This window comes from Eleutherodactylus coqui, chromosome 12 (genome assembly GCF_035609145.1).
Source record: "Eleutherodactylus coqui strain aEleCoq1 chromosome 12, aEleCoq1.hap1, whole genome shotgun sequence".
Classification (NCBI taxonomy): domain Eukaryota; kingdom Metazoa; phylum Chordata; class Amphibia; order Anura; family Eleutherodactylidae; genus Eleutherodactylus; species Eleutherodactylus coqui.
Window position 1 is genome coordinate 25668808 of NC_089848.1, and position 72089 is coordinate 25740896.

The window sequence follows — 72089 nt, forward strand, 5'->3', positions numbered from 1 at the left end:
TAGTGCACAAGCCCGGGAACTAATCAAGCTCCATGATAGAACAGATGCCTTGCATTCCCCGTTCTACTGGTCAGTGTTAAAGCAGAGTCCATATTAGGCCAGGGCATCATGTCTTATTCAAGTACTACTAGGCTCAGAGAGTCCAGGCAGCACTATTTGTAATGATCAGTACTATATTCCTCCACTTGGCAGCAATCAATCCTGCAGTTAGGTTCATATATAAGAATTATAACTTGACCATAAGTAAAAAGGCCATTCTTGACTCAAAACAAGCTAGTTTAAATTACAATGAAGACCCCTGGTGCAACGTAACATTTCAGGTAAGTCCCCAGTCATTCCTGATCCAACTTGTATATTAGAAACCATAAAGTCAGTTAAAGAAGTGTAAAACACCATTAAAAATAGACAAAGGTCGCGTTGGTTGACATTCTACACCGCTTGGCGGTCTCGGTCTTAGGGGAAAGTAGAAGTACTTTCCCCTAAGATTTAACACGACTTGCCAACAATCCCAGCATCAAACCTGATATGTAGCCCTGCCTTCTAGAACCATTATTTCGATTCAGCCTATGGTATAGTTGGGTTAAAACTCACATTACACTGAAATATCAGCTGCCAAGTACGAATTATACAAATGCTTAATTTGCACATGTGGATCTGCTCATTCCTAGCAAATCGTTTATTCTAAAAGAGCTTAAATAAAAAATAGCATAGTAATAAGACTTTGCATATAAGGAGGTAATGTAGGTTCCATTGCTCTGGCTAGGTTGTAGGGTTAATTGACATTGGCACAGAGCTGTGAATTCTTTAATACTGAAGGTTCTTTATCACTGAAAAAACAATGGGAATATTTAGGATTCATCCTGTTATCAGTTCATCCATAAGTATTTGTTCAAGTGCAATAGACACCATGGCTCCCTCACAGGACATAATTAACCTCCATAAGGATACTTTGATGCCAGACACATTGGTATTTTTCAATGCATTTTCTTATGAACCATTGAAATGTAATTTGTTAATGAAGCAGGCTTCTCACCTTATTTATCTTTTCTGATTTCTAAGCAGAGCAGTAAATTATTGTGATAAATGTGTATTGACCTATTGGTCGCTCCAAGCTAAGTCTATATTCAGATATATGTGGTAAAATGAATTTGCAGGAATTAAAGAAACCCCAATTTTTTTTTTCTCCGGATGATAGCAAAGGACACAAGTCAATCCCTAAATCATACTAAAGAACTTTAAAGGGAACCTGTCCCCAGATTCATACTGCCCTAACCATGGGGCATAATTAAAGTCTTATGGTATCTGGTACAAAAGTTGAGCTTGGGTCCCCTTCCCCAACCACTTACAGCAAAACTAAATTCTTCACCTGTATGCATTTTAATCTTAGTAGATTACTGTAGCAATAGGACTATACTTGAAAATAGGAACCCATTGTATTGCTATAAGGAAACAAAAATGTCATCAAAAAGTTATGGGGTAATATCAAGGACCACAGTAAGGAGCGATACGCAATAGACATGCAATTAAAGAGTGCTTGGTGGAGGCATTGTGGCACACTAGAAAGATGAACCCATCTGGATTGACGTTTTAAGTAGGAGCAATACTTTTCTAAGATTTTTCTTCGCTCCACTGATGGCTACAGTGCCACCAGCTCACTAAATTGTGACTAACCATTTTGCATCTGCAAGCAGGGCATAGCCGGGTTTGGCACCAGCTCTGGTTCCCATGGGATAATCAACCCTTTACATGTGGGGCACATTCTGATTACCAGGCCTCAGAATCAGAAGGACAACACAAGAATCAGTTCAGCAGCAGGTATGCAGGGCCCCATTGATGCAGGCAGGACACCTCTTATTTCAGTGGCAGCTAACCGAAATTCATAAATCTCTATCGCATCATGCTCATTGTCTACTTCATTGTCCCAAATATAGCATAGCTCTCCATCTTTTTGCTCTTGACCATCTGTGCAGCTGCCTTTCTCCAGTGTTGTTTAGCAACTGCCCATAGCCACCAAACACAAACTATCCACTAGCCATGAGGACCACAGAAGCGGGTGTATTCATCCTGTTCTGCCCAGTGCAGACTATGGACTCAGGAAGGTCTTCTGTCTTTGTGGACCGCTGATACACGTACAGCTGTTGCCATGTCTAGTCCAGCTCTGCAAATCCATAACCATGGAGTGTCTCAAACTACACCACAGTCCCATATCAGCATTCTGCATAGAACAACTTTGCCTCCAGATTTAGTGACCATTATCATGGCCTCTATTATCACCTGCTGCTCCTCTGATTCACAATATGGGTGGCCATATCGAGCTTGACAAAGACCCGTCGATACGTGGCTTGTACATCCCCTCCTGTTATGGACGATTAAAGGAACTTCTTTTATATATTGATGCTGCCCAGCTGTGATCTATTTGATACCTGTGGTTTGGAACCTTGGGAGTCCGGTTCCTTTTTTGGGCTTTGCATATGAACGATTACCTCGCACCAGCGGTTTTACACAGGGAAGTGCTGCTGCTTTTTCTACTTTTATCTATAGCTCCCAGCATGCCACAACAGGTTGGACTGAGCATGCTCAATATGGGGTATGCTGATTGGTGCCTGGGAGTTGTGGACAGAAAAGAAAAGCCCTCGTGCCTGGAGAAAGAGGCAGAAGATATCTAGTTGTGAAAACTAAGGCCACTCTCACACATGCGCTTTTTACTGTGGTTACCACGGCATTTTGAACACTGCGGTAATCACGGTATAACGCTCCAATTGATTTCAATGGGTCTTGCAGACATGCGCTTGAACGTGGTGCTTTCTAGCGCCACAATTTTCAACAGAATGATGGGGTGCGTTAAAACCCGCTGTCGGGGGCAATAAAATTGTGGCAAAACGCTGTGAACTAAATCGCGACGTAGTAATACTTTGCCAGCATTCAGATCGATGCTGTGCACACTGTAGGGCTTTCAGGGACCATTCTGGGAGTTTCAATTTAAATAACTAAGACTTAAACCATTACCACACATTCGGGAATATTCAGCCTGGAACCACGGTGATAAATCTGGGCATTACATTGGTTTACTTTCCTGTTTGAACTAACTTCGTTCTCAAGTTCAGTGTCATAAAAAATTGTATTTTTGCTGAAATTTTTCCCTGCATTAACCATGATTTCACTCCCTATTGCACAGGTCTTATAAAGAAAAGCTCTCCAGCTGTCTTCTGTATACCCTGCTCGGAGTGCTCAGCGGTACACCAGCTGAGTGCTCCGAGAACACAGCAGAAGCAATTTTTTTGGCGCGCCTATTGGTGGACAAAAAAACGCTCGTCTGACCAAGGCCTTAAGGCTCATTCACATGAACGTAAAATTCTACGCTGCTAGTAGGAAGCACAGCTCGCTGATATCAGCGCTGTGAGGATCACGTGATCGGGCTGCTTCAGCACCCTCAAGCAGCCCGTTCACATGCTCCATGGTGCCTGCTACGAGGCTATGGAAAGCGCACAGCAAAGATAGGGCATGTCCTATGTTTGCCCAAACCTCAGAGCCGACATGTGAGTTAGCACCTATAGGAACCTATTGGTTCCTATTAGAAGTGTGGTCTGTGCGCTGCTAACAGTGCAGAATTTTATGTTCATGTGAATGAGCCCTAAGTGTGGATTGTGACTTGAAATCAGCTGCGCATCTGAATTTTGCCATGGAATTTTCCGCCTCGCTAAATCTGCCGCATTTCCGCCAGGTGTAAATATACAGTTAAACTACAGTTTATAGTTAAAATAACCGTATTAGAGTATAAATGACGTCTCCATATTTATAACAGTTCTTGTACAGCCATGAGGAAGATTATGGAATCATCAGGCTTAGACGTTCACCTAACTTTTGTACTTCATGGCAAATACACAAATGACAGCTGGAATACAAATAATGTTTAATAGCTGAACATTCTGGCTTCATGGAACAGACCTCGAACTAATGAAAGTCAATTATTGTAATAATGGCGTACGTTTTTCCAAATCAAGTAGAGGAAAAAATGATGGAATCATCAACAAAAATCCCAGCGACTACTTTATTGTTCCTCCTCTGGCTTCTACATTGGACGGAACTTTATTCATAAGCAATATTTAACCTCAAGCTGGTTCCATACTTCTCGCCAGTGGTTGACAGATCAGCAGGACGGTGGCGCGTCACGGATCAATGTATTTATTTTCACCATAGATTTTCAGTTGGATTGAGATCCAGTCCCTCTGCTGGTCCTGTTATTGAGTTGATATGCCTTTCTACGTATTGTGTCTGCAGAACGAACAATGCTTATTACTGTACTTTTTGCGCCTGCAAGGCTCAGTAAATAGGGACACTCTGGTTGTAATGGCTAATTAGTCTGAATGAGTTCCAGGTGTGTTCTTTTTCCAGCTGCATTATGCAGGCTTTACATGTATTTCAAACATATTTGCGAACCTCTCATTGACTTCTATGGTGTCCTTTGGTGCACAAAGAAGAATAGAGCATGTTGTATTTTTTTTCGCATAACCAAAATGCATGTGCAAAATACGGAAAAGGGTTCTATTATCTACGTATTGCGCACACAATTGCACCCATTTGAAGCCGGCCTTAGTGAGAAGGCATGTTTGTGCCCCAATGACCAGCTAATCTTTTTTTTCAACTTTTTCACACTTTAAAAAAATAAATTATTTTATCATTACATTCAAAGATCCCTAACATTTTTCTTTTTTGTCAACGGTACTCTGCGAGGGTTCTTTTTTGCAGAATGAGATGTTCTTTTTAACCCATTAAGGACCAAGCACTGTAAATATACGGCACTTGGTCGCAGGCTGGATTTGTTGAGCCATACAACGTTTTTATCACTTTCTATTCCATTTTTTGTAAGCAAAATTTGTCAGCAAAATTTGCTATTTCTGACATGTTTTGTTTTTCTGCTTTTTTACATGGCATGTACCCTGCGGGTTAAATAATATACTAACGTTTTCTCTGGGTCATTACGAATGCAGGAATACCAGACCTGTGATTTTTTTCTTTTTTATATTAAGGTCTTATATCGGTCGGGTACAGGCGTATATCGGTTGAGTTTTCATACCCGGCCGATATACGCTGCCCCTCTCTGCAAGGGGAGGAGGTGGGGAGGGGACCTGCTGCCCCCTCTCCGTCCCTCACCATTATTTGCAATGGGAGGGTCAGGATAGGGCGGAGCTAAGTTTCACCCCGCCCCTCCTGTTTCAAACAGGGGTGAGGGGCGGAGAGAGGGTGGAAAGGGGCTGAGAGCTCAGTGCACTAGCTTTGGTCCTGTCCCACCTCCCCCCCTTGCATGAGAGGAGCAGTATATATCTCTGCGGAGGGCTGAGTTAATTTGATCAAAATGGTTATACAGCCGAAATGCTTATCTCCCCTACAACATATGCCAGTGAAGGTTCCGCTAAGTTTCTTCCAATACTTGAACTGCCGTATCACTGTATTCATTTGATTTTAAACTCTATTATCTTGCGGGCCAACTGCGAAACCTAAAACTCTGGTTTAGTAGGAAGAACTCCCCCCTAGCCGACCGCTACCTGGCTGGGTTGGTGTTAGGAAAGAATTTTCTTAATTTCCTGGAACACCTGGAATATACTAAAACCTCTGCCCTACTACCATTACATAAATTAGCCTTGTCTATTTGCCGTAATACTAATAACATCCAACATTTCACAGATGTGGTGTCAGATCTTCAACTATGGTATAATCCTGCTCTACCCTCCCTACAATCTACACCGGGCTATAGGTACTGGACCAAGTTGGGAATAGACACATTGAGGGATGCATATAAGGATAATGTCTTGGTGTCATTTACCCAATTACGTGAAAATCTACAAACACCTCAACTCCAGCTGTTCAGATATTTTTAAGTACACCATGCTCTAAATGCCCAATTCCCTCACGGCCTAACTAAAATTTCTAACTATCCTACAATAGGAATACAAAAATCACAAGGACCTAAGGGACTAATCTTTATACCATACACACATCTCCTATCAGCCCACATCAGCCACAACCCATTGACGGTATATAACGAATGGGAATCTCACATCCCTACGCTATCATCAGAAGACTGGCTAGATGTGATGGACTCACATCGAACTGTATCCCCAGCTAATAACAATAAGTTGATACAACTTTATATGGTTTATCAATCCTATTTAACCCTGATTAGACTATATAAAATGGGTAGAATTCCCACACCGTCTTCTCAAAGATGTCATCAGCCAAATGCAAATTTCTGGCAATTAATATGGGAATGTCCCCACATCATAGATTTTTGGGCAGATGTTTTTACCTTCCTATCATCACTTCTGCCCTTCCCATCTTAACTTGGATCCCAAGATAGCGTTGTTTGGTCTATTGGATGGAGAAGTATGGCCGCACTATACCCAAATTATCCTTAGGGAAGTTTTGTTCCTGGCCAGGAAAACAATTGCTATGAGGTGGGTGGCTGTGGAGTCGCCCTAGTGTCAGGTTGGGTGGGGCTGGTTAGTACAACAATCCCCTATGAAAAAATAAATCAACAGAGGGAATGTCCTGATAAATTTCAAAAGATATGGCGATCTTGGCTCAACTCGTGTCAAACACTATAAATGCTTCTACCGAGATAGATACATAAACTACAACATGTTATATAAGATATGTATGCACAAAAGCCAATATGTCTGTTGAGTTGTTTATTATAATTTATGATAACAGATTTGGGGCGTTTTCATGCTATTGAGCAAAGGAGAAGACATCCCTTTTCCTTCTCTTTTGTCTGTATGAACAAGAAAGGGATATCGTACAAATTCTGTATGACTGTTTCCTGTAATAATCTTGTAATATTTTGAATAAAACAAACTTGAAATGAAAAGCGCTTTCTGTGCAGCCCCACTGGGTACAGATAACCTGCTGTAATAGAAGCCACTCACCTTGATCAGCTGTGCTGCACAGCATAGTGTGCCTCTACAAAGGGGTTGATACCTGTTCCTCATAATCAGTCGTGTGATCCCAAACAGACCATCAAATAGATCACCAGGATAAAAAAAATACAGAGTTTACAGATTTCAAGAAAAGTAAAATGGCTTCATGTGCAAAAAGTCACTAGATATAGAGATCCTGGTTTAAGGCTTGGTCATGTCTCTGCTGTATATTAAAGTAGTATTAAATGTACTGTCCTGGATTGGTGTGTGTGCCTTTAAAGAGCTCTGTGTTCTATATCTCACCAATAATAGCAGGTGATTTACTGTATTACAACCTACTAAAATCACAACTGCACTGCTCAGTACTTCTCTAGTGCCCTCCCTGATATTATTTCTCTATGTGTTACAGAGAGCAGAATCTGCTGGTTTCTCCATATGCAGTATATAGAAGATAACACAAAAACTAGACTCCTCCAACTAGATCCAAGAGAACAGGAAACTAGATCTACAGACTGCATGCAGAAAAAGGATGAAAATACATAAGTCCTATAATGACCAGAAATAGTGTTATTCCTCTTGGACATACAGTGCCTAATTATGAAAAGTCAGGCATTCTTTAACAATGTTCTAGTTAAGGATTGCATGCGATTAGAATAATCTGACAATTGTACTATAAACAGTTCTACACTTGTCTATTAGCTGCCCTGGCATTGCAGCTTAGCCACATTCACTTGACTAAGGCTGAGCTGCAATACCAAAGAACAGGGGTGGCATTAATTCTGGAGGAAAAGTATACTCTTTTTTTCTTATTTCATACAGCCTCTTTTTCTTGAGGTTTAAATATCTCTGAACATATTGCAACTTAGAAACATAAAAAGTACTTACTCCGATATCAAGAATCTTGATAAGGGATCTATATATGTAATAAAAAGGGAAATGGAGGAGAAGAAGTTGATAACACACTCTGTAAAAAAAAAAATCCAGCCCCTACAAGAGGTAATCTTTGTGCTGCAAAACTCGTCCTGCAGTTACATCTCTGCCAGATATGCAGATGATGAGTGTTGTGGTGATTAGATGAACAGTCATGCCACCGGAGGCCCTAAAAGTGGTTCCCCCCCTTGGCCTATAAGAGGCTCTCGGAGGCTTCTTGTGTGTAGTGACTTCTTCCGCTTGTGTAGAGCTTGTTGACTACTAGACGCCTTTACGATGCAGAGAAGAGTTTTCATCCAGTTACCAAAGTTTATTGGAATGCAAGAAGCCGGATGGTTGTATTGGCGAGCTACCTGCCTCCTGGACCATTCTGACCAGACTGTTAGAGGGTGTTGGAACCAATGGATGCATGAAGTCTCACACACAAGGATACCGGGCTTAGGATGCCCTTGACAGACCAGCAGTAGAGAGAATCGTCTGATTGACAAGCATGAGCAGCTCTAACTGTTTTGTTGTCCACCATCCAGAGACAGGTGACACCATCGTTACAGGCCCTTGTGTCTGTCAGAAACATTTCTAGGCACTTGGCTGAAGGACATTTGCTTTCACAGGACCTGTTATATGTATGGCCTTTGACACCCACCCAGAATGGCCTCAATCTGCAGTGATGTCGAGAATGCTGAAACTGGACTACTGCGGAGTGGAACCGGATTGTCTTCAGCAACAAATCCAGGTTTACTTTGGGTGCTGATGACAGCCGTATTTATGTCTGGAGACATAGAGGTGAACGCTTCAATCCTTCATTTTCTGTGGAGTTGCACACTTCGCCTTCTGCTGTTGTGGTGGTGTGGGGGGCATTGCATATAATAGTTGGTCACCCCTAGTAGTGGTGCGAGGGGCAATAACAGTTCAGCTATATGTTCATCCTGCAGCCACATGTGTTCCTCTCATGATGGCTTCCAAAAGGCATTTTCCAGCAGTATAATGCTCCATCATACACAGCAAGGTTGTCATAGGAATGCCTCTACAATAATACCATACTTTCGTGGCCTGTCTGGAAGATTTATCGCCAATGGAACATGTATGGCATCATCTGCGACACCAACTTCAACAACCTACGAGTTTGTACAATCTAGATGCTCATTTACACCAAAAAAGGAGTGATATGCCACAGGATACCATATGGAACCTATATGCCTCCATGCCCACCCATATTACATCTTTCATTCAAGACACAGGCGACCCAACAGGGTACTAGAGCCTCCATGCCCACTGATATCACATCTTATATCCAAGCTAAAAGTGTCCCAACGGGGCACTAGAGTGTTCATGCCTGCCCGTATGACATCTTGTATCTAAGCTAGAGATGGTACAACAGGGTACTAGATCCTCCATGCCCGTCTGTATCACTTCTTGTATCCAAGCTAGAGGTGGTACAACAGGGTACTAGAGCCTCCATGCCCACTGATATCACATCTTATATCCAAGCTAAAAGTGTCCCAACGGGGCACTAGAGTGTCCATGCCTGCCCGTATGACATTTTGTATCTAAGCTAGAGATGGTACAACAGGGTACTAGATCCTCCATGCCCGTCTGTATCACTTCTTGTATCCAAGCTAGAGGTGGTACAACAGGGTACTAGAGCCTCCATGCCCACCTGTATCACATCTTATATCCCAAACTAAAGGCGGTACAACAGGGCACTAGAGCCCCCATGACCGCCTGTATCAAATCTCATTTCCAAGCTATAGGTGGCCCAACAGGGTGCTTTCCTTCAAGTGTTCAGTTTTTTGCAATAAATTCTCCTTTTGCTCTGATATTGTACTCACTCACTTATATCAATGTTACAATCACACAGAGAAAGTTTCATTCGATTCCTACGACTCCTTCTAGAGGAGGGATTATTTTTGACAATGAGTGTGTATTTTCTATTTTAGGATAATCCCCCAACGTTTTATCACAGTCCCTACCCATCTGCCATCATTGTTGTGACTTGTTCATGTATTCTCTCTAACCTTCTAATACTAATGTAATCCATTCAAATGAAACTATTTGTTTGCCGGGTGACTGAAAATCCAACTGAACTATCAAATCCAAAATTATTTGTTATTTTCATTTGTGCTGAAGTTTCCTACTATCCTAAAAGCAATGTAGGAGACAAAGTTTAATATTCTCCAGGAAACATAATTACAAAAGTTTGTGTGTTTGATGTATCATATAGCTCAGAGAGAATAAGAAAATTGATGCTAGGTGTCAGAAGCCTCACAAAGTGCTGCATAAATCAATCTCGTGTTCCTTACAGCCAAGTAGTACGTTGACACTCTGACAAATTGACCTCCTGCTCGGTAGTGTCTGGAGTAAGGAACTACTGTAAATAACGCTGATGGAATTTTCTACAATGTTGCAAGTTTAATACAAGCATATTGATGAATTTAGTATCATTATGAAAGTTTGGAATAATGTTCTTTCACATATTTTTCCTCTTTACAAAGCAAAATAGTAGCTACAATTTGGTAATTTCAGCGCCATGTGGAGAGCGCTGTAGCCTTGAGCAACAACTAGAGAAGTCTACAATTTTAGAAAAACGCTCCATAAAACACCTACAAACATAAAATCAGAACGCGCAAATCTAAACAGCAAAAAAAAATTGCAAATAGATAATAACTAGAAACAGTAATATCTTCGCAAGGGCTTATTCGCACGGGCGAGAATCGTGCTGCGAGACACACAAAACTTGGACATATATGAACCCCATTTTTTAATGGACTTTTTCACATGAGCGATTTTCTGCGAGGATAAAAAATTGCAGCAAGTTCTATCTTTTGGCGTTCCTTCAGAACGCCACGCCCATTGTTTTCAACGGGACCTTAACCCCTTAGAGACGTTCTGGTTGTCGGAGCTTTAATCTACAGGGCCATAAAAACAAGCCTGCTCTGTAGACTAACGGCGCGGGGTCTGTGCGGGTGACAGCTCCCTGCTATCGGCTGCCGGAGGTTGCAGTGGGCAACCCACAGTCACGAGATCGCTGTGATCCAATGGATAACAACGATCGCATAAAAGTTTTAAAAATGTTAAATAAAGTTAAAGTATCATCTCCACTCATAAATCGGATCCGTGAGGGGAGCTAAAACTACTCACCTCCATCCTCTGTGATGTCCATAACGTTCTGGTCCTGCAAGGAACTGACACTGTCCACTGCGCATGCTCGTCAGACGTAAAATGTCAGGCACAAGCACAGAAGGCCATTTCTTTTAAAATCTCCCTGGTCCCGGCTCACAAAGGTATCCGAGAGCAGGGAGATGTCACCAATAGATAACGTAGATCACTTAAAGTACCTAAGGCCCAGGGATTTATCCGCAGACTTTACCCCGGCCTATGTGCATGCTCCTGTCGGCAAAATGGCAGACGCATGCGCAAAGGCCGAGAATTGCCAGGGAAATTTAAAATCTCCCTGCTCCTGGCTACCAAACGTAGCCGAGAGCCTGGAGATTTCACTGGGGGCCGCGGCATGCAGTCCCTGGTCATGTGATCGCCGTTATCCAATAAATTTTATTGGTCTATTTTTATCACCTAAATGAAGTACAATATGTGTCGGAAAGACAATGTCAGAATCACTTGGATATGCAAAACTTTTATGGAGTTATTTCATGTTAAAGTGACTCATGTCAGATTTCCAAAATTTGGCCTGGTCATTAAAGGGGTTGTCCCGCGGCAGCAAGTGGGTCTATACACTTCTGTATGGCCATAATAATGCACTTTGTAATATACATTGTGCATTAATTATGAGCCATACAGAAGTTATAAAAAGTTTTTTACTTACCTGCTCCGTTGCTAGCGTCCTCGTTCCCATGGAGCCGACTAATTTTCGCCCTCCGATGGCCAAATTAGCCGCGCTTGCGCAGTCCGGGTCTTCTGCAGTCTTCTATGGAGCCTTTCGTGCAGGATGCCGGCTCCGTGTAGCTCCGCCCCGTCACGTGCCGATTCCAGCCAATCAGGAGGCTGGAATCGGCAATGGACCGCACAGAAGAGCTGCGGTCCACGGAGACAGAGGATCCCGGCGGCCATCTTCAGCGGTAAGTATTGAAGTCACCGGAGCGCGGGGATTAAGGTAAGCGCTCCGGTAAGCTTTCTTTACCTCCCTGCATCGGGGTTGTCTCGCGCCGACCGGGGGGGGGGGGGTTGAAAAAAAAAAAAACCCGTTTCGGCGCGGGACAACCCCTTTAAGACGCAAACAGGCTTCGTCACTAAAGGCTTAAAAAACATTGCATGGCACTAGCATGGTGTGTGATATGCATGTGAGTGTGATGTGATGTTTTCCATTGAAATCAATGGGGAAACACTTGAGATCCTCTGACACGCGTGAAACATGCACCTGAGAATCGCAATTTCACAGAAGCTTTTGAATGCAAAACTCTTCATGTTGATGTGAAAAACGCACGTCGGCAGGAACGATATTGGGACAAGTCTCTCGCCCTGATATTGTGCTCACCCGTGTGATTGTAGCCTTACAAAAAATATTTTTCACATCTTGGAATGCTGGATTATGAAATTCCTCTATGAGGCCTTAGTCACACGGGCGTTTTTTGCCATGATTTGCGGATCGCATGACGGATGCGCATCCGCAAATCGCGTGACTGGGGCCGAAAAAAATCGCCCGAAAAAACTGCTCCTAGCTGCGTTTCAATAGAAACGGGCCGGAGCTGTCCAGCGCATTGAATTCAATGGAGCCGGCAATACAGCCGGCTCCATTGAAAGCAATGCGCTGCGGGCGATCGCGGGATGAATTGTCGGGAAGGGCTTAAATATATAAGCCCTTCCCTGCAATTCATCCAGAAATGTGTAAAAATAAAAAAAATATATATACTCACCTTGTCCCGGCAGACGGAGTTCAGCGCGGACGGCCTGCAGTGGGTGTGAGTGAGAGCTGCCCCTGATTGGCTCAGCGCTGAGCCAATCAGGGGCAGCTCTCACTCACACCCACTGCAGGCCGGCCGCGCTGAACTCCGTCTGCCGGGACAAGGTGAGTTTATATATTTTTTTTTATTTTTACACATTTCTGGATGAATTGCAGGGAAGGGCTTATATATTTAAGCCCTTCCCGGCAATTCATCCCGCGATCGCCGGCAGCCTATTGCTTTCAATGGAGCCAGCTGTATTGCCGGCTCCATTGAATTCAATGGGCAAACATCGTTCTTCTCTGCCACAGCTGTTACAGCTGTGGCAGAGAAGAATGATTTGTCTTCTATATGTTCTCAATGGGGTCGGCGCTGCTGCCGCCGGCCCCATTGAGCGCATATAGAGAAGAGAACAGGAATCGCAGATAGGTGCGATCTGCGATTTCTGTTCTATAATTTATCGGACGAGCGCATAAAAAGCGCTCATGTGTCCGATACCATTGCAAAGCAATGGTTTTAAAAAATCGCCGGACGCATGCGTATGCGCAAATCGCGCGAAAAAACGCCCGTCTGACTAAGGCCTTAGGGCTTCTTCAGATGACCGTATGGACAAAGATGCTCACCTCAGCGCTACATATTTGCGCAGTGAACGAGGTTGATTTGCAGGTATATTAGCACATAGTGCGGTAGTTTTTGCGCACGCAGGGCCTGTTCATATGCGCATGATTTAAAAGGCTATTTAGCCTAATGAGGTCCAGATAAGTACTGTTTCATGGAATTATGCAATGTATTGAACATTTGCGCACCTCCCACAAACTTTAATGGGGGCCTTTGCTGCGCAATTTGCATAAAGATACAGCAGGGCCTATTTTCTTTCACACGCACAAAATATGTGCGCAAGATATTTTTATGGGAACAAACCCATTGACATCAATAGGTTCTATTCTCTGCATTTCTAATGAAATTGTCCAAAAACAAACGCAAATACGGTCGTCTGAAGAAGCCTTAGGCTGGTTTTATAAGGATGTAATTGCATGGGCATTTGCGTATGCAAAATTTGCACATGCAATACGCAGTGAATAGAACCCATTAAATACAATAGGTAAAGTCACATGTGCGTATTTTCATGTGTGATTCCGTCATCTGAAAAAATATGCAGAATGCTCTTTTTTACTGCAGAGAAATAAAACATATGAAACTAATTAGACTAATTAGCTATTTCAATGTACGGAAATGTGCCTACGAGTTTTTTACGAGCATGCAATGTGCAAAATTTGCACATGCAAAAAATACAGTAGAACACCATGTTCGCACATGAAAAAAAACAACCTCCAATTCGCAAAAACGCAGTACAAATGTGCATACGCTTGTGTGAATCCAGCCTTAGGACTCCTTCACACGAGTGTAAACATAATCACACTCGCCAGAGGGAACGTGATTGCGCTCTGAATGGAGCCTGACCCTGTCCTCTAGCGAGCGGATCTACTCTCTTACCTGATCTCCCCCCATTGCTGACCTTGTTTACACCGTTGCGGGAGACATCGGACCCATGTTTAAACAGGCGGGGCATTCTAATAAGTAAGAGGCAGCCTAATTAGTCCCCGGTATTATCGATTAGCACTGCAAAAGCATTAGCAATTTCATTCACGACAAAGGTGAAGGGCAGAATATATGTTTTTTTTTTCCCAAAGAAATGTTATATTTTAAAGTAGTACAGCAAAAAAAACTTTATACATTTGGTATGGTAGCATCACATTACAGCTAGCACACTGTCAATTCTGACTAGGGTTAATATCTCCTGTCCTGACAAGTTCAGTGCCATGCTCCTGCGTCTCTGTGCAGGTTCTGTTCCATGTGAACTGTGTCATGCTTCTGCATGTCTGTTCTGGTCTGTTCTAGTGTGAGCAGTCTTGTGTTCCTGCTTGTCTGTGCAGGCTTCAGTGTGTTCAGTGTGAACTGTGTTGTGTTCCTTCAGGTCTGTGCAGTCTTCTGTATCTTCTGTGCTTGTGCTGGACATGAGGTGTCTGTGCAGCATTTAGAATGTTCAGTATGAACAGTGTCATGCTCCTGCGTGTCTGTGCAGCAGGATGTTCAGTGGGAACAGTGTCATGCTGCTGCATGTCTGTGCAGCTCTCGGTACGTGTAGTGTGAACTGTCTTGCGGTGGGTCCTTTATCATCTAAAATAAGGTAGCTCCCTAGGTTCCAGCATACGGTCATCTCTATAGGGACAATCACCTTGCTTTGCAGGCAGATTTCCTGGGGTTAGGTGTCTTGTTAGTGTAGGGACACGTGAGACAATGAGGATCCTTGAAGTTGGGCTTATGGGCTTAAGTATTTTGGCCAAAATATGAACTAATACCTCATACATTCTATAGTAATTCCATCTGGCTATGTGTGCAGGTATGCAGGTAAGTGTTTTGAGCATTTGCCAGTCATTGGTTTCTGTCTGTCCATAAGTATGAAATCTGTTTTGCAATTCTGCTGTTCGGTCTGGTTTCCCCAGCTCATGAGTGTGAGTGGCGTGGCATTTATGTCTGCTGCTCAGTTATGTTCACTGCTTCCAAGTCCAGTCTGCGGTTCAGTCTGAGTTCACCTGCCAATGAGTTAAGTGTCCAGTTCGCAGTTCTGCAGTTGACGTGCCGGTAAGACTCTGCTGTGTGTTCATATCCTAGTTTGTCGTTATATTCAGGTTAATTAGTCCTGCAGCTGTTAGCTTTGTCGGCCAATCAGCTTCTCCCTTTTCCCCATGTAATCCAGCTGTTCCTGGCTGAGAGTTACTGGTTATTTTTCAGTGTTCCCAATCAAGTCTTCTTCCTCAGTTGTCCTGTCTATTGTCTAGCTCCTGTGTTTCTGTTTGTCTTGCATTTCATGTTCTCATCTTTTATTCATTGTCTCTGTTTGTCCCTGGTTTTAGGTACTCTGGTCCCCCTCTGACCTTGAACCTGTCCTCATGGAAGCAGTTAAGTCGTTCCTTTCAGGACGGGTGCTCTGCTGCAAGTTGGGTTCTGTTGGAGGGGTTCGGAGTGCCCCGCTCTCATTGCTACCTCCCATTTCTGTCTACTCCTGCATCTAGCCACTAGTATAGCCAGCGAACACGTCACTTCTGACTGCTCAGGTACCAAAGTTCGACATGGTTTTGTAAGCCATCCAGGACGAATGTAACAGGTAGTAATCGTACTGACTTATAGAATAAAGTTACTATGTAATTTTTGCTGCAGTCTGTACGCCGTAGAAACAAGTCTCCAAAGATGGCGGAATTTCATTTTTTTTTATTTTAATTTCACTCCACTTATTAAAAGTTTTTCAGTACATTATATGGCACATTACATAGTACCATTGAAAAGCACAACTCATCCTGCAAAAAAACAAGCCCTCAGACAGCTACGTTGATGGATGAATAAAAGAGTTTTGACTTTTTGAAAGTTGGGTGGAAAAACTGAAAAAGAACAAAAAAAGGGCCTCGTCCTTACCAGCAAGAAAAACTGCATGTGTCATTTCAGCCTAACCCTAATATACTGAATCTGCTTGTATGGATGTTGCTTCGGAGAAAGACTTAATAATGTATGTTTTTGGGGTTGGATTTTTCTTCATCCCTAACAAGGTGCCACGCTTTCTAAAGGTGTTGAGTCAAGAAATTACTATCTAAATAGCATTTACAAAGCAGGTTTGGGCATCACTATAAATAACTGCAGTCTTTGCAATGCATGTTTCTTAATGTGAAGAAAATCCCTGTAAAATATCTAGACATCAGTGGCCTGGAGAAGTGCCACTGGTTTTTGGCACAAACTGCTAGTAGTAAATTACTTAAAACAAAATGACTTCTTGTTCTGCAAATGTCTCTAGTTTAAAAATGCCAGAAATGCAATACAAGGAATAAGTGGGAACACTGTCTTTCTTTAACAGAGATAATGAGCCCTTTGAGTCATTTAGTCTGTCTACTTCTTGTATAACATATATCCAAACCTCTCTGCTAAATTGTGTTCCTATGTAGTTAGGGATAGCGAAACAAATGACCTGAGAAATGCTCGGAGGACGAGTCACTTGTTACAAAGCACAGCAGCTCCTTCAATAAATATCGGAAGGTCCCAAGACCCTTCTCTTATATTACAGGATAAATAGATCTTACTTCATGTGAAGTCAGCAAGTCTTGCAGTGCAGAATATTAAAATGACTTTTCCATTCTTCTAATGTTAATGAGTCTAGCCTTAAATGTATAAGCAGTGAGGGAAAAGATCCTTGAAGTTTACAGGTTGGTGGATGTGCAGTTGTATCAATCCGTATATAATAGCGATCAATCTTTGTATAATAGTATAGAATGTTTTATCAGTCTACTTTATACAATATGCTCCTTATTTTAAGGCTGGAATGTATTATACTTTATGAACTGTAATATTCTCAAAAGGAAAACTCCCAAGGAAAGAAATATGGTAAGATCTCAGGTAAAGGCCCAATCTCCACGGGTGGATTTGATTTGTGGAGTCCACATGGGTCGACCATACGGAAGATCCACAAGTGCCCATAGGAACGCATTGGCATCCGCAACTAAATTTAAGCATTAGGATTTGATTTGCGGACCGTTTGATGTGGAAAACAAATCTCAGTATGCTCCATTCAGTGTGGATGCCGTGCGGGCGGGCTCAGTAGAAGTCAATCGGGTGCGGACGATTCGCAGTGCATCTGCAAATACATTTGAAAGTTAAACTCAATTAGGGAGGTGGGGAAAAGGCTGGGGGGGGGGGGTTGTGGATTTGTTTCCGCGCGGATGATCAGCAGTGCATCCATGGAGAAAAACCATTACATCCGTGATCTCCCGCAAATGGTCTCTACAGGTCTCCCTCTGCGGAAATCCGCATGCGGAATCTGATCGGCCTGTGGACATGAGGCCTAAGGGTGCCTACCCACTAGAGATATATTTTCTTCCGATGCGAGAGCGAGTGAAAACACATGATTATGAATAAAATCAATGACTTTCGATGGTCTCATACTTATTTGCGATTTTTACTCTCAAGCCTTGAAGCGCTGAGAAAAACATCTGCAATATCGTTCAATGTTGTGTGACAGTGCAGTAGCAAGAGTGGCCTGTAGGGGGCCTCTGAGCACAGTCACTGTGTTTGAGTTCGTTAACCTGCACCTGCAAGGGTGCGGCTACACTGTTTAAATTTCCCCTCCCTCACAAACTCAGGGTCCTTGAAGCCTGTGGAGCTTGGGTCCATTGAGGCCTGTGGGGCCTGAGGTCTATGTAGACCTGGTGCTGGTCTGTGAGGGACCTGGAAACACGGAGCAGACAAGGGGTAGTCGGCCCCTCGCTCATCGCCTGTCGGGGCGAAATCACCTTCCTGGAAGGTCCGCTGAAGGAAGCGGTACGTGTTGCGGTGTGCACTGTGACGGACAACAATGTGAAGTTGCATATGATATGCTGGAATGTATGTAGACTGGATACCCTGCTATGCTAAAATAAACGCTGGAGGAACCAACATTTGGACTTTACCCTGTTTCTTCGGATCATTGCGGTGCTGCCACCCCTGGGCAGGGTAAAGTAAGCAGGAGATCCCGGGCAAGTAACCCCAACTTGTCACAGTTGTCAATGGGGTCGGCAGCAGCGCCAGCCCCATTGAAAACATATGGAGTACATCGCGGACTTCTGCCACAGCTGTGACAGCTATGGCAGGGGATTCCTTCAAGCCTGTGGGGACCGCAGGGATGAAGGAATCCTCTACCACAGCTGTCACAGCCTAGGCAGAAGTCCGTGTTGCTATCCTATTGCTTTCAATGAGGTCGGCACTGCTGCAGCCCCATTAAAAGCAGTAGGTTGCAGGCATGATACTCACCAAGAAGAGCCGTCCGACTCTTCTTTCTGGCTCGGCAGTTGTCTTCTGGAGGCCGGGGACTGAAAAATCACATGACAATATGAGCAAATATGCTTGCCTCAGCGTGATGTATTTGTGTATGAGCGAGGTTGTTAAGGTTGATTTGCATGTGTGTCTGCGATGGTACTGTTCTTTTTGTGCACGCATGGCCAATTCACATACGCACAACACACCCTTTCCATAAATTAAAAAGCTATTGAAGTCCAGATGTGTTCTTTTTTTCACAGTTTCGCACAGTGTTTCACACTTTCCCTTGTATATTTGCGCACCTCCCATAGACTCCTATGTAGCAGAAGTAGCAGGTCTTACTTTTTTTGTGCTTTTTCCGGCTTGCAGTGGATCATGTGTCCCTTGTGAAAGGTCTCTATGGGGTTCCACATTTTGAGGAGGCATAGTGCCCTATACAGACCACACAGATTGAAAGAGTGTTGCTGCAGACACTCTATTTACTAGTCAGATAGAAGAGTTCTTGCCATTTTTCTTGAGCCTCATAAGTTGAAGAGATATTTGGAAGGAAGTGTAGTTGATCAACGGACCATAGTGAGCACTCTCCAAGGGGTGTACATAAAATGGGCCATAAAACAAAGCACCTGAAGGGGCAGAAGAGAAAGGCAATGCCAGTCAAATCAAATACCATCTTCCAATTACAACAGTTTTGATAATATGAGGACTATTAGGGTTGTACAAACGAGTCATCTTATTGGTCACCAGAATGTATTCCTGTGCAAGCAGTATTTGTAACCTGGTGCAGGGGCGTAACTATAGGGGATGCAGTTGCACCCAGGCCCAGGCGCCTTAGAAGACCCATAAGGCCTCTCGTCTCCATATAGGGAGCCCAGTGCTATAAATAAAGCCTTATAGTTGGGGCCCTGTTACAGATTTTGCATTGGGTCCCAGAAGCTTCAAGTTACGCATCTGACCTAGCGGCTCACGGAGGCATCATATGCAAAGTGCCATATAAGATTTCTAGGTATCTGTGTGCCACCATACAGCACTTGTGCAGCTGTGAGCATGAGCTCCAATGTAAGGATATGTTCTATTGCCTTATTCAATGATGCCTGGGCCTCCAGTTACCTACAATTTAGATGCAGAAGACCAAGAAGGAAATTTGCTAAGCCCGGCATTTCCGACCCTGGGCTTAGTATGATTCCCCCAAGGCACACGGTGCATTTAAAGGGGTTGTCCCGCGGCGAAATCAAAAAAAATTTTTTCTACATACACCCACATTGTGCCCCATTAAAAACAATCCCTTTGTTATTTAAAAAAAAAATCGCTTACCTGCATCCCCGTTCGGGCAGTTTCTTCTTTTCTTCTTTTAAAGATGGCCGCCAGTCCTTTCCCAAGGATGCACCGCGGTTTTCTCCCATGGTGCACCGCGGGTCTTCTCCCATGGTGCACCGTGGATTATCTTCCCCTGTCTTGCGTTCCACTGCCGATTACAGCCATCTAATTGGCTGATCGACACCACGTGACGGAGGCGGAGCTACGATGATGATGCACAGACCAGCTCTCCGGCGCGAGCACGCCGGAGCGGCCCCATTCAACAGAGCAGAAGACCGGACAGCGCAAGCGCGTCTAAAGAAGGCGCAAGATACAGAAATTAGTCGGAGCCATGGAAACGGGGATGCCAGCAACGGAGCAGGTAAGTGTATAACTTCTGTATGGCTCATATTTAATGCACGATATATATTACAAAGTGCATTAATATGGCCATACAGAAGTGTATAACCTCACTTGATTTCACCGGACAACCCCTTTAATACATGAAAAGGCAAGTCCGTACACCTTCTCAGATATGTACACCAAACGTGGATTTCCACACCCCTCCTAACAACCCCTACCCACTTTTCTGAAAAATGTCTAAAAAGTCACAAATTTTTGCACAAATACCCCGTTGAATAAAAATTAGTGACCTTTTTCTAATTCATAAAGTGGCATAAGCCATTTTATAAATGTGCCCCTGAATTCTGATTAAAGGGAACCTGTCAGGTACTTTCTGCTGTGTTCACTGACAGACATGCTGATTCCAGTGGTGTGCCACTTATAGGGTAATGTGCAGGAGTTTTGGAAAACTTACGATTTGTTTCTGTTTGCTTCTGCAGCTCCCAGCAAGAGTGGAGTCCTGCTGATTCCTGAAGAGTTAGTAACCCCGCCCACCTTCTGTGATTGGCAGTTTTCTAAATATGCAATGTAATAGCTAGAAGACTGTCAATCAGGTCAGGTGGGCGGAGCTACTATGTCCTCATAACTAAACTGGACTCAACTCTTGCTGGGAGCCGCAGAAACAAGCTGTAAGTTCTCCAAAATCCCTGTACATTACCCTATAAGTGGCACACCGCTGGAATCAGCATATCCATCACTACAATGTACTGCCCTCAGTGAGCACAGCATAAAGTACCTGACAAGTCCCCTTTAAGTGCTATGAATCTACTCTTCCAAGTCAGTATTATAGCTGACGGTGGCAATAAGTGAGCATAGAAAAAGGCCTTAAATTGCCCGAACTAAGGGCAAGATACCCTCTATGTAGAGCCATTTATTCCATTCCATATGTAATTGTACATTGTTATAAAGTAGGACATACGCTAGAACTGGTATTGTTACAGCTGTTAGGCTGGTTTCACATCTGTGTTGGAATCTCCGGCTGGAAATACCGGAAGAAAAAGTGCTACATGCAGTGATTTTTCCTCAGTCTAAAGGCCGGATGGAAAGATGGCAACCCCATTATAGTCAACGGGGTCCATCCGTTTGGTTCTTTCCAGAGACAGAATCATTCGACCAGGGGATTCCTCTTTCCTGCTCCCTGAACACAGCAGGAAACGAAATCCCCAATGGAGATATGAAATCACCTTTACCTATTCACTTTTCATGCTAAGCTTGGCTTGACAGATGGCTGCTACTAGCATTAACGTGGTTTTCCAGGCAGCACCAGCTGTCAGTGCCAGGCTACTCCTGGGTCAGAGTGGATGCCACTGCTCCGACCCCTGTGTAGTGGCCGGCGCTCGTAATTGCAGGCACAACTCTCATAGAAATAAATGGGGCCACAGCCTGCAATTACAAAGGCAGCTACCGTTGCAGGCTGGGGTCTCATTGATGAAAGTTGACAATCAACCACCGAACAAATACAAGCAGAAAAAAAATCTGCAACTTTAGAATTACGCGTTTTTTCTCGGTCCTGTATGGCAGCTACGAAAGGATTAAACTCAAACAAAATCTAGCAAATAGTTTATATCACTTACGTGTAAAACAACTTTTAAAATCAAAGCTGTCTGGTTTTACAGCACATTGCTGTTCAGATCCCAATGAAAAGCATTCAGCAGTTGGCATTGTAACAATCCAATCTAATTGCAAATACAATGAATGCTGCTTCAAGACATTAAAGTTATGTTCAGCCTTTCATTGTTACCCTTTTAACGATTGATTTTACTATAAGACTTGCCCTCTCTTGCAGATGCTGACCGCAACAACACTGCACAGGCCAAAACCTTGTACTGGAATGTAAGAGAAGCTACTCTCAAACAATGATGGATGACCTTTTTCTCCACTTTGCTGGCATCTGCTTGCCAACCACATTGAATGTCGCTGTTTTCCTTGTTATGAAGGAGCTTTCATTATAACGAGAAGTCCTCGAGTTTTTTTTTCCAATCTTTTCCTATTTTTGCTACATATTGCAATAACAAAACTGCTACTGCAGGACTTGCTGTAACGACTTTCTTTACAAGTCTTCTATAGAAGTATTTATATGTAAACAGTAAAAAGGTGAAATATGGCTCACCAAAAGTCTTCATCCACAGCAAGCCAACTTCCAATAAGGGGAGGGCACAGAGGATAACGCCAAGACGGTGTCTTAGCAATGCAATGTGGAAAAAATGATGTATATATCTCCAGGAGCTGCCATAAAAAACAAGTACCTGCGCGCTTTGGCAAAAACTTTTTTTTTCCGAAACACGTAGGTCCCTGGTCGCACATGTGAGTGTTTTTGCCTTTTTTGTGGACATGTTCTAATAAAGATTCATTTTTTATGGCAGATGCTGGAGATATATACATCATTTTTTCCACTTTGCATTCCTAAGAAACTGGCTTGGTATTCATTGTTCTCTGTGTTGTTCTCCCCTTATTGGAAGTTGGCTTTTGGCATAATGCTGTGGATCATGATTGGAGGTACTGGAGACATATATATCGTTTTCTCCACATGAAGTATTTATACACTCTATGCTTGCCTGTTGACACCCCTTCTCTATGTAGAAGGCATAAATAGCATAGGTAACATAGTATATTAGTATGAAAAAAGATATATGTCCATCCTGTTCAGCCTATACCCCCCGCCCCACCCCACCTGTCCCCACAATGCTGATCCAGAGTAAGGCAAAAAAAAACAAAGAGGTAGAAGCCAATTTTCCCCATTTAGGGGAAATAAAATCCTTCCCAAATCCAATCTACATTACATTATACATGCAGGGCCTTGCAAAATAGAGCTTTTAAGGAAAATAGCTTTTAAGGTAAATGAATATACATTCTCAGTTTTACTATAGGGCCAGGATTTAGAGTGGATTTGTTAGGTCTCCTATGCTAGTCTAAATGAGGGCATTATAGTATAGAGGGGGATGCTGGAAATATATAATTTTAATGATTTAATTTAGTGTGTCCATACAAAAAAAAGCTGTTTAAATTTTCACTGCACTCCAAGATAACTTGCATTAATATCATAGCCAATCTGATAACTACCAGAATTGCAAAAGCATTTCATTTACCTAAAATTAACATTTTTGTGCTGCAAAAAGCATTGCAAAATGCTTGCCACTAGGGGTCTCTCTTCCTTCTAACTGCCTGTTGTCAAGTGACGTTTGTCTCCAGTAATGTATAAGCAGAACACAGGAATTGGTACAGTTTTACCAGCAATTGAAATCACATCTACACTGCTCAGTATTGCTGTACACTGCTCAGTATTGCTGTGCTATATCCTGCACGCCTTATAGTAATTTCAGAGGAAGGGGCTGTTTTTTAAATCTTTAATAAAGAAGAATTGGGTAAAACTACCTACCTGAATATCATTTCACAAGAGTTGCGCCTCCATGTCCACAAATTTTCACGATTCCTTTCAATCAAATTGTTACACTCCATTACCAACGGTTTGGCGTTAGTGGACTGGCAGAACCTTAGTTTATTTTATTTTATTATTTCTTATAAGGAAATCTATGTTTCCTACACAACAGCAACAGAAGGAGCTTCATCCCTCTCTTTTTATCTACTCCCTTTGGATATAGTGTATATGACCTCCTCAATCACAAGACAAGACAAAAGCCCCCAAACAAATGTAGAACCCAAACTCCCCCATGTAAACCACACATCGACCCCCCTAAACTAATACAGACCCCAAACTAGACCCACTAAACAAATACAGACCCTAGGCCAGACTCTCTTGATAATATCAAAAGAGCACCACCTCAGAAATCCTGATGCCTGAGGAGTGCAGGAAGAAGGAAAGATGAGAATATTTTAACAAATAAGGAAGACGGAACAATACCTCTGTAGCGCCACCTATTGGATGGCTGCATTCCTCCAAACCAATGTACGACTCTTTAACAAGTCTGTAAAACAATGATTGGGAATAGGAAACCAAGCCAAAAAATCCATATACAGACAGCTGTTTTGGGGTGTTTGCCCCTCATCAGTGGGCAATAGGATCCTGGATTGACTAGTGAGGCCTGTGAAGTGGGTCAGGACGGGTGGAGAGATGACACCCCTCTTGACCCACAATATTTTAACAAGGATGCTCCACTCCAAAGATCTACCTACTCTTGACTTTCTGGGAGAGCTGACAAATGATACAGGTGTCAGGGCAGGATGTGTGGCCAAATGCACAAGCATAACCTGCATAAGTACTTCTGGATTGGCCAAAGATCTATATAAGAATGACTGTTGTGCATGAAAATACACTAGTAAGGCTAATTAGTAAGGACTAATAAGCTGCTTGCTCTGGAACCCTCTACTGATGACCTCTGGCATCTCCATGAGATGATCTTATATTGGAGCCATTGCAAATATTATTCGACTGAGCAAAACTTTTTTTTTTCAAAGAATGGGGGTTGCTTTGCTTTGTATTTCTGCTTTCTAGTCACAGTTCAAACATTGGTACATTAGCATTCTACTGGCAGCACTGAATGCATGCTCAGCACGACTGTACACTTACACATGAGCATTTAATTGCTTCTTCCATAAAACTAGCTGGTTCTGGCCATAGGCCCAGACAGTTTTGCCAGCATTCAAATAAAACACAATCAGGAGTAAATACAATAAAATACAATAAGGCTCTTCCTGTTGTCCTTCAACGCTTTCATTTTCTTTCTGTGTATAAATGTTCTGCATATACATTTTTTGTATTTCCGTAAAACATTGTCATTTTTCATATCAACATTTCTCCAGTGTTTCTTTCTGACTTCATTAAAGCTTTAAGCCACTGAATAAACATTGTTGGTCCTGAAATCACATTTAGGCAACAATCGTAGTCAGTTAGAACCGCACGGAGGAACATTTTGCCACTTCTTTTTAAGACTATGGCAGGCTACGAGCTGAAAACTCTATTGCTTAAGATAGATTGTTGAAATTGGAAGACGGTCTACCAAGAGAGTTGGAAGCAGTTGAGAAAGCAAGCAACAGAAGAAATGGGTTAGTTTTAGGCCCGGAGTCCCTATTTTCTAGGGGGCAGCCAGGAGCAACCTTAAAGTAGAACATGCAACTCTTCATTGCCCAGACAACTAGATACTTTACCTTTAAAGGACCTGTTTTGTTATAAATAAATTTCTGTGTTAGACCATGTAGAACAAAAAAATTTCACTTGGAATAATTTTATAAATTGCTCCTGTTTCTGAATTTTCCTATTAGATATTTGCTATGGTGCCTCTGTGTTTTATATGCACCGATTAGCCATAGCATTTTAAACCGCTGAGAAGTGAAATGAATAACATTGATTATCTCAAGCCAATAGCATCCATCAAGGGGTAAGAGGTATTAAGGCCCGTTTAGACACACAGATGATCATTTTGCATAATCTGCTAATTGGTACTAAGGCCTATTAGTACCAATTAGCTGCTTGTGAGCCACCAGGTGCTGAATTTATTCAGAGGACTACCCGCTGTTCTCTGAATAAATTCCTTTTGTTCTGCTGGTGGGGCTGACAGCTGAGAACAGCTGAGATAATGCAATCAGCTGTTATCAGCAGTCCTCAGGCAGAGCATAGTGTGCGGTTCGTCTTATTAGCTGTTCTGCTGAACGTCAGTTTTCAAGCTGAACTTAAAACTGTCATTCTCAGAAAATTGAAAGATGGGAACATTTAGACACAATGAGCGAATTTTGAGCAATAATCGCTGTGTCTAAATGGGCCTTTAGGCCACAAGTGAACAGTCATTTCTTGAAATGGATGTGTTGGAAGCAGAAAAAAATGGGCGAAGATAGGGATCTAAGTAACTCTGAAAAGGGCCAAATTATGATGGCTTTGATGACTGGATCAGAACATATTCAAAATGGCAGGTCTTGTTGGAGTGTTTCCAGTATGCAGTGATTAGCACCTACTAAAAGTGGTTCAAAAAGGGACAAAGAGTGAACCAGCAACAGGGTCATAGACACAATAAGGGCAGCCCAGCGGTCTTCGGATCTGGGCCCTAGCTGATCCTAGGAGCCACGCACCAGAACAGGACATCTTCACATGCCACATGACAGGGACTGAACAACAGGATGCACAGAGCCAGAATACACAACATACAGCAGCCAAAATGCAACCACTAGTAACAGATAGGAAGCTGAATATAAATACCAGGCATTAGTTGACATTTTGTACAAAACATGAAAGCTAGCGGGCCACTTCATGGCTCCTGGCTATACCGCTAGTCCCTACACTAACCAGAAGTCCAGCAGCACCAGACACAGTTCACACAGCAAGCTACAACAGAACAGGACAGGACACAGATCACACAGCAAGCTGCAACAGGACAGGACACAGATCACAGGTCACACAGCAAGCTGACACAAAACTGACAGAATATAAACAAACAAACGGACATGAACCAGCAAGACACAGCAAGCTTGCAACAGACAAGGATTCATGATTGCTCACCCTGAACACGATACAGAGACTAACCAGGAGCTGGGTTTATATGTGAGCACAGACCCAGGAGATTGGCTAGCAGGAAGTACCACACCCAGCCAGCTCAATCAATTAACCCTGAGAGGGTTGTGCTGCTAGGAAGCTTAGAACTACAGATCCCAGCAGCACACGTAACAGTGCCGAGGCCAAACTTCAAAAATTGTTAAAGAATGTTTTGAGGAACATGGCAGTGTTCAAAGTGTTGATTTGGCCTCAAAATTCTCCAGATCTCAATCCGATCAAGCATCTGTGGTTTGTACTAGAAAACAAGTCTTACTCATGGATGCCCCACCTCACCTCTTACAGAACTTAAGTCCTTAAGGACCGTCCCTCTTTGTTTTCCATTTCAGTTTTTTCCTCTCCCCTTTAAAAAATTCAAAACTCTTTTATTTATTCATCGACGTCACTGTGTGAGGGCTTTTTTGGGGGGGCGGGGATGAGTTGTATTTTTCAATTGTACTATATAATGTACTGAAAGACTTTTAAAAAATTCTTAGTGGAGAGAAATGGAAAAAAAACAAAATTCCACCATCTTTGGGTGCGTCTTGTTTCTATGGCCTACACACTGCAACAAAAATTACCTGATAACTTTATTCTATGGGTCAGTACCATTACTACAATACCAAATCTAAGTAGTTTTTTTTTTGCTGCACTACTTTTATTAATTATTATTAGTTAATCTTTCAAATTATTTTCTGCTGCCATCCTCTGACAGCTAGAACTTTTTTATTTTTTTGTCCAAAGGATAAAGGCAATCACGTAAAAGTAAAAAAAAGGAAAGTTTCACCTCCTGTCACAGATCCGAACCGCGAGGTTAGGTGAAATTACTTACTTAAGGCCTCCAGCAATGTTCCCCAATGGGATCCTTATACGCAGACCTTTCCCCAGCTTCGGCGCATGCGCCCGTCGCCAAAATAGGGGAGACAAGTGCAGAAGCTGAGGAGGACCCGGGAAATTTAAAATCTCCTTGCTCCTGGCTTCCAAGGTAGCCAAGAACCTGAAGCAGTGACCAAGGGATGTGGTGAGCGGTCCTCGGTCACATAACTGCTGTTATCAAATGGATAATGGCGATCACGTAAAAGTTAAAAGACAGTTGATGTTTGATGCTCCGTTTGGTTTAGGCCCCATTGTGCATATAGACAGAAGGTGAGGGCCATAATGGGTATGTTTCTGAACACGGGACAAATGGGGGTATCCACTTTGGGGTGAAAGCCTTCATTTATATGTGTGCTGTACCAAAAAAAACTGTTTTTAAATGACACAATTGCCAAAAAAACAAAAATCGCAATTTTTTTCCTTCTGCTTTTCTTAGATTCATTCAAAAATTGTGGGGTAAAAATACGCAGAACACCCCTAGATGAATTCGATAAGGGGTCTAGATTTCAAAATGGAGTCATTTGTAGGGGTTGTCTGTCATTTTGGCTGCTTAAGGGTTCTACAAGTGGGCAATGGGGCCTAAATCACCTTCATGCTAAATGTCTGTTCTGAAAGCCACCGGCTGCTCCTTTCGGTTTTGGCCCCCGTTGTGCATACAGACATAAGATTAGGGCCACAATGGGTATCTTTGTGAACACAGGGCAAACAGGGGTATCCATTTTTGGGTGCAAATCCTCATTTCCATGTGCACTATAGAAAAAAAAACTGTCTTTAAAATGACATATTTGCAAAAATATGATTTTTTTCTCCTCTAGATTGCATGAACTCCTGAAAAGAAACTGTGGGGTCAAAATACTTGATACCCCCACCCCCCAGTGAATACATTAAGGGGTGTATTTTTAAAATGGGGTCATTTGTGGGGGTATGTATCATTTTGATACCTATGATCTTTTACTATGTTGGCTTGGTGTAGGAAAACAAAATGTTCCTCAAAATATTGATAATGTTAAATTTGTACATCTCCTAAACGGTTAAAAAAAAACGAAAGTTTTTCAAATGTGCATCCAAAATAAAGTAAACAGATGGAAATATATATCTTTATTAGAGATGAGCGAACGTACTCGTCCGAGCTTGATATTCGTTCGAGTATTAGCGTGTTCGAGATGCTCGTTACTCGTAACGAGTACCACACGATGTTCGGGTTACTTTCACTTTCATCTCTGAGACGTTAGCGCGCTTTTCTGGCCAATTGAAAGACAGGGAAGGCATTACAACTTCCCCCTGCGACGTTCATGCCCTATACCACCCCCCTGCAGTGAGTGGCTGGCGAGATCAGGTGTCACCCGAGTATAAAAATCGGCCCCTCCCGCGGCTCGCCTCAGATGCGTTGTGACATAGCTGAGGGAAAGTGCTATCGTGTTGGAGCTGCTGTAGGGAGAGTGTTAGGAGTTAGTGTAGGCTTCAAGAACCCCAACGGTCCTTCTTAGGGCCACATCTAACCGTGTGCAGTACTGTGGAGGCTGCTTTTTGCAGTGTTGCACTTTTTTTTTTTGGTATATCGGCCGTGCAGAGCATTGCGCCCTGCAGTAATACTACAGGGACAGAAGTGGTGGTTAGGCAGGGAGAGTGTTAGGAGTGATCGTAGGCTTCAAGAACCCCAACGGTCCTTCTTAGGGCCACATCTAACCGTGTGCAGTACTGTGGAGGCTGCTTTTTGCAGTGTTGCACTTTTTTATTTTTTTGGTATATCGGCCGTGCAGAGCATTGCGCCCTGCAGTAATACTCCAGGGACAGAATTGTGTAGGCAGGGCCAGAAGACATATATTATTGATTGAATATAGGCAGTGGGCCTTTTCTAAAAAATCTTGGGCAAAAAATCTATTTGGCCTGCCTGTCACTGTGCTCAGTGTTTTGGGTCCGTGTGTGCTGGGGGTAGTAGTTCTACAAATAAATACGCAGGCAGCTAAGTGTTACAGCAGGCGTGTGCTAAATTATTTCCTGGCTCTGAAATCACCGCTCTGTTGCAGTTAATAACAGTGCAACACTCTGCAGTTCTGTGACACACTCCAGGGACAGAATAGTGTAGACAGGGACAGAAGACATATATTATTGATTGAATGTACGCAGTGGTCCATTTAAAAAAAATATTGGGCAAAAAATCTATTTGGCCTGCCTGTCACTGTGCTCAGTGTTCTGGGTCTGTGTGTGCTGGGTGTAGTAGTTCTACAAATAAATACGCAGCCAGCTAAGTGTTACAGCAGGCGTGCGCCAAATTATTTCCTGGCTCTGAAATCACCGCTCTGTTGCAGTTAATAACAGTGCAACACTCTGCAGTTCTGTCACACACTCCAGGGTCAGAAGACATATATTATTGACTGAATATACGCAGTGGTCCTTTTCAAAAAAATATTGGGCAAAAAATCTATTTGGCCTGCCTGTCACTGTGCTCAGTGTTCTGGGTCTGTGTGTGCTGGATGTAGTAGTTCTACAAATAAATACGCAGCCAGCTAAGTGTTACAGCAGGCGTGCGCCAAATTATTTCCTGGCGTTCCGTAAACGAAGTCAGCCTCCAACCACAGGCCAATAAGCGGCACATTTAATTACAGCGTTCTGTTTCTGCACTACTGCTAATACACCATGCTGAGGGGTAGGGGTAGGCCTATAGGACGTGGACGCGGGCGAGGACGCGGAGGCCCAAGTCAGGGTGTGGGCACAGGCTGAGCCAGTGCGGTGGCCAGGGGTAGAGGCAGGGCCAGACTGAATAATCCACCAACTGGTTCCCAAAGCGCCCCCTCGCGCCATGCCACCCTGCAGAGGTCAAGGTGCTCTACGGTGTGGCAGTTTTTCACAGAGACGCCTGACGACCGACGAACAGTGGTGTGCAACCTTTGTCGCGCCAAGATCAGCTGGGGAGGCACCACCACCAGCATGCGCAGGCATATGATGGCGAAGCACCCCACAAGGTGGGACGATGCCGGTTCACCGCCTCCGGTTTGCACCACTGCCTCTCCCCCTGTGCCCCAACCTGCCACTGAGATCCAACCCCCCTCTGAGGACACAGGCAGTACCGTCTCCTGGCCTGCACCCACACCCTCACCTCCGCTGTCCTCGGCCCCATCCAGCAATGTCTCTCAGCGTAGCGTCCAGACGTCACTAGCGCCACTGTTTGAGCGCAAGCGCAAGTACGCCGCCACGCACCCGCACGCTCAAGCGTTAAACGTGCACATTGCAAAATTGATCAGCCTAGAGATGCTGCCGTATAGGCTTGTGGAAACGGAGGCTTTCAAAAGCATGATGGCGGCGGCGGCCCCATGCTACTCGGTTCCCAGTCGGCACTACTTTTCCCGATGTGCCGTCCCAGGCCTGCACGACCACGTCTCCCGCAACATTGTATGCGCACTCACCAACGCGGTTACTGCCAAGGTCGACTTAACAACAGACACGTGGACAATCACAGGCGGAGGAGTCTACCCAGGTGGTGAGCGGCGATGCTGCAATCATTAGCGTCACCATTCCTCTGCTATGCCTCTTGAGAAGTTCCCTGCAAAGCATAAAGGCAGACGCTTTGCGCTCGGAAACAGAGCCGGGGGAAGACAGTATGTCGCTGGATAATCAGAGCACCCTCCTGTCTATATCTCAGCGCGGTGAGGAGGAGGAGGAGGAGGAGGAAGATGAGGAGGAGGGGGAAGAGACAGCTTGGCCCACTGGTGAGGGTACACATGCTGCTGGCCTGTCATCCTTTCAGCGTGTATGGCCTGAGGAGGAGGAGGAGGATCCTGAAAGTGATCTTCCTAGTGAGGACAGTCATGTGTTGCGTACAGGTACCCTGGCACACATGGCTCACTTCATGTTAGGATGCCTTTCTCGTGACCATCGCGTTACACGCATTCTGGCCACTACGGATTACTGGGTGTACACACTGCTCGACCCACTGTATAAGGAGAGCCTTTCCACTCTCATTCCCGAAGAGGAAAGGGGTTCGAGAATGATGCTATACCACAGGGCGCTGGTGGACAAACTGATGGTAAACTTCCCATCCGACAGCGCTAGTGGCCGAAGGCGCATTTCCGCGGCCCAGGTAGCAGGGGAGGCGCAGAGATCAGGCAGCATGTACAGCACAGGCAGGGGAACACTCTCTAAGGCCTTTGACAGCTTTATGGCTCCCCAGCAAGACTGTGTCACCGGTTCCCAGTCAAGGCTGAGTTGGCGGGAGCACTGTAAAAGGATGGTGAGGGAGTACGTAGCCGATCGCACGACCGTCCTCGGTGACGCCTCTGCCCCCTACAACTACTGGGTCTTGAAGCTGGACATGTGGCCTGAACTCGCGCTGTATGCCCTGGAGGTGCTTGCTTGTCCTGCGGCTAGCGTCTTGTCAGAGAGTGTGTTTAGTGTGGCTGGGGGAATCATCATGGATAAGCGTACCCACCTGTCAACCGACAGTGCCGACAGGCTTACACTCATCAAGATGAACAAAGCCTGGATTTCCCCAGACTTCTCTTCTCCACCAGCGGACAGCAGCGATACATAAACAATACGTAGGCTGCACCCGCGGATGGAAGCATCGTTCTCTATCCCCATCAAAAACGGGGACCTTTTTGCTTCATCAATCTGTGTATAATATTCATCCTCCTCCTCCTGCTCCTCCTCCTGAAACCTGACGTAATCACGCCGAACGTGCAATTTTTCTTAGGCCCACAAGGCTCAGTCATATAATTTTTCTAAACAATTTTTATACGTTTCAATGCTCATTAAAGCGTTGAAACTTTCACCTCAACCAATTTTTATTTTAACTTGGCTGCCTCCAGGCCTAGTTACCAATTAAGCCACATAAACCAAAGCGATTAATGGGTTTCACCTGCCCTCTCGGTTGGGCATGGGCAATTTTTCTCAGGTACATTAGTACTGTTGGTACACCAATTTTTGTGGGCCCTCGCCTACAGTGTAATCCAATTAATTTTTTGCCCACCTGCATTACAGCTGACGTAACATCAGCTGTGATGGGCAATGCAATGGGATATTTTTATGTACCGCCAGTGGCTTCCTGGCACCCACCCATGCTGTGGGTCCACAGGGAGTTGTAAATGCATCTGTTTCCACTTCTAAAGAACCCCAGTCTGACTGGGGCATGCAGTGTGGGCCGAAGCCCACCTGCATTAAACATGACATTATTACCTCAGCTGTGATGGGCAATGCAATGGGATATTTTTATGTACCGCCGGTGGCTTCCTGGCACCCACCCATGCTGTGGGTCCACAGGGAGTTGTAAATGCATCTGTTTCCACTTCTAAAGAACCCCAGTCTGACTGGGGCATGCAGTGTGGGCCGAAGCCCACCTGCATTAAACATGACATTATTACCTCAGCTGTGATGGGCAATGCAATGGGATATTTTTATGTACCGCCGGTGGCTTCCTGGCACCCACCCATGCTGTGGGTCCACAGGGAGTTGTAAATGCATCTGTGTCCACTTCTAAAGAACCCCAGTCTGACTGGGGCATGCAGTGTGGGCCGAAGCCCACCTGCATTAAACATGATATTATTAGTATTACCTCAGCTGTGATGGGCAATGCAATGGGATATTTTTATGTACCGCCGGTGGCTTCCTGCCTGTGACTATTTATAAAAAAGCGCGGTCTGACTGGGGCATGCAGACACCTTGACAGAATGAATAGTGTGTGGCACATAGGTTCCCCATTGCTATGCCCACGTGTGCAGCTCCAGATGGAGGTGGCACAGGATTGGATTTCTCATTGCTTCTGTAGAGCATTGTGGACTATCGCCCCGCCCCTTTTAAAGAGGGTTGCTGCCTAGCCGTGCCAACCCTCTGCAGTGTGTGCCTGCGGTTCCTCTGGCAGACGCACTTATAAATAGACATGAGTGTGGCGTGGCATGAGGGCAGCTGAAGGCTGCGCAGGGACAATTTGGTGTGCGCTGTGGACACTGGGTCGTGCGGGGGGGTTGGGCAGCATGTAACCCAGGAGAAGTGGCAGCGGAGTGTCATGCAGGCAGTGATTGTGCTTTATTGGAGGTAGTGTGGTGCTTAGCTAAGGTATGTATTGCTAATGAGGGCTTTTCAGAAGTAAAAGTTGTTAAGAGGCGGTGGGGGCACTCTTGCCGCTATTGTGGCTTAATAGTGGGACCTGTGAACTTGAGATGCAGCCCAACATGTAGCCCCTCGCCTGCCCTATCCGTTGCTGTGTCGTTCCCATCACTTTCTTGAATTGCCCAGATGTTCACAAACGAAAACCTTAGCGAGCATCGGCAATATAGAAAAATGCTCGGGTCGCCATTGACTTCAATGGGGTTCGTTACTCGAAACGAACCCTCGAGCATCGCGAAAAGTTCGTCTCGAGTAACGAGCACCCGAGCATTTTGGTGCTCGCTCATCTCTAATCTTTATCAAAAACCTGTACAGTATGGTTGCACATGTTTGAGATATTGCAGTTGAAAATGTGGAAAATAACAATTTTTTCAAAATTTTCCCAATTTCGGCACTTTTAATAAAAATATGCAAATTCTACTGGTCTATTTGTGCCACCTAAATGAAGTAGAATATGTGCCAAAAATACTTGAACGAGCATTAAGCCGTGTTCAACCCCGCCCCAGTTTTTGGCTCCTCCCCGCTGTGACGTGCCTGTTTTGGCCTCTCCCCACTGCAACGCAGCGCAAGTCAATGGCAAATGACAGGAGAGAGAGAGAGAGAGAGATAGAAGAAAAAAAAAAGCTCGGGACCCACCGTCCCACATACAAAAATGCTTGAGTCTCCCATTGTAGTCAATGGGGTTCGTTACTTGAGTAGAGTTCTCGAATTTTACGAAAAGCTGGACTTGAATAACGCGGACCTCGAGCATCGGTCTTTTCGAGTAACTGATTACTCGTCCAAATACCATGCGGCGGGGGGGAAGAGTGAGAGAGAAATCCCCTCCCACTCCCCCCCGCTCCCCGCTGCTCCCCCCTGCCGCACCCTCGCATGGTGCTCGGACGAATAATCAGTTACTCGAAAAGACCGATGCTTGCTCGAGCATCAGCCTTAAACGAGCATGCTCGCTCATCTCTAGTTCTGTCATAAAAAAAAATATATATATATATACTTGCCTATTCCTCCCACGTCAGTCAACTTACCAGATTTTCACCTCCGTTATCTTCTCCTGTCTTTCTGCCAGGCAGTGTACATTATGTCACAGCTCACAGGCCAGCTCAGCTAGGAGAAGATGTGGTAATTAGACTGATGGGGAAGAAATAAGTGAGTATAGAATTTTTCTTTTTTTTTTTTTTTTATGACAACCCCCCACCCCCTCCCCCCTTAAGCCGCAAACAGGTTTGGTCACTAAGGGGTTAAGACTTCCGCAAATTCACCCTGGTGGGTGAACAAACAAAAACACAGAAATTGTGATAAACGTCAGATACTGATTGGAAAGAATTGGTTGCCATCAGTCAGGATTTGACCCAGAAACTGATATTCAGCATGCCAGAATGAATTGTAAAAGTCTTGAAAAGTGAGTCAACACTGTAAATATTGAGTCTTTGCCTAAACTTGATGTATTTGTCAATAAAAATTTGTGTCAGCTAAAAAAATTAAAGCCACGATTCTAAATATATATTAGGAGAACCGCTTTCTGAAAATGGTTTGGAAGAAATCACTACTTTGGTTGTTGGCCAGGTCTCCACTTTCTATAAAACCTGCCTTTAGTGAGAATCACAGGAGCACAGAATAGTTAAATGTGCTATATAGTATTTGGGTCACTACCTACTGTTTAACGTTCGTAGTGTATTGACCTTGACTGGTATTGACCTTGGGCAATGAGGCTAGTACCTTTATATGGCCCCTGCAGATAGAATTCTTAAAATGGTCAGCAGAATTTAACATAGTAACATAGTATAAAAGGCCGAAAAAAGACCTATGTCCATCCACTTTAGCCTAATACCCCCGCCCAATTTTCTGGTCTGCATTATGTGGCAGAAAGGTTAGTATCCCCCTGATCGGACGTTTACCTTCATATCTCTCTTATTGCCCACAGAATAAAAAAGGGGGATGGGGGGGGAACAAAAATATGGAAACACCGTACAAAATGCATGCCTTAAACCACATGGGATTATAAATCATATTTAAATAAGACATCTAGAGATTGATTTTAGGTGCAGGTAATATGACGCCCATGCTGCTGGGCAGAAGTGAGCATTTGCCTGAACAACAAGGTTCCATTGGTCAGCGGTTTGAGCCACTCAACTGATGTTACCAACTGGTATCTTAAACTGCACAGAGCAGGGCAAGAGGTGAAGTAAACACAAATTTGGTGAGATAGCTCTCAGCCAAGCAAGGGTCAAAAGGGTAACTCAGTGCCAATGATTAAAATCCCATGCATTTCATATGGTGTTTCCATATTTTTGTCCGCCCCCTGTATAAGTTTATGCAGGTTTTGTAAGTTAGACAATTTCTTTTTAATTCCCTTGTAATTACAGATCTCTCAATGAAAAATGAAAAAAAAATACATTTTTCAAAGTAAATTAAAAATGTAGAAGACGATTTTCAAAGAACTAAATGCGAACATGGAAATCTCGTTTGTGACTTTATGTAAATTAGACAAAATCTGCATGCATTTCGCTACAGGTAGGGGTGCGTGGTGATATCGCAGTTTGCAAAAGTAATATATGCATATGATATAGCTAACACATTCTGCTGCGTCTTAATGGGTGTGGAAACACATCATTACACACTTAAGGCAGTGGACTGTTTTCACCGCGCTGCTCACATTCATGCCGTAATTGTGCTATTTAATTCCTATCATGCCTTTTAATTGTGAATTTATGAGCATAATTAAAATATGAACATATTGTCCCTGCCAGTTATGGGAATATGAAGCACTGATCAATCTGTATTTGTCAGCACTGCAAAGCTCCGTAAGCCCAGCCAATTCTATTATGTGTTTGTAGCGTCAGTAGATTAGCTGGATGAGCTAGAAATCTACATCCATTTGCATTAAATTCACAGTTACGGTATATGAATATTAAAACATGCAACAGCAATGTCAAGTAAAAACCTGGAAGACAATGTCACGTTTCTGGGGTGCTTTGATTAATCTCTAATGCATCATGTACAATAAATTCACATTACCTTTTTATTGCCATACTTAAAGGGGTTGTCCAAATTAAACTTTTTCCACCCAAAATTTGATAAAAGCAGCATACTCACTGTGGGGTTGGAGTGCCGAATCATCTGACAAGTGATGTCACTGGGTCTTCTGACCTGGTGACGTCCCATAAACCTGTCACATGAGTTTCAACTGTAGCAGCCCGGCAGGTTTAAGCAACATCACTGATGATGTCACCTTTCTTGGACTTCTATTGGCTGGAGCAGTCATGTGGCTAAACAACCACATGACCACTGCAGCCATAGTAAATAGAAGACTGGAGTGCCGAGTCATCTGACAAGCGATGTCACTGGGTCTTCTGACCTGATGACCTCTTATAAACCTGTCACATGAGCTTCTACTGTAGAAGCCCCGGCAGGTTTAAGGGACATCACTGATGATGTCACCTTTCTTGGACTTCCTTTGGCTAGAGCAGTCATGAGGGTATACAACCACGTGACCACTGCAGCTGCAGTAAATGGACGAGTAGAGGACTGAAGTGGGGAGGTGAGTTTTGGTGGGTTTTTCATATGATTGAGGCTACATGCAAGAATCCTGCGCATGTTTTGTGCATTGTGAGTCGCACAAAACTCACCCGACTTTTCAATGGACTTATTCAAATGAGCGATATTTTTTCCCTCCCAGCGATGCTGCGAAGTTAAAAATTGCTACATGCCCTATCTTTTGGCATTTCCTCAGAACGCCTCGCTCATTGTATTCAATGGGACCTTTAAAGACATTGAACAGCACTCGCATGTCGTATGATGTGCATACGAGTGCGATGTGGATTTCCCTTCGAAATCAATGGGAAACACTTGTGATTCACACAGCTGAAGATCGCGATGTCACAGAAGTGATGCGAGTAGAGATGAGCGAGCACCTAAATGCTTGGGTGCTGTTTACTCGAGCGGAGCTTTTTGTAATGCTCGAGAGCTCGGCTCGAGTAACGAACCCCAATGAAGTCAATGGGAGACTCAAGCATTTTTCAAAGTGCTCCATGCTCTGCATCGTTTTCAATGGAGCCGCGGCTGTTGCCAGCGGCTCCATTGAAAACAAAAGTCTGCCAGCACCCCTGAATTGTTTTACATGGAAGGGCTTTACATATAAGCCCTTCCCTGAAAAAACAATAATTTTAGTGTGAAAAAAACCAAAAAAATGTACTCTCCACCACTGCCGTGTCCCCTGCGGGGATGAAGAACACATCTGCCGCATGAATGACAGGCGAGAGCTGCCTGTGATTGGCTGAGCGCCTCAGCCAATCATAATCAGCTCTTTCAGCAGGTGGGGATTTTAAATCCCCGACTGCTGATAGATCAGAACTACAGAGCTCTGGACAGTGCAGAGAAGACGCGACTGAGCCCTGGCAGCTAAAGGGAGGTGAGTGTCATTTTTTTTTTTTACACTATTTCTCATGGTTTTTCAGGAAAGGGCTTATATTTAAAGCCCTTCCCTGAAATCCAATTACTGGGGGGCCGGCAGGAGGATCCTCTATCGCAGCTGTTATGTGTGACAGCTGCAGTAGGGAATTGAAGAATTTCTCTGCTGCATCTGTCACACGCGACAGATGTGTTCTTCATCCTTGCGGGGGACACAGCAGCGATGGAGGGTACGTCTTTTTTTTTATTTTCGTTTTTTTTACACTAAAATTATTGTTTTTTCAGGGAAGAGCTTAAATGTAAAGCCCTTCCATGAAAAACAATTCAGGGGTGCCAGCAGACCATTGTTTTCAATGGAGCCGCCGGCAGCAGCCGCAGCTCCATTGAAAACAGGTGGGGAGGAGAGGGTCAAAGTTTTCTCGAGCACCCAAGCATCGGTGGTGCTCAGCTTGAGTAACGAGTACTTGGAGTATGCTAATGTTCGAATAAGCATCAAGCTCGGACGAGCATGCTCACTCATCTCTAGATGCAAGGCGTTTTTGAATGTAAAACGCACTTTGGCAAGCGAAATATCGGGCCGAGTTTGTCATCCTAATATCGCGCTCACCCATGTGCTTGTAGCCTTAGGGTGGTTTCACATCTATGAGGAGGGTTTTGTTTTCCTGCTCCATATGGGGAGCAAGAAAGCCCAGCATTCAACCAGAAGAAAAAGTGCTGCATGTAGTGCTTTTTCTTCCAGTATTTTGTGCCGAATCTGCGACACAACCTCCGATCGAACATTCCAACACAGATGTGAAACCACCCTTATCCCCCGCTGCCACCAATGTGCTTTTAACTCAAAAAAACCCTTTAAGACACAGTATTTCCCAATAATTAAGCTTCAATGTGATTAGTTGCTAACAGCGAATGTTCCAGTTTTCTTTTGCATTCATTTTTATACATGTCTCCTATTGTGTGTTCTACAAATGTGAAGCGGTTAAACCTGATTAGCTGGAATATCCTATTCAACATGGTGTATAGTAGAATACATTAATTCTTCTCAGGCTGAATATTACTCCATTTAGCAGTTATTCCATTTCTTTTTTTCCTTGAACTCGTACACTATCCAATATTCTGTGCTCTACTCGGCTCTCCTGTTGCAATATCTGTCTATTCAATTCTTTAATTGCGTCTTACTGCATTGATTCTATTGCATTAATGCGCCTTTATCCTCAATGGTGAAGCCAGTAATTCAGCACACTATGCCCTCTGAAAATGGTCACCATACAATGTGCAGATACATAGTGCCATGGGAAACTAGCAAAAGCATGCCCGTCTATTTACGCTTTAACTGCTTCTTCAGACTGGTGTATTTGCGAGCATAATGTTCTGTATTTGTGCTAAAAGCTCCACTTTTCTCTCATCTGTTCATTGAATATTTTCCCAAAGGCATTGTGGGACATTCAGGTCGTTATGGACAGACTTGAGACAGGCCACATTGTTTTTTGTCTCCTTCCATGAACACTAGAGATGAGCGAGCACCAAAATGCTCGGGTGCTCGTTACTCGGGACGAAATTTTCGCGATGCTCGAGGGTTCGTTTCGAGTAACGAACCCCATTGAAGTCAATGGGCGACCCGAGCATTTTTGTATATCGCCGATGCTCGCTAAGGTTTTCATGTGTGAAAATCTGCGCAATTCAAGAAAGTGATGGGAACGACACAGCAACGGATAGGGCAGGCGAGGGGCTACATGTTGGGCTGCATCTCAAGTTCACAGGTCCCACTATTAAGCCACAATACCGGCAAGAGTGGGCCCCCCCCCCAACAACTTTTACTTCTGAAAAGCCCTCATTAGCAATGCATACCATAGCTAAGCACCACACTACCTCCAACAAAGCACAATCACTGCCTGCATGACACTCCGCTGCCACTTCTCCTGGGTTACATGCTGACCAACCACCCCCCCCATGACCCAGTGTCCACAGCGCACACCAAACTGTCCCTGCCCAGCCTTCAGCTGCCCTCATGCCACGCCACACTCATGTCTATTTATAAGTGCGTCTGCCAGAGGAAAAGCAGGCACACACTGTAGAGGGTTGGCACGGCTAGGCAGCGACCCTCTTTAAAAGGGGCGGGGCGATAGCCCACAATGCTGTACAGAAGCAATGAGAAATATAATCCTGTGCCACCGCCATCAGGAGCTGCACATGTGGGCATAGCAATGGGGAACCTATGTGCCACACACTATTCATTCTGTCAAGGTGTCTGCATGCCCCAGTCAGACCGCGGTTTTTAATTCATAGACACAGGCAGGTACAACTCCCTATTGTGAAGTCCCTGTGGACCGATAGCATGGGTGGCTCCCTGGAACCCACCGAGGGTACATAAAAATATCCCATTGCATTGCCCAACACAGCTGAGATAGTAATGTCGTGCTTAATGCAGGTGGGCTTCGGCCCACACTGCATGCCCCAGTCAGACTGGGGTTCTTTAGATGTGGAAACAGATGCATTTATAATTCCCTGTGGACCCACAGCATGGGTGGCTCCCTGGAACCCACCGGCGGTACATAAAAATATCCCATTGCATTGCCCAACACAGCTGAGGTAGTAATGTCGTGCTTAATGCAGGTGGGCTTCGGCCCACACTGCATGCCCCAGTCTGACTGGGGTTCTTTAGATGTGGAAACAGATGCATTTATAATTCCCTGTGGACTCACAGCATGGGTGGGTGCCAGGAAGCCACCGGCGGGTCATAAATATATCCCATGGCATTGCCCAACACAGCTGAGGTAGTAATGTCGTGCTTAATGCAGGTGGGCTTCGGCCCACACTGCATGCCCCAGTCTGACTGGGGCTCTTTAGATGTGGAAACAGATGCATTTATAATTCTCTGTGGACCCACAGCATGGGTGGGTGCCAGGAAGCCACCGGCGGTACATAAATATATCCCATTGCATTGCCCAACACAGTGGATGTAACGTCAGCTGTAATGCAGGTGGGCTAAAAATTCATTTGATTACACTGTAGGCGAGGGCCCACAAAAATTGCTGTATCAACAGTACTAATGTACATCCAAAAAATTGGCCATGGCGAACCAAGAGGGCAGGTGAAACCCATTAATCGCTTTGGTTAATGTGGCTTAAGTGGTAACTAGGCCTGGAGGCAGCCCAGTTTAATGAAAAATTGGTTCAAGTTAAAGTTTCAACGCTTTTAAGAGCATTGAAACGTATAAAAATTGTTTAGAAAAATTATATGAGTGAGCCTTGTGGCCCTAAGAAAAATTGCCCGTTCGGCGTGATTACGTGAGGTTTCAGGAGGAGGAGCAGGAGGAGGAGGAGGAGGAATATTATACACAGATTGATGAAGCAGAAATGTCCCCGTTTTGGATGGTGATAGAGAACGATGCTTCCATCCGCGGGTGCAGCCTACGTATTGCTTAGGTATCGCTGCTGTCCACTGGTGGAGAAGAGAAGTCTGGGGAAATCCAGGCTTTGTTCATCTTGATGAGTGTAAGCCTGTCGGCACTGTCGGTTGACAGGTGGGTATGCTTATCCGTGATGATTCCCCCAGCCACACTAAACACACTCTCTGACAAAACGCTAGCCGCAGGACAAGCAAGCACCTCCAGGGCATACAGCGCGAGTTCAGGCCACGTGTCCAGCTTCGACACCCAGTAGTTGTAGGTGGCAGAGGCGTCACGGAGGACGGTCGTGCGATCGGCTACGTACTCCCTCACCATCCTTTTACAGTGCTCCCGCAGACTCAGCCTTGACTGGGAGCGGTGACACAGTCTTGCTGGGGAGCCATAAAGCTGGCAAAGGTCTTGGAGAATGTTCCCCTGCCTGCGCTGTACATGCTGCCTGATCTCTGCACCTCCCCTGCTACCTGGCCCTCGGAACTGCGCCTTCAGCCACTAACGCTGTCGGATGGGAAGTTTACCATCAGTTTGTCCACCAGCGCCCTGTGGTATAGCATCATTCTCGAACCCCTTTCCTCTTCGGGAATGAGAGTGCAAAGGCTCTCGTTATACCGTGGATCGAGCAGTGTGTACACCCAGTAATCCGTAGTGGCCAGAATGCGTGTAACGTGAGGGTCACGAGAAAGGCATCCTAACATGAAGTCAGCCATGTGTGCCAGGGTACCTGTACGCAACACATGGCTGTCTTCACTAGGAAGATCACTTTCAGGATCCTCCTCCTCTTCCTCCTCCTCAGGCCATACACGCTGAAAGGATGACAGGCAAGCAGCATGGGTACCGTCAGCAGTGGGCCAAGCTGTCTCTTCCCCCTCCTCCTCATGCTCCTCCTCCTCCTCCTGAACGCGCTGAGATATAGACAGGAGGGTGCTCTGACTATCCAGCAACATACTGTCTTCCCCCGGCTCTGTTTCCGAGCGCAAAGCGTCTGCCTTTATGCTTTGCAGGGAACTTCTCAAGATGCATAGCAGAGGAATGGTGACGCTAATGATTGCAGCATCGCCGCTCACCACCTGGGTAGACTCCTCAAATTTTCCAAGGACCTGGCAGATGGCTGCCAACCAGGCCCACTCTTCTGTAAATAATTGAGGAGGCTGACTCCCACTGCGCCACGCAAGTTGGAGTTGGTATTTCACTATAGCTCTACGCTGCTCATAGAGTCTGGCCAACATGTGGAGCGTAGAGTTCCACTGTGTGGGCACGTCGCACAGCAGTCGGTGCACTGGCAGATGAAACCAATGTTGCAGGGTCCGCAGGGTGGCAGCGTGCGTGTGTGATTTGCGGAAATGTGCGCAGATCCGGCGCACCTTTCCGAGCAGGTATGACAAGTGGGGGTAGCTTTTCAGAAAGCGCTGAACCACCAAATTAAACACATGGGCCAGGCATGGCACGTGCGTGAGGCTGCCGAGCTGCAGAGCCGCCACCAGCTTACGGCCGTTGTCACACACGACCATGCCCGGTTGGAGGCTCAGCGGCGCAAGCCAGCGGTCGGTCTGCTCTGTCAGACCCTGCAGCAGTTCATGGGCCGTGTGCCTCTTCTCTCCTAAGCTGAGTAGTTTCAGCACGGCCTGCTGACGCTTGCCCACCGCTGTGCTGCCACGCCGCGTGACACCGACTGCTGGCGACGTGCTGCTGCTGACACATCTTGATTGCGAGACAGAGGTTGCGTAGGAGGAGGAGGAGGGTGGTTTAGTGGAGGAAGCATACACCCCCGCAGATACCACCACCGAGCTGGGGCACGCAATTCGGGGGGTGGGTAGGACGTGAGCGGTCCCAGGCTCTGACTCTGTCCCAGCCTCCACTAAATTCACCCAATGTGCCATCAGGGAGATATAGTGGCCCTGCCCGCCTGTGCTTGTCCACGTGTCTGTTGTTAAGTGGACCTTGGCAGTAACCGCGTTGGTGAGGGCGCGTACAATGTTGCGGGAGACGTGGTCGTGCAGGCCTGGGACGGCACATCGGGAAAAGTAGTGGCGACTGGGAACCGAGTCGCGCGGGGCCGCTGCTGCCATCATGCTTTTGAAAGCCTCCGTTTCCACAAGCCTATACGGCAGCATCTCTAGGCTGATCAATTTTGCAATGTGCACGTTTAACGCTTGAGCGTGCGGGTGCGTGGCGTCGTACTTGCGCTTGCGCTCAAACTGTGGCGCTAGCGACGTCTGGACGCTGCGCTGAGAGACATTGCTGGATGGGACCGAGGACAGCGGAGGTGAGGGTGTGGGTGCAGGCCAGGAGACGGTAGTGCCTGTGTCCTCAGAGGGGGGTTGGATCTCAGTGGCAGGTTGGGGCACAGGGGGAGAGGCAGTGGTGCAAACCGGAGGCGGTGAACGGGCATCATCCCACCTTGTGGGGTGCTTGGCCATCAAATGCCTGCGCATGCTGTTGGTGGTGCCTCCCCAGCTGATCTTGGCGCGACAAAGGTTGCACACCACTGTTCGTCGGTCGTCAGGCGTCTCTGTGAAAAACTGCCACACCGTAGAGCACCTTGACCTGTGCAGGGTGGCATGGCGCGAGGGGGCGCTTTGGGAAACAGTTGGTGGATTATTCGGTCTGGCCCTGCCTCTACCCCTGGCCACCGCACTGGCTCAGCCTGTGCCCACACCCTGACTTGGGCCTCCGCGTCCTCGCCCGCGTCTACGTCCTATAGGCCTACCCCTACCCCTCAGCATGGTGTATTACCAGTGATTTGATTTCCCAGGGAGGAAAAAAATTGGCGCAAGCCTGCAGCCAAAATAGAATTTTTTCCCTTGTTTTTCAAAGGACAAGCCACACTGCGTGTATTCAATGAATACTACTAAGTTTAATAACTGTGTTGTGGCCCTGCAAATGTGTCACAGAACTGCAGTGATGCAAAGTTATTCGCTACAGCAGATCAGGGATTTCCCATGCAGGAAAAAAATTGGCGCAAGCCTGCAGCCAAAATAGAATTTTTTCCCTTGTTTTTCAAAGGACAAGCCACACTGCGTGTATTCAATGAATACTACTAAGTTTAATAACTGTGTTGTGGCCCTGCAAATGTGTCACAGAACTGCAGTGATGCAAAGTTATTCGCTACAGCAGATCAGGGATTTCCCATGCAGGAAAAAAATTGGCGCAAGCCTGCAGTAAAACGTAGCTGGCTGCGTCTGATTTTTTTTAACGTTCTGCACGCAGCACACACGTACCCAGAGCCCTGAGGACTGTCAGAGGCAGGCGAAATAGAATTTTTTCCCTTGTTTTTCAAAGGACAAGCCACACTGCGTCTATTCAATGAATAATGTATGTCTTCTGGCCCTGCCTACACAATTCTATCCCTGTAGTATTAATGACGGGTGCAATGGTCTGCACAGCCGGTTTTGAGAAAAAAAAAAAATATGCAACACTGCTAACAGCAGCCTGGACAATACTGCACACGGATAGATGTGGCCCCAAGGACCGTTGGGGTTCTTGAAGCCTACACTCACTGCTAACACTCTCCCTGCCTAACCACCACTTCTGTCCCTATTGCAGGGCCCAATGCTCTGCAGATCCAATTTTGGAAAAAAAATAAAAAATACAGTGCTAACACAGTACTGCACACTATTAGATGTGGCCCTGAGAAGGACCGTTGGGGTTCTTGAAGCCTACACTAACTCCTAACGCTCTCCCTACAGCAGCTCCAGCACGATAGCACTTTCCCTCAGCTAACTCACAAGGCATCTGAGCCGAGCCGCGGGAGGGACCGATTTTTATACTCGAATGACATCAGATCTCCCCAGCCACTCACAGCAGGGGGGTGGTATAGGGCTTGAACGTCACAGGGGGAAGTTGTAATGCCTTCCCTGTCTTTCAATTGGCCAGAAAAGCGCGCTAACGTCTCAGAGAGGAAACTGAAAGTAACCAGAACATCGCGTGGTACTCGTTACGAGTAACGAGCATCCCGAACACCCTAATATTCGCACGAATATCAAGCCCGGACGAGTACGTTCGCTCATCTCTAATGAACACCATTCTTGATCAGTGTTTTTCTAATAGCAAAACACCTACAGAATACTCTAAAACTTACAAATGGAGTAATTACACAGAGCCGGCATGGGTTTGTAACAAACAAGTCATGCCAGACCAATCTAATTTCCTTATATGACAGAATCACCGACTGGGTTGATCAGGGAAATGAGGTAGATATAGTATATCTTGACTTTAGTAAAGCATTTGACAAAGTATCTCATACCATACTTATTGAAAAAATGACCAAATATGGGATTGACAAGACAACTGTTAGGTGGATTCACAACTGGCTGAGTGATCGTACTCAAAGAGTGTCATAAATGGCTGCACATTCAAGTGGAAGAATGTATCAAGTGGGGTACCACAAGGCTCTGTCCTGGGCCCAGTGTTGTTCAACATTTTTGTAAATGATCTGACGGTGGGAATTGAAATGAAACTGAGCAAATTTGCAGACGACCAAAACCAGGAGTGATAGCTAATACTAGGGAAGAGAGTATTCAAAAAGAACTAGAAAAGCTTGCACAGTGGGCAGCGACAAACAGAATGGTATTTAACAAGGAGAAATCAAAAGTCCTAATTCTGGACAAGAGAAATGAAAAAAGCACATACAGAATGGGAGGAATTAGGCTAAGCAGCACATGTAAAAAAGACTTGGGTATACTATTAGATCATAGACTGAACATGAGTCAACAATGTGATGCAGCAGGCAAAAAGGCAATCACAATTCTGGGATGTATTAAGAGAAGCATAGAGTCTAGATCATGTGAGGTCATTATCCCCCTCTACTCTTCCTTAGTCAGACCTCATCTGGAATACTGTGTCCAGTTCTGGGCACCCCACTTTAAAAAAGACATAGACAAACTGGTGCAAGTTCAGAAAAGAGTTACCAGGATGCTGAGCGGTCTGCAAATCATGTCCTATAAGGAACAGTTAAAGGATCTGGGAATGTTTAGCTTGCAAAAAAGAAGGCTGAGAGGAGACTTAATAGCTGTCTACAAATATCTGAAGAGCTGTCATAGTGTAGAGGGATTAGCCCTATTCTCATTTGCACAAGGAAAGGTTCGAAGCAATGGGATGAAACTGAAAGGGAGGAGACACAAATTAGATATTAGAAAAAACTTTCTGACAGTGAGGGTGATTAATGAGTGGAACAGGTTGCCATGGGAGTTGGTGAGTTTTCCTTCAATGGAAGTCTTCAAACAGATGCTGGACAGACATTTGTACTGAGCAGGGGGTTGGACCCGATGATCCTGAAGGTCCCTTTCAGCTCTACCATTCTATGATTCAAACCAGGTGGCCAAATACTTATCAATATTTTAATCTGCCTTGTTGTGTTAGTATATTGGTAAGTACGAGGTATTGGTTAGTATTTTGGCCAAAATACATTAGCTTACAAGCCCACATCAAGAGTCTTCGTTATCCATACACTAACAAGATAACTACACCACAGAAAAGGAAACCCTGACTACAAGTGGAATGATTATCCAAATAAGTATGGACCCACACTGGAGCCCAGGGAGCATCTGTCTCACCTAAGATAGGAATAGGTAGGAACACCAGACAAAGACATAGCACACAACAGGTGTGTCTAAACACCTACAGACATCCGGAAAGACCACGCAGAGCATCTTGCATACATACACTGAACAGAAGATAATTTAAACATCCACACCAACAGATGGAATGGGCAGAGTGTCAGACATCACCTGTCCGACGGAGAAGCGACTAAGTGTTAATTAAGTTCACCATGGTTGTGCCCTCCCATGTGATCATGTGTAGAGATGAGCGAGCACCAAAATGCTCGGGTGCTCGTTACTCGGGACGAAATTTTCGCGATGCTCGAGGGTTCGTTTCGAGTAACGAACCCCATTGAAGTCAATGGGCGACCCAAGCATTTTTGTATATCGCCGATGCTCGCTAAGGTTTCCATTTGTGAAAATCGGGGCAATTCAAGAAAGTGATGGGAACGACACAGCAACGGATAGGGGAGGCGAGGGGCTACATGTTGGGCTGCATCTCAAGTTCCCAGGTCCCACTATTAAGCCACAATAGCGGCAAGAGTGGGCCCACCCCCAACAACTTTTACTTCTGAAAAGCCCTCATTAGCAATGCATACCTTAGCTAAGCACCACACTACCTCCAACAAAGCACAATCACTGCCTGCATGACACTCCGCTGCCACTTCTCCTGGGTTACATGCTGACCAACCCCCCCCCCCCCCCTGCACGACCCAGTGTCCACAGCGCACACCAAACTTTCCCTGCGCAGCCTTCAGCTGCAATCATGCCACGCCACACTCATGTCTATTTATGAATGCGTCTGCCATGAGGAGGAACCGCAGGCACACACTGCAGAGGGTTGGCACGGCTAGGCAGCGACCCTCTTTAAAAGGGGTGGGGCGATAGCCCACAATGCTGTACAGAAGCAATGAGAAATATAATCCTGTGCCACCGCCATCAGGAGCTGCACACGTGGGCAAAGCAATGGGGAACCTATGTGCCACACACTATTCATTCTGTCAAGGTGTCTGCATGCCCCAGTCAGACCGCGGTTTTTTATAAATAGTCACAGGCAGGTACAACTCCGCAATGGGAATTCCGTGTGCACCCACAGCATGGGTGGCTCCATGGAACCCACCGGCTGTACATTAATGTATCCCATTGCAGTGCCCATCACAGCTGAGGTAATGTCATGTTTAATGCAAGTGGGCTTTGGCCCACACTGCATGCCCCAGTCAGACTGGGGTTCTTTAGAAGTAGACACATGCAGTTTCAACTCCCTGTGGACCCACGGCATGGGTGGCTCCCTGGAACCCACCGGCGGTACATAAATATATCCCATTGCAGTGCACAACACAGCTGATGTAACGTCAGCTGTAATGCAGGTGGGCTAAAAATTAATTGGATTACACTGTAGACGAGGGCCCCCCAAAATTGGTGTACCAACAGTACTAATGTACCTCAGAAAAATTGCCCATGCCCAACCAAGAGGGCAGGTGAAACCCATTAATCGCTTTGGTTAATGTGGCTTAATTGGTAACTAGGCCTGGAGGCAGCCCAGTTAAAATAAAAATTGGTTCAGGTGAAAGTTTCAACGCTTTAATGAGCATTGAAACGTATAAAAATTGTTTACAAAAATTATATGAGTGAGCCTTGTGGGCCTAAGAAAAATTGCCCGTTCGGCGTGATTATGTGAGGTTTCAGGAGGAGGAGGAGGAATATTATACACAGATTGATGAAGCAAAAATGTCCCCGTTTTTGATGGTGATAGAGAACGATGCTTCCATCCGCGGGTGCAGCCTACGTATTGCTTAGGTATCCCTGATGTCCGCTGGAGAAGAAGAGAAGTCTGGGGAAATCCAGGCTTTGTTCATCTTGATGAGTGTAAGCCTGTCGGCACTGTCGGTTGACAGGTGGGTACGCTTATCCGTGATGATTCCCCCAGCCGCACTAAACACCCTCTCTGACAAGACGCTAGCCGCAGGACAAGCAAGCACCTCCAGGGCATACAGCGCGAGTTCAGGCCACGTGTCCAGCTTCGACACCCAGTAGTTGTAGGGGGCAGAGGCGTCACCGAGGACGGTCGTGCGATCGGCTACGTACTCCCTCACCATCCTTTTACAGTGCTCCCGCCGACTCAGCCTTGACTGGGGACCGGTGACACAGTCTTGCTGGGGAGCCAGAAAGCTGGCAAAGGCCTTGGAGAATGTTCCACTGCCTGCGCTGTACATGCTGCCTGATCTCTGCGCCTCCCCTGCTACCTGGCCCTCGGAACTGCGCCTTCTGCCACTAGCGCTGTCGGATGGGAAGTTTACCATCAGTTTGTCCACCAGCGCCCTGTGGTATAGCATCATTCTGGAACCCCTTTCCTCTTCGGGAATGAGAGTGGAAAGGTTCTCCTTATACCATGGGTCGAGCAGTGTGTACACCCAGTAATCTGTAGTGGCCAGAATGCGTGTAACGCGAGGGTCACGAGAAAGGCATCCTAACATAAAGTCAGCCATGTGTGCCAGGGTACCTGTACGCAACACATGGCTGTCCTCACTAGGAAGATCACTTTCAGGATCCTCCTCCTCCTCCTCCTCCTCCTCCTCCTCCTCTGGCCATACACGCTGAAAGGATGACAGGCAAGCAGCATGTGTACCCTCAGCAGTGGGCCAAGCTGTCTCTTCCCCCTCCTCCTCATGCTCCTCCCCCTCCTCAACGCGCTGAGATATAGACATGAGGGTGCTCTGACTATACAGCGACATACTGTCTTCCCACACCTCCGTTTCCGAGTGCAAAGCGTCTGCCTTTATGCTTTGCAGGGAACTTCTCAAGAGGCATAGCAGAGGAATGGTGCCGCTAATGATTGCAGCATCCCCGCTCACCATCTGGGTAGACTCCTCAAAGTTTCCAAGGACCTGGCAGATGTCTGCCAACCAGGCCCACTCTTCTGTAAAGAATTGTGGAGGCTGACTCCCACTACGCCGCCCATGTTGGAGTTGGTATTCCACAATAGCTCTACACTGCTCATAGAGCCTGGCCAACATGTGGAGCGTAGAGTTCCACCGTGTGGGCACGTCGCACAGCAATCGGTGCACTGGCAGATTAAACCGATGTTGCAGGGTCCGCAGGGTGGCAGCGTCCGTCTTGGAGTTGCGGAAATGTGCGCTGACCCGGCGCACCTTTCCGAGCAGGTATGACAAGTGTGGGTAGCTTTTCAGAAAGCGCTGAACCACCAAATTAAAGACATGGGCCAGGCATGGCACGTGCGTGAGGCTGCCGAGCTGCAGAGCCTCCACCAGGTTACGGCCGTTGTCACACACGACCATGCCCGGTTGGAGGCTCAGCGGCGCAAGCCAGCGGTCGGTCTGCTCTGTCAGACCCTGCAGCAGTTCGTGGGCCATGTGCCTCTTCTCTCCTAAGCTGAGTAGTTTCAGCACGGCCTGCTGACGCTTGCCCACCGCTGTGCTGCCGTTCCGCGCGACACCGACTACTGGCGACGTGCTGCTGCTGACTAGAGATGAGCGAACGTACTCGGTAAAGCACTACTCGTCCGAGTAATGTGCTTTATCCGAGTACCTCTCTGCTCGTCCTGAAAGATTCGGGAAGCGCTGCGGAGCGGGGAGCTGCAGGGCAGAGCGGGGAGGAATGGAGGGGAGATCTTTCTCTCCTTCTCTCCCGCCCGCTCTCCCCTGCTCCCCGCTGCGACTCGCCTGTCAACAGAGGAGCGCCCCGAATTTTTCAGGACGAGCGGAGAGATACTCGGATAAAGCACATTACTCGGACGAGTAGTGCTTATCCGAGTACGTTCGCTCATCTCTACTGCTGACACATCTTGATTGCGAGACAGAGGTTGCGAAGGAGGAGGAGGAGGAGGGTGGTTTAGTGGAGGAAGAATACACCGCCGCAGATACCACCACCGAGCTGGGGCCCGCAATTCTGGGGGTGGGTAGGACGTGAGCGGTCCCAGGCTCTGACTCTGTCCCAGCCTCCAATAAATTCACCCAATGTGCCGTCAGGGAGATATAGTGGCCCTGCCCGCCTGTGCTTGTCCACGTGTCTGTTGTTAAGTGGACCTTGGCAGTAACCGCGTTGGTGAGGGCACGTACAATGTTGCGGGAGACGTGGTCATGCAGGGCTGGAAAAGTAGTGGCGACTGGGAACCGAGTAGCGCGGGGCCGCCGCCGCCATCATGCTTTTGAAAGCCTCCGTTTCCACAAGCCTATATGGCAGCATCTCCAGGCTGATCAATTTGGCAATGTGCACGTTTAACGCTTGAGCGTGCGGGTGCGTGGCGGCGTACTTGCGCTTGCGCTCAAACAGTGGCGCTAGCGACGTCTGCACACTGCGCTGAGAGACATTGCTGGATGGGGCCGAGGACAGCGGAGGTGAGGGTGTGGGTGCAGGCCAGGAGACGGTAGTGCCTGTGTCCTCTGAGGGGGGTTGGATCTCAGTGGCAGGTTGGGGCACAGGGGGAGAGGCAGTGGTGCAAACCAGAGGCGGTGAACGGCCTTCGTCCCACCTTGTGGGGTGCTTGGCCATCATATGCCTGCGCATGCTGGTGGTGGTGGCTCCCCAGCTGATCTTGGCGCGACAAAGGTTGCACACCACTGTTCGTCGGTCGTCAGGCGTCTCTGTGAAAAACTGCCACACCGTAGAGCACCTTGACCTCTGCAGGGTGGCATGGCGCAAGGGGGCGCTTTGGGAAACAGTTGGTGGATTATTCGGTCTGGCCCTGCCTCTACCCCTGGCCACCGCACTGGTTCGGCCTGTGCCCACACCCTGACTTGGGCCTCCGCGTCCTCGCCCGCGTCCACGTCCTCTAGGCCTACCCCTACCCCTCAGCATGGTGTATTACCAGTAGTGCAGAAACAGAACGCTGTAATTAAATGTGCCGCTTATTGGCCTGTGGTTGGAGGCTGACTTCGCTTACGGAACGCCAGGAAATAATTTTGCGCAAGCCTGCTGTAACACTTAGCTGGCTGCGTATGAATTAGGAGGACAACTACACCCAGCACAGACCCAGAACACTGAGGACAGTCACAGGCAGCCCAAATAGATTTTTTTCCCCAAATGTTTTTGCAAAGGCCCACTGCCTATATTCAATAAATATATGTCTTCTGTCCCTGCCTCACAATATATGTCTTCTGTCCCTGCCTCACCACCACTACTGGCCCTGGAGTATGTATAACTACTGCAGGGCGCAATGCTCTGCACGGCCGATATGCAAAAAAAAAAAATGTGCAACACTGCACACATAGATGTGGCCCTAACAAGGACCGTTGGGGTTCTTGAAGCCAAAAATACTCCTAACACTCTCCCTATAGCAGCTCCGGCACCAACAGCACTTTCCCTCCTCTATGTCAGAACAAATCTGTGGCGAGCCGCGGGAGGGGCCGATTTTTATACTTGGGTGACACCTGATCTCGCCAGCCACTCACTGCAGAGGGGTGGTATAGGGCTTGAACGTCGCAGGGGGAAGTTGTAATGCCTTCCCTGTCTTTCTATTGGCCAGAAAAGCGCGCTAACGTCTCAGAGAAGAAAGTGAAAGTAACTCGAACATCGCGTGGCACTCGTCACGAGTAACGAGCATCTCGAACACGCTAATACTCGAATGAGTATCAAGCTCGGACGACTACGTTCGCTCATCTCTAATCATGTGTATATGTTTTTAATGTAAATATAAAGTCTTTAGATTTGTTCCATTATGCCTGAGGAAGAATCCTGAGAGGTTCGAAAGCTCATTATAACATCATGTATTTTTGTTAGCCATTAAAAGGTATCATATCTACAAGATTACTTGGTTTCTCTTACCAGCTGGAAATCTACTATTCAATTTCAAAATGCAAAATGCTTCCCTCTCTAGGAGATTGTGAAACCAATTGCCATCGCAGGTCGGCCATAGGACCTTCTCAATGCCAATAACTCTAAAGATAGTAATATCACCTGTATGGACCTCTAAAAAATGGCAATGCCCAATAAGGTACGTTTGTTGAAATGTCTTTCAGATGCAGAAATATAGGAGATGTGTTTCGCTACACAAGCCTTCAATATGCACAATGTGCAGCCAACATATTGAAGATGACAGGATGTACAATCAATCAAATAAACAATATAAGTGGTGTTACAGTTAATAAATGACTGTATATGAACACAAGCATCGTTAGTATATGACTGAAAATCTTTTGTTTGCTTAATTCATGGACATAAATTACATCTAATTAAGCCACAACGGAAATAGTTCTGACAACTAAGCCAACTGAGATTAGAAGAAGAAGCATATACGCTGGGAGAGATTCTATTTTCAATGGCACAAGCTCTTCTAGCTACAAATCTGGTGCCTGAATCCAAAATAATGGGTAATGAGTAGAGATGAGCGAACGTACTCGTCCGAGCTTGATACTCGTTCGAGTATTAGCGTGTTCGAGATGCTCGTTACTCGTGACGAGTACCACGCGATGTTCGAGTTACTTTCACTTTCATCTCTGAGACGTTAGCGCGCTTTTCTGGCCAATAGAAAGACAGGGAAGGCATTACAACTTCCCCCTGCGACGTTCAAGCCCTATACCACTCCCCTGCAGTGAGTGGCTGGCGAGATCAGGTGTCACCCGAGTATAAAAATCGGCCCCTCCTGCGGCTCGCCACAGATGCATTCTGACATAGAGGAGGGAAAGTGCTGTCTTGGTGGAGCTGCTATAGGGAAAGCGTTAGGAGTATTTTAGGCTTCAAGAACCCCAACGGTCCTTCTTAGGGCTACATCTAACCGTGTGCAGTACTGTGGAGGCTGCTTTTTGCAGTGTTGCACTTTTTTTTTTTTTTGGTATATCGGCCGTGCAGAGCATTGCGCCCTGCAGTAATACTCCAGGGCCAGAAGTGGTGGTTAGGCAGGGACAGAAAACATATATTGTGAGGCAGGGACAGAAGACATATTGATTGAATATAGGCAGTGGGCCTTTGCAAAAACATTTGGGGAAAAACATCTATTTGGGCTGCCTGTGACTGTCCTCAGTGTTCTGGGTCTCTGCTGGGTGTAGTTGTCCTCCTAATTCATACGCAGCCAGCTAAGTGTTACAGCAGGCTTGCGCAAAATTATTTCCTGGCTCTGTGTTGGCTGTTAAATCACCGCTGTATTGCAGTCCACAGTGCAACACTCTGCAGTTATTTGACATACTCCAGGGCCAGTAGCGGTGAGGCAGGGACAGAAGACATATATTGATTGAATATAGGCAATGGGCCTTTGCAAAAACATTTGGGGAAAAAAATCTATTTGGGCTGCCTGTGACTGTCCTCAGTGTTCTGGGTCTCTGCTGGGTGTAGTAGTCCTCCTAATTCATACGCAGCCAGCTAAGTGTTACAGCAGGCTTGCGCAAAATTATTTCCTGGCGTTCCGTAAGCGAAGTCAGCCTCCAACCACAGGCCAATAAGCGGCACATTTAATTACAGCATTCTGTTTCTGCACTACTGGTAATACACCATGCTGAGGGGTAGGGGTAGGCCTAGAGGACGTGGACGTGGGCGAGGACGCGGAGGCCCAAGTCAGGGTGTGGGCACAGGCCGAGCTCCTGATCCAGGTGTATCGCAGCCGACTTCTGCGGGATTAGGAGAGAGGCACGTTTCTGGCATCCCCACATTCATCGCACAATTAATGGGTCCACGCGGTAGACCTTTATTAGAAAATGAGCAGTGTGAGCAGGTCCTGTCGTGGATGGCAGAAAGTGCATCCAGCAATCTATCGTCCACCCAGAGTTCTGCGCCGTCCAGTGCTGCAACTCTGAATCCTCTGGCTGCTGCTCCTCCTTCCTCCCAGCCTCCTCACTCCATTACAATGACACATTCTGAGGAGCGGGCAGACTCCCAGGAACTGTTCTCGGGCCCCTGCTCAGTTTGGGCAGCAGTGGTTCCTCTCCCACCAGAGGAGTTTATCGTGACTGATGTTTAACCTTTGGAAAGTTCCCGGTGTCCGGGGGATGAGGCTGGGGACTTTCGGCAACTGTCTGAAGACCTTTCAGTGGGTGAGGAGGCCGATGACGATGAGACACAGTTGTCTATCAGTGAGGTAGTAGTAAGGGCAGTAAGTCCGAGGGAGGAGCGCACAGAGGATTCGGAGGAAGAGCAGCAGGACAATGAGTTGACTGACCCCACCTGGTTTGCTACGCCTACTGAGGGCAGGTCTTCAGAGGGGGAGGCAAGGGCAGCAGCAGGGCAGGTTGCAAGAGGCAGTGCGGTGTCCAGGGGTAGAAGCAGGGCCAGACCGAATAATCCACCAACTGTTTCCCAAAGCGCCCCCTCGCGCCATGCCACCCTCCAGAGGCCGAGGTGCTCAAAGGTCTGGCAGCTTTTCACTGAGAGTGCAGACGACCGACGAACAGTGGTATGCAACCTTTGTCGCGCCAAGATCAGCCGGGGAGCCACCACCACCAGCCTCACCACCACCAGCATGCGCAGACATATGATGGCCAAGCACCCCACAAGGTGGGACGAAGGCCGTTCACCGCCTCCGGTTTGCACCGCTGCCTCTCCCCCTGTGCCCCAACCTGCCACTGAGATCCAACCCCCCTCTCAGGACACAGGCACTACCGTCTCCTGGCCTGCACCCACACCCTCACCTCCGCTGTCCTCGGCCGCATCCACCAATGTCTGTCAGCGCACTGTCCAGCCGTCGCTAGCGCAAGTGTTGGAGCGCAAGCGCAAATACGTCGCCACGCACCCGCACGCTGAAGCGTTAAACGTGCACATAGCCAAATTTATCAGCCTGGAGATGCTGCAGTATAGGGTTGTGGAAACGGAGTCCTTCAAAAGTATGATGGCGGCGGCGGCCCCACGCTACTCAGTTCCCAGTCGCTACTACCTTTCCCGATGTGCTGTCCCAGCCCTGCACGACCACGTCTCCCGCAACATTGTACACGCCCTCACCAACGCGGTTACTGCCAAGGTCCAATTAACAATGGACACGTGGACAAGCACAGGCGGGCAGGGCCACTATATCTCCCTGACGGCACATTGGGTGAATTTAGTGGAGGCTGGGACAGAGTCAGAGCCTGGGACCGCTCACGTCCTACCCACCCCCAGAATTGTGGGCCCCAGCTCGGTGGTGGTATCTGCGGCGGTGTATGCTTCCTCCACTAAAGCACCCTCCTCCTCCTCCTCCAACGCAACCTCTGTCTCGCAATCAAGATGTGTCAGCAGCAGCACGTCGCCAACAGTCGGTGTCGCGCGGCGTGGCAGCACAGCGGTGGGCAAGCGTCAGCAGGCCGTGCTGAAACTACTCAGCTTAGGAGATAAGAGGCACACGGCCCACGAACTGCTGCAGGGTCTGACAGAGCAGACCGACCGCTGGCTTGCGCCGCTGAGCCTCCAACCGGGCATGGTCGTGTGTGACAACGGCCGTAACCTGGTGGCGGCTCTGCAGCTCGGCAGCCTCACGCACGTGCCATGCCTGGCCCACGTCTTTCATTTGGTGGTTCAGCGCTTTCTGAAAAGCTACCCACGCTTGTCAGACCTGCTCGGAAAGGTGCACCGGCTCTGCGCACATTTCCGCAAGTCCCACACGGACGCTGCCACCCTGCGCACCCTGCAACATCGGTTTCATCTGCCAGTGCACCGACTGCTGTGCGACGTGCCCACACGGTGGAACTCTACGCTCCACATGTTGGCCAGGCTCTATGAGCAGCGTAGAGCTATTGTGGAATACCAACTCCAACATGGGCGGCGCAGTGGGAGTCAGCCTCCTCAATTCTTTACAGAAGAGTGAACCTGGTTGGCAGACATCTGTCAGGTCCTTGGAAACTTTGAGGAGTCTACCCAGATGGTGAGCGGCGATGCTGCAATCATTAGCGTCACCATTCCTCTGCTATGCCTCTTGAGAAGTTCCCTGCAAAGCATAAAGGCAGACGCTTTGCGCTCGGAAACAGAGCCGGGGGAAGACAGTATGTCGCTGGATAGTCAGAGCACCCTCCTGTCTATATCTCAGCACATTAAGGAGGAGGAGGAGGAGCATGAGGAGGATGAGGAGGAGGGGGAAGAGACAGCTTGGCCCACTGCTGAGGGTACACATGCTGCTTGCCTGTCATCCTTTCAGCGTGTATTGCCTGAGGAGGAGGAAGAGGAGGAGGAGGATCCTGAAAGTGATCTTCCTAGTGAGGACAGCCATGTGTTGCGTACAGGTACCCTGGCACACATGGCTGACTTCATGTTAGGATGCCTTTCTCGTGACCCTCGCGTTACACGCATTCTGGCCACTACGGATTACTGGGTGTACACACTGCTCGACCCACGGTATAAGGAGAACCTTTCCACTCTCATACCCGAAGAGGAAAGGGGTTCGAGAGTGATGCTATACCACAAGACCCTGGCGGACAAACTGATGGTAAAATTCCCATCCGAGAGCGCTAGTGGCCGAAGGCGCACTTCCGAGGGCCAGTTAGCAGGGGAGGTGCGGAGATCAGGCAGCATGTACAGCTCAGGCAGGGGAACACTCTCTAAGGCCCTTGACAGCTTTATGGCTCCCCAGCAAGACTGTGTCACCGCTCCCCAGTCAAGGCTGAGTCAGCGGGAGCACTGTAAAAGGATGGTGAGGGAGTACGTAGCCGATCGCACGACCGTCCTCCGTGACGCCTCTGCCCCCTAAAACTACTGGGCGTCGAAGCTGGACACGTGGCCTGAACTCGCGCTGTATGCCCTGGAGGTGCTTGCTTGTCCTGCAGCTAGCGTCTTGTCAGAGAGGGTGTTTAGTGCAGCTGGGGGAATCATCACAGATAAGCGTACCCGCCTGTCAACCGACAGTGCCGACAGGCTTACACTCATCAAGATGAACAAAGCCTGGATTTCCCCAGACTTCTCTTCTCCACCAGCGGACAGCAGCGATACCTAAGCAATACGTAGGCTGCACCCACGGATGGAAGCATTGTTCTCTATCACCATCAAAAACGTGGAACTTTTAGCTTCATCAATCTGTGTATAATATTCATCCTCCTCCTCCTGCTTCTCCTCCTGAAACCTCACATAATCACGCCGAACGGGCAATTTTTCTTAGGCCCACAAGGCTCAGTCATATAATTTTTCTAAACAATTTTTATACGTTTCAATGCTCATTAAAGCGTTGAAACTTGCACCTGAACCAATTTTTATTTTAACTGGGCTGCCTCCAGGCCTAGTTACCAATTAAGCCACATTAACCAAAGCGATTAATGGGTTTCACCTGCCCTCTTGGTTGGGCATGGCCAATTTTTCTGAGGTACATTAGTACTGTTGGTACACCAATTTTGGGGGGCCCTCGTCTACAGTGTAATCAAATTAATTTTTAGCCCACCTGAATTATAGCTGACGTTACATCAGCTGTGTTGGGCACTGCAATGGGATATATTTATGTACCGCCGGTGGGTTCCAGGGAGCCACCCATGCCGTGGGTCCACACGGAGTTGTAACTGCATGTGTCCACTTCTAAAGAACCCCAGTCTGACTGGGGCATGCAGTGTGGGCCGAAGCCCACCTGCATTAAGCACGACATTACCTCAGCTGTGCTGGGCACTGCAATGGGATATATTTATGTACCGCCGGTGGCTTCCTGGCACCCACCCATGCTGTCGGTCCACAGGGAGTTGTAACTGCATGTGTCCACTTCTAAAGAAACCCAGTCTGACTGGGGCATGCAGTGTGGGCTGAAGCCCACCTGCATTAAGCACGACATTACCTCAGCTGTGATGGGCAATGCAATGGGATACATTTATGTACCGCCGGTGGGTTCCAGGGAGCGACCCATGCTGTGGCTGCACACGGAATTCCCATTGCGGAGTTGTACCTGCCTGTGACTATTTATAAAAAAACGCGGTCTGACTGGGGCATGCAGACACCTTGACAGAATGAATAGTGTGTGGCACATAGGTTCCCCATTGCTATGCCCATGTGTGCAGCTCCAGATGGAGGTGGCACAGGATTGGATTTCTCATTGCTTCTGTACAGCATTGTGGACTATCGCCCCGCCCCTTTTAAAGAGGGTCGCTGCCTAGCCGTGCCAACCCTCTGCAGTGTGTGCCTGCGGTTCCTCCTCATGGCAGACACACTTATAAATAGACATGAGGGTGGCGTGGCATGAGGGCAGCTGAAGGCTGGGCAGGGACAGTTTGGTGTGCGCTGTGGACACTGGGTCGTGCGGGGGGGGTTGGTCAGCATGTAACCCAGGAGAAGTGGCAGCGGAGTGTCATGCAGGCAGTGATTGTGCTTTGTTGGAGGTAGTGTGGTGCTTAGCTAAGGTATGCATTGCTAATGAGGGCTTTTCAGAAGTAAAAATTGTTGGGAGGGGGGGGCCCACTCTTGCCGCTATTGTGGCTTAATAGTGGGACCTGGGAACTTGAGATGCAGCCCAAAATGTAGCCCCTCGCCTGCCCTATCCATTGCTGTGTCGTTCCCATCACTTTCTTGAATTGCCCCGATTTTCACAAATGAAAACCTTAGCGAGCATCGGCGATATACAAAAATGCTTGGGTCGGCCATTGACTTCAATGGGGTTCATTACTCGAAACGAACCCTCGAGCATCGCGAAAATTTCGTCCCGAGTAACCAGCACCCGAGCATTTTGGTGCTCGCTCATCTCTAGTAATGAGCCATCTTGACGCAATAAGACAAGGTTATTCTGTATAATATTACATGAAAGGACTCTATAGTGATGGGATCTGTTCCACTGGATTGGTGCATAGCAAATGTGGTGCCAATGTTCAAAAAGAGATCAAAAAGTGAACCTGGAGACTACAGTCCAGTAAGTCTTACTTCTATTGTGGGTAAAATGTTTGAGGGGCTTCTAAGGATAAGAGGACCTGTAGGAAAATTGCTATATAACTCAATATCAGCATAGGTTTATGAGGAATCAGTCTTGTCAAATCAACCAGATCAGCTTCTACAAGGAGGTAAGTTCTAGAATGGACTGAGGACAGTCATTGGATCTTGAGTATCTAGACTTTTCCAAAGCATTTGATGTTGTGCCGCATAAAAGGTTGGTATATAAAATGAGAATGCTTGGTCTGAGTGAGAATGTGTGTAAAAGGGTAGGTAACTGGGTCAGTGATAGAAAGCAAAGGGTGGGTCACCATTACATACTGAATGGGAAACCACTGGGTAACATTGACATGAAAAGGACTTGGGGATTTTAGTTAACTGTAAGCTTAACTGGAGCAACCAGTGTCAGGCAGCTGCTGCCAAGGCAAATAGGATCATGGGGTGCATCAAAAGAGGTCTGGAGGCACATGACGAGAACATTGTTCTTTCTCTTTACAAATCTCTGGTCAGACAACACATGGAATATTGCGAGCACATACAAAAGCATGCAGGATTTTCCAATAAAGGGTCCAGGCATATTCAGCACTATAAATCAATGCTTCCCCCCATAATATAAATCAATCTGGGGCTACTCCAAAGCTCAATATAAACACAAAAAGAAAAAGGAGTATGAGCTAAAGAATTAATTTATTGAAGACGTACATAAATATGTTTCGCGAACAGCATAAGGAGACTAAGATAAAACCAAGGATCCATTGTATAGGGATTTCAAGTGAAGGTTTAAATCTTCAAAGGGAAGAAGGTGGATCCAGGAGACTATAGGCCTGTGAGCCTGACTTCTATACTGGGAAGGATCTTTGATAGAGATGAGCGAGCACCAAAATGCTCGGGTGCTCGTTACTCGGGACGAAATTATCGCGATGCTCGAGGGTTCGTTTCGAATAATGAACCCCATTGAAGTCAATGGGCGACCTGAGAATTTTTGTATATCGCCGATGCTCGCTAAGGTTTTCATTCGTGAAAATCTGGGCAATTCAAGAAAGTGATGGGAACGACACAGCAACGGATAGGGCAGGCGAGGGGCTACATGTTGGGCTGCATCTCAAGTTCCCAGGTCCCACTGTTAAGCCACAGTACCGGCAAGAGTGCCCCCCCCCCCCCCCCCAACAACTTTTACTTCTGAAAAGCCCTCATTAACAATGCATACCTTAGCTAAGCACCACACTACCTCCAACAAAGCACAATCACTGCCTGCATGACACTCTGCTGCCACTTCTCCTGGGTTACATGCTGCCCAACCCCCCCCCCCCCCCCCCCCCCCCCGCACGACCCAGTGTCCACAGCGCACACCAAACTGTCCCTGCGCAGCCTTCAGCTGCACTCATGCCACACCACCCTCATGTCTATTTATAAGTGCGTCTGCCATGTGGAGGAACCGCAGGCACACACTGCAGAGGGTTGGCACGGCTAGGCAGCAACCCTCTTTAATAGGGGTGGGGCGATAGCCCACAATGCTGTACAGAAGCAATGAGAAATCCAATCCTGTGCCACCTCCATCAGGAGCTGCACACGTGGGCATAGCAATGGGGAACCTATGTGCCACACACTATTCATTCTGTCAAGGTGTCTGCATGCCCCAGTCAGACCGCGGTTTTTTATAAATAGTCACAGGCAGGTACAACTCCGCAATGGGAATTCCGTGTGCACCCACAGCATGGGTGGCTCCCTGGAACCCACCGGCTGTACATAAATGTATCCCATTGCATTGCCCATCACAGCTGAGGTAACGTCCGATTAAATGCAGACGGGCTTCGGCCCACACTGCATGCCCCAGTCAGACTGGGGTTCTTTAGAAGTAGACACATGCAGTTACAACTCCGTGTGGACCCACAGCATGGGTGGCTCCCTGGAACCCACCGGCGGTACATAAATATATCCCATTGCAGTGCCCAACACAGCTGATGTAACATCAGCTTTAATGCAGGTGGTCAAAAAATTAATTGGATTACACTGTAGGCGAGGGCCCCAAAAAATTGGTGTACCAACAGTACTAATGTACCTCAGAAAAATTGCCCATGCCCAACCAAGAGGGCAGGTGAAACCCATTAATCGCTTTGGTTAATGTGGCTTAATTGGTAACTAGGCCTGGAGGCAGCCCAGTTAAAATAAAAATTGGTTCAGGTGAAAGTTTCAACGCTTTAATGAGCATTGAAACGTATAGAAATTGTTTACAAAAATTATATGACTGAGCCTTGTGGGCCTAAGAAAAATTGCCCGTTCGGCGTGATTATGTCAGGTTTCAGGAGGAGGAGCAGGAGGAGGAGGAATATTATACACAGATTGATGAAGCTAAAAGGTCCACGTTTTTGATGGTGATAGAGAACAATGCTTCCATCCGCGGGTGCAGCCTACGTATTGTTTATGTATCGCTGCTGTCCGCTGGTGGAGAAGAGAAGTCTGGGGAAATCCAGGCTTTGTTCATCTTGATGAGTGTAAGCCTGTCGGCACTGAGTATGTAAAATAACTGCAGACTGTTGCACTGTGGACAGGAATACAGCGGTGATGTAACAGCCAACACAGAGCCAGGAAATAATTTTGCGCAAGCCTGCTGTAACACTTAGCTGGCTGCGTATGAATTAGGAGGACAACTACACCCAGCACAGACCCAGAACACTGAGGACAGTCACAGGCAGCCCAAATAGATTTTTTTCCCCAAATGTTTTTGCAAAGGCCCACTGCCTATATACACTGTATATGTCTTTTGTCCCTGCGTCACTACTACTGGCCCTGGAGTATGTAAAATAACTGCAGACTGTTGCACTGTGGACTGGAATGTGATGTAACAGCCAACACACAGCCAGGAAATAATTTTGCGCAAGCCTGCTGTAACACTTAGCTGGCTGCGTATGAATTAGGAGGACAACTACACCCAGCACAGACCCAGAACACTGAGGACAGTCACAGGCAGCCCAAATAGATTTTTTTCCCCAAATGTTTTTGGAAAGGCCCACTGCCTATATTCAATAAATATATGTCTTCTGTCCCTGCCTCACAATATATGTCTTCTGTCCCTGCCTCACAATTTATGTCTTCTGTCCCTGCCTCACCACCACTACTGGCCCTGGAGTATGTATAATTACTGCAGGGCGCAATGCTCTGCACGGCCGATATACAAAAAAAAAAAATGTGCAACACTGCCAAAAGCAGCCTCCACAGTACTGCACACGGTTAGATGTGGCCCTAAGAAGGACCGTTGGGGTTCTTGAAGCCTAAAATACTCCTAACACTCTCCCTATAGCAGCTCCGGCACCAGCAGCACTTTCCCTGAACTATGTCAGAATGCATCTGTGGCGAGCCGCGGGAGGGGCCTTTTTTTATACTCGGGTGACACCTGATCTCGCCAGCCACTCACTGCAGGGGGGTGGTATAGGGCTTGAACGTCGCAGGGGGAAGTTGTAATGCCTTCCCTGTCTTTCTATTGGCCAGAAAAGCGCGGTAACGTCTCAGAGATGAAGTAACTCGAACATCGCGTGGTACTCATCACAAGTAACGAGCATCTCGAACACGCTAATACTCGAACGAGTATCAAGCTCGGACGAGTACGTTCGCTCATCTCTAATCTTTGAACAAATTATTAAACAGCATGTATGTAAGTACTTGGATGAAAATGGAGTAATTAACAAGAGCCAGCATGGCTTTGTAACAAACAAGTCATGATAGACGAATATAATTCCCTTCCATGACATAATCACCTACTGGGTTGATCAGGATAATGTGGTGGATATAGCATATCTTGATCTTAGTAAAGCATTTGACAAAGTATCTCCTACCATACTTATTGAAAAAATGACCAAATATGGGATTGACAAGGCAAATGTTAGGTGGATTCACGACAGGCTGAATCATCGTACTCAAAGAGTGGTCATAAATGGCTGTACATCCAAGTGGAAGAATGTATTAAGTGGGGACCACAAGGCTCTATCCTAGGCCCAGTGTTGTTCAACATTTTTATAAATGATCTGGAGGAGAGAATTGATGGGAAACTAATCAAATTTACAAACAAAATTGGGGTTATTTTGTTTAAAAAAAAAAAAACTGCTGAGGACCTAATAACTGTGTATAAATATATCAGGGGACAATACAGAGATCTCTTCCATCATCTATTTATACCCAGGACTGTAACAAGAAGGCACCCTGAGGAAAGAAGGTTTCTATACAGATATAGAAGGGGGTTCTTTACTGTAAGAGCAGTGAGACTGGAGCTCTCTGCCTGAGGATGTGGGGACGAGGGGCCTGGACGCCTTTCTTGAGTGTAATAATATTACATGATATAGCAGATAAATGTGGTACAGTTGTTGTATTAGTTTGTTATATGAACGTGAAGTTTATGTATGTGTTATTTTCATATATAGCCATTTATTAACTGTAACACTAGTTATATTGTTTATTTGATTGATTTTACATCCTGTCATCTTCAATATGTTGGCTGCATATTGTGCAAATTGATGGTTTGTGTAGCGGAACACAATTTCTATATTTCTGCATCTGAAAGCAGTTAAAAGAAACGTATCTCGTTGGGCCTTGCCATTTTTTAGAGGTTCATGCAGGTGATATTACTTCCTTTAGGGTTATTGGCATTGAGAAGGTCCTACAGCCGACCCGCGATGGCCCGAGATTAGTTTCACAATCTCCTAGAGAGGGAAGCATTTTGGATTTTATAATTGAATGGTAGATTCCCAGCTGGGCTTACTTATAGATCCGACCTTATGTATTTTTATTAAATTTATGAGATGTGTTCCGCCTGTCCTTTTGTTTAGTCTTGTTCTGGTTTGTATGTGCAGCTTCATCCATTTCTGAGTAATTTGCATATTTTTGGGAAGTAGCCTTATGCTAAAAATTATGTCATTTCCTTTCATGTCTATATATTCTCTGCATATGTTTCATTTAAACATGCTGTGAATAAAGCTCCACGCGAGCTGAAACGTGTAAGCAGTTGTTTTTTAATCATGTGCACATACTCAGGATAGTGCAAACCACCGTTTTCCCCATAACCATATATAGAGGTGAAAGCTGGATGCGAAAAGAGCTGATAGAAGGAGGATTGATGTGTTTGAGCTTTGGTGCTAGTGAAAGCTGCTGCGTATACCCTGGACGGCGAGAGTAACAAACTGAGAAGTCCTGAATTGTATAAGACCCGATATATCACTGGAGGGCAAGATGACCGTTACCACAAGGTAACTCCTGGTGATGATGTTCCTCCATAATATGCAGATTCTCGGGTCCCCAATAGGTGCAATTGTGGAAGCTGATAGAGCCTTTTAATTTAAATGTTGCCTCATCACTCCAAACAATCTTTCTTGGAAACCGTGCATCCTCTACACATCTTCCCAAGTACCACTCACAAAACTGTTCCCTCCGGCCTGGATTATCTTCATTGAGGGCATGGACTATGCTTGGAACATAACTTTTCCAATGATGGTGCTTGAAAAATGCGATGGACACTTGTTTGTGAATTTCCTGTTTCACGACTAAATTTTCTTGGACTTCGGAGATACTTTTCCACCAACCTTTCTAATCCTTTTGGGGGCTTGTCGATGTCCGCGGTCTTCTACAACGTTTCTTGTGGACATCCTAAACAGTTCCATCTGAATCAAACTTATCTGTAATTTCTGTGATAGTGAATCAGGTAGATAGATTTGTTTTAGACTCTCTCTGAAACTGTCTTTGTACTTCAATTGCGTTTTCAGACTTCCAGCAGCGCTTTAGGATACATTTTCTTTGGCCAAAGCTTAGTCTGGCTTCACTATTTCTAATCAATTAAGCCTGGAAAGGAGTAGAAATTAATTTCGAGAGAGAAATCAAAACTGGTGCAAAGAAAAACTAGTTTAGTTGGTTTAGTAGCAACAAATCAGGTCTCTGCTTTCATTTAGAGAATTGGAATCTGATCGGTTGTTATAGATAACTAAACCAGTTTTCCTTCATACTAGTTTTGATCTATCTTCTCCAGTGAGTGTAAGCTGTTAAAATGTACACATTTTTTGGACACTTTGTATATATGCTATATATCTGGTAGTGCATGAGACCTTTTATATGGATGCGGTATGAAACCAATAACATTTTCATGGAGATAGTGGATGCTCTTACACCTATTAAGGAGCACTGGCTACGAGTATTCTGGCAGTCAAGAATGACTATTTTGACTGTAGAAAAGCAGTAGAAAATATATATTGTAGAGTAGCATCATATAGCACACTATGATGTTGCACCAACCATGCTGTTGATCCTGGTTTACTTAAACTGGGATCAGCTATTGAATTTGGTTTAGGAAAAAATGTGGCACTAACACTTTTTGATCTAGAATTTGCAAAACCAAGTTCGCTTGATCTGCAATCAAAGCTTCTACCTGGACAAAATGTGCTGATTGGTCATTGTAGTCAGGTCATCTTCTCAGCATTCAAAGCAATCTTTCCAGCATTCAGAGTGATAGCAAAAACATGGCCGCCACCAGCAGCAAATCTGGTTGTAATTTCAGCACCCAGGAAAAGCCTGTCAGCCAAGTCTGCCATCTTGGATTTCGGCTGCTAAACTAAATTCAATTAGTTTGATCTGCCAAAATCAGGGGATGAAATTGAACAAACACAGACTAAATTGTGTTACTGCAACATTTTTGTACTTGATCTTGTATCAACTCTTGTTGATCTCAGGTCAAAACTTTGATGCAACCGTCTCTAAGTGAGTTAATGGCAGCATCCATATTAGTGTGGCATCTACGGCAGCGGTATGAAATTATTTTCATCAGGAATGAACAATATACATTAGACTTCAGTAGACAGTTATTCTGTCAGAAAGAACTGCCAGAAACAATTATAGAAAACTCATACACTTAGGTACCAATTTCATAAACTCATGACTTGTCTACAATTTTTCCAGCCCTAATTTGTGCATGTGTATATAATAATCTAAAATGATTTATGGTCCATAATACCTACATTCAGAGCAATGTGGTATAACTCGTGCAGTAATTAGCAGCAAGGTATTTATAATGCCAAGAAAAGTGTCTGCTCTCCTGAGGATTTCAGCTCTGCATGAAGAGTAGTGCTGCGGCAGAATTCACCTATTAACCCAATAAGGACCAACTACCGTAGATTTACATCCTGGGCTTTAATCCCGGCCGATGTTAAAAATATGGCACGGGATTAAAGCTACTGCTCCTGCCATGTAGCAGGAGCAGGTCAGGTCCTTGGCTGTTAGTCACAGATGAGGACCTGGAGGAGAAGGCAGAAGCGATTTTTAAATGCTTCTCTCTTCTCTGTTGCAAACTACATAGTGCTCAATGAGCGCTACGTTGTAAATAGAGAGAGCGGAAGTGCCACTACGACTATTCGACCCAGCAAGTACATGACCACTGGGTGCCCCCTGCCAAGGCAGAGCTGCAGGGTCCTAGGAGGCCCCAATCAGCTCTGTTAGTGACTATTGTCACAACAGGGGGATGTTTTCCCCTGTAACTGGAGCCAATGTGAAAGTCCTCCAGAGGTCTTGTATGACATTACAGGGGACATAGATGTTAAAAAAAAAAGTTACAAAAATAAGTAAAAAAAAAAAAAATTTACGGAATAAAATGAAAAAAGATATATATATAAAAAATATGACCCAACGCCAACCTAAACTGTCGCCATGTGTGCCCTGTAATCCGAGACTATACAAATTGCATATCACAATGTCAAAGTCAAAATGAGTAACCCATTCCTCTACTTTATTTTAGCAGGAATATACTAATTTTAAAAATAGACAACTAAAAAAATACATATTTTTTTAACCTTTTAACTCCCAATAAAACTAAAAAATGGAAAACAATTCAGTGAAAAAGACTTTTTAAAAATAGCCCTATATGTCACAGAAGAAAAAATGCTGCAAAAATGATTTGGGTAAGTGAAGAAAAAAAATTAGGGCTGTAAAACCACCACATGGGCAAAATCACAACAAAGTGTCTGGTCCTTTTTGAACCAAAACACCCTGGTCCGTAAGAGGTTAATATACACCAGTTTAGTTGTGGTTTGAGGTCTCTTGATTTGTAAAGAAGCAGTTCCAAAAAAAAACTGTGACTGTGGACTCCAGAAAATGTAGCAGTTTTCGGTAGGTTTTTGTGCAGAGGCATATATTCATATACCCACAAACATTGTGTTCCCTGCATTGTGGTGATATAATACATGTCTATATTTGTCCATTGCAAACATTAATTTAGTCTTGGTCTGATGTGTTGGTGACATCTGTGGTGGATGCCATAGTTGCTTCCTGCACAAATGTAACATAATAACTGCCCAGACAGTTTTCTCGTAAGAGCAGCAAAATAGAGAATAGTGGCAGCCACACCGATGTAGAAGAGAAATAAAGGAAAACTATTGCTCCATGTACAGAAGCAGGCAACGTTTCAACCCGAAGGTCCTTCTCAAGGCTTGAAAAGCCTACACGTTGCTACTCATCCCCGACCTGTTGAATCAGCCCGTGTTAGCTCATTTACTAAATTGGATTTGCACAGGGCATATAATTTAATAGGAATTAAGAAAGAGGATGAGTGGAAAATGGCCTTAAATACTCCAGGAGGACATTTTGAAAATCTGGTAATGCCTTTTGCCCCACTAATGCTCTTGCAGTGTTTCAGACCTTCATTAATGAAGTGCTTTATGAGTTCATCAGACGTTTTGTATTGGTATATTTAGATGAAATCCTTATTAACTCCTCTAATTACAACTCTCATGTTATTCCCATTCAGCAGGTGTTGCAAGCACTTCGTGAAAATGATCTGTTTGACAAAAGGAAAAAAAGTCTCTTGGCTAATCAGGAAATCATATTTCTTGGTCATACCATCACTCCCTAGGGTTTTCACATGGACCCAGCCAAGTTCAGGCCGTCTTGGGCTGGATTCAGCCAAAAAACCTTAAAGTTCTTCAAAGGTCTTTGGGTTTGGCTAATTACTATCAAAAATGTATTTGCAATTTCTCTGTGATAGTTTAGCCTCTGACTGACATGACAAGGAAGGGTGCCAATACATCTGAATGTTCTCCTAAGGCCCTGAAGGTGTTAAATACCATGAAAAGTTGTTTTGCCACTGCTCTTGTTCTGGTTCAACCAGACTCCTCAAAACTGTTTGTGGTGGAAATAGATGAATTGGCTATATGGGTGGAGGCAGCCTTATCACAGGGTACTAAAACATTAACGTGCCTTTGTCCTTGTGCTTTTTTCTCAAGGAAGTTCTTTCCTGCTGGGCAAAATTATGACACTGGGGATAGACAGCTTTTGGCAATTAAAAAGGCGCTTTAAGAATGGCGTCACCTTTAGAGGAAGCCTGACATTTGGTAACAGTCTTTACTGATCACAAAAACCTGGTGTATCTGGAGTCCACTAAAAGGCTCAATCATAGACAGGCTTAGTGGTCATTATTTTTCCCCCAATTTGACTGTTGTCACATATTGTCCTGGTGACAAAAATGTCAAGGCTGATGCCCTTTCAAGGAGCTTTGTACCTATTGTATCAGATGAACTGTCTGCACCTATTCTCTCTAAGGTGATAGTTGTCCCTGCTGTGCAGTTGGACCTGGAGGAACATGTAGATAGTGCTCACGAGCTGGACTGTCCTGGGCTTCCAGTTGTAAAATTCTTTGTTCCCCCAATGTCAAGGATCAAACCTGGGACCTCCTGTTTCTCTCCTCAGTGAGCTATCCAGCTTGCTGGACAAGCTTCTCTGCTGATCATAGCATTGGCCTGGCTCCTGACCTAGTTCCTGACTCTTTGTCCTGCTGCTAATTAGCACTTCCTATATAATCCTGGCATTCTACCCACTCCTTGTGTGATTATTGTGCTCCACGGCCTTGATCTAGCTCCTCTCCTCCTTCTCCACTACCAGTGACTTTAAGACTTACTGATAACGACTCCTGGCTTTCCTTCCAACAACGCTACCCGCCTCATCTTTCTGTACTGCATGCAGAGACCACCTGTTGCTGACTCGTGGCTCATCCCTGATTACCTCTCCAGATCTGCACGCCTACTACACCTCTAGCTCCTACCCAGCACCAGTATGACGCTACACCTACATCTGAGACAACAATTATTATCTGAAATGTATAATTCGGTTCTGGTAAGACATCCGGGAATGAACAACACCTGGAGGCTGATTGCTGGGATTTTTTGGTGGTCTACTATTAGGCATGATATGTATAGTTATGCGAGTTCTTGTATCATTTGTGCTAGAGCTAAATCTCCTCAGAGATGATTTTCTTCTCACACGATTGGAAGTTTTTCTTGGATGACACTCTTTATGAGATCTACTCCCATAACATTCGGTAAGATTGTTTGAAGTTATATTTGCTTTTCTATTGATGTTGATATATTGGACTGGCAATTTGCAAGTTTTTTTAATTCTTTCCAGTAGTTTGATTACATGGGTTACCATCAGATATTGTCTTTGACTGAGGAGTTAAGATTGTGTCCAAGTTCTGACGCTCCTTATATAGGCAGCTAGGAATCCAGCATGTTTTTTTATTCCATCAACATATTATCCAGAAATCAATGGTCAAATAGAAAAATGAAATCATAGTCTGGAACAGTATTTGCTGAGTTTTGTCGGTGACTATCAGGAAGACTAATCATGTTTTTTACCTTAGGCAGAATTTGCCCTGAACAATAGGTCCTTGGAGTCAACTGGTACTTTTTTAAAAATTACGAATACCATCTGTGTTTTGGTACTTTCCCAATAATTTGTATCTGAGTTGCCCGATGGGAATGAATTTTTATCTCATATCAAGATAGTTTGGGAAGAGATTCAGAAAAATCTCAGTAGGTTAGTGAGGGGGTACAAAAAATGGTAGACAGAAATTGTTTCAAGGGATCTAGTTTTGAGATCAGAGATTTGATTTGGCTGTCCACTAAAATATCAATCTCAAAATACCATCTTTAAAGCTGGGTCCACATTTTATTGACCCGTACAATCTCTACAAGAATAAAGAATGGGAAGCATTTAAAGAGACCAAGATGAATGAACACAAAACTTGCACGCATGTTACAAAGGAAGAAAAATATGTTTATCAAATGGAAAGAGAAGAGAATATCTAAAGCAGAATATAATGCAGTCTGCAGAAACTGTAGGGCAAGTGTCAGAAAAGCTAAAGCTAATAATGAATTGAGGCTTGCAACAGAGACCAAAAGCAATAAAAAGGATTTTGGGGATATGTCAAAAGCAAAAGAAAAGTCAAAGATGCTATTGGGTGCTTACAGGATGAAAATGGTGAATTGGTTAAAAATGATGCTGAAAAGGCCGAACTTTTAAATTCCTATTTTGTATCTGTTTTCTCTCAGAAAGTAGATGTAACATCAACTGACCTTACCTGTGCTATCGGGGGAATAAAAGAATGCAGGCTATCTGTAAGCAGAGAGATGGTGAGGGAACACTTGGCTAACTTAAAGGAATTAAAGTCTCAAAGTCCAGGTGAATTACATCCTAGGATACTAAAGGAAGCAGTGGAGGTAATTGCTGAACCACTCGCCATAATCTTTGAAAATACCTGGAGAACAGGAGAAGTCCCAGAAGATTGGAAAAGGGCAAATTGGGCTAAGCAGCAGCACATGTGAAAAAGACTTGGGTATACTAATAAATCATAGACTGAACATGCGTTAACAATGTAATGCAACAGCCAAAAAGGCAAACACAATTCTGGGATGTATTAAAATAAGCATAGAGTCTAGATCATGTGAGGTCATTATTTCCCTCTACTCTTCCTTAGTCAGACCTCATTTGGAATACTGTTTCCAGTTCACAGCACCCCACTTTAAAAAAGACATTCGTAAACTTGAGCAAGTTCAGAGAAGAGTTACCAAGATGGTGACTGGTCTGCAAATCGTGTCCTACGAGGAACGGTTAAAGGATCTGGGAATGTTTAGCTTGCAAAAAAGAAGGCTGAGAGGAGACTTAATAGCTGTCTACAAATATCTGAAGAGTTGTCACAGTGCAGAGAGATCAGCCCTATTCTCATCTGCACAAGGAAAGACTAGAAGCAATGGGATGAAACTGAAAGGGAGGAGACACAGATTAAATATTAGAAAAAACTTTCGGACAGTGAGGGGGATCAATTAGTGGAACAGATTACCACGGGAGGTGGTGAGTTCTCCTTCAATGAAAGTCTTCAAACAAAGGCTGGGCAAATATCTGTCTGGGATCATTTAGTGATCCTGCATTGAGCAGGGGGTTGGAGCAGATGACCCTGGAGGTCTCTTCCAACTCCACCATTCTATGATTCTATTA